This window comes from Xenopus laevis, chromosome 2S (genome assembly GCF_017654675.1).
Source record: "Xenopus laevis strain J_2021 chromosome 2S, Xenopus_laevis_v10.1, whole genome shotgun sequence".
NCBI classification, from domain to species: domain Eukaryota; kingdom Metazoa; phylum Chordata; class Amphibia; order Anura; family Pipidae; genus Xenopus; species Xenopus laevis.
Window position 1 is genome coordinate 32,963,994 of NC_054374.1, and position 69,789 is coordinate 33,033,782.

General features: G+C 39.4%; 2 protein-coding genes, 2 long non-coding RNA genes and 1 pseudogene across 4 annotated transcripts in view; 4 read left to right on the plus strand and 1 right to left on the minus strand.

Annotated features, from left to right (window-relative positions):
• The window catches only part of LOC121393055 (pyruvate dehydrogenase E1 component subunit alpha, mitochondrial-like), a 23,925-nt gene extending 12,629 nt beyond the window's left edge, over positions 1-11,296 (minus strand). The window contains exons 1-2 of the mRNA XM_041583586.1: positions 11,270-11,296; positions 1,185-1,253 (exon numbers count right to left, since the gene is read on the minus strand). Coding sequence (XP_041439520.1) covers positions 1,185-1,253; positions 11,270-11,281 — 81 coding nt within the window. The 5' untranslated portion in view covers positions 11,282-11,296. The remainder of the gene's footprint in view (positions 1-1,184; positions 1,254-11,269) is intronic.
• Positions 11,297-27,708: 16,412 nt separating this feature from the next.
• LOC121400743 lies at positions 27,709-34,553 on the plus strand (annotated as a pseudogene).
• Positions 34,554-39,862: 5,309 nt separating this feature from the next.
• On the plus strand, positions 39,863-43,921 carry LOC121400335. Its single transcript, XR_005965678.1, has 3 exons — positions 39,863-40,037; positions 42,984-43,131; positions 43,792-43,921. It is a non-coding gene; the product is annotated as an uncharacterized LOC121400335 (long non-coding RNA).
• Positions 43,922-48,112: 4,191 nt separating this feature from the next.
• Positions 48,113-50,269, plus strand: LOC121400457. Its single transcript, XR_005965752.1, has 3 exons — positions 48,113-48,318; positions 48,669-48,781; positions 49,830-50,269. It is a non-coding gene; the product is annotated as an uncharacterized LOC121400457 (long non-coding RNA).
• A 6,165-nt stretch (positions 50,270-56,434) lies between these two features.
• On the plus strand, positions 56,435-60,392 carry LOC121400454. Its single transcript, XM_041583589.1, has 4 exons — positions 56,435-56,995; positions 58,196-58,302; positions 59,465-59,774; positions 60,057-60,392. The coding sequence occupies exons 1-4, from the start codon at positions 56,699-56,701 to the stop codon at positions 60,066-60,068; spliced, it is 726 nt and encodes a 241-aa protein (XP_041439523.1). The 5' UTR covers positions 56,435-56,698; the 3' UTR covers positions 60,069-60,392.
• The last annotated feature ends 9,397 nt before the right edge of the window (positions 60,393-69,789 follow it).

The following is a 69,789-nucleotide window of genomic DNA, read 5'->3' on the forward strand; positions in this document are numbered from 1 at the left end:
GATGTTGCTCCCAGTGGCCTCAAAGCAGGTGCTTATTTTTAAATTCCAGCATAAAAACCAAGTGTACTGTTAAACAGAATCTCCTGCAGGCTGTTAGTACACATAGGGGCTAGCAATAGTCAATCACAGCTCAAAATCGGCACCCCTGGGAACTTTTTACATGCTTATTGCATTTTTTACATTTGAATGTGGCAAAAGGTTGGGGATCCCTGGTTTATATAAACAAGCTGCTGTTTAGCCATGGAAGCTGGAAAAAGTCACAGGATACCCAGCAGATTACAGATAAAGCTCTGTAGTATACAATGGAATTCTTCAGATCTCATCTGTTATCTACTGTGTATCCTGTGCTTGAATGGCTGCCCCCATGGTTACTGAGCAGCTGTTATATAAACTACAGTTGTGTTTCTGAAGCAATCACACCAGTTTACCAGGGCAGGGCAACGAAACCTCATAATATCATTCATTTAAAATACTTAAATGACATAAATTTTGGTGTTAAAGGACAAAGCAAGTCTTGGTTTGACGATTTACCCATGTGGTGCCTTTTGATGAAGTGAGTCACTAATTTCTTTGGTCTAAATTGTGCTCCCGTCACTTGATTTTCACTTTATAAAGTTGTTTGTTGCAGTAGTGATTGCAGCGGCCATGTTTCTTTCTCATTCTCTATACTTCCTTATTAAGGCAGTTCGCATTGCAGCACCCGACACTATATGCGATTTGAATTACTCTTGAAGGCGGGCATTCGGGGGTTTGACGCGTACATTTGAAAGCTGAGTTCTGCGCATGCTCCAGATCCGCTGCGAACGTTGTATACACGGAATCGCGGTCTTGCTACAGAGCACTGCTTTATGGGAAATTGCACTTCAACTAGTCCGCTCTAATTTTGGAAACAAGCTTCTGCAACATGAAAACGGATGCAATCTTAGGCAATTCAGCAGTGCTGCATAACTTATTTTATTAAGGCTTTTCCTATGAGACAACATGTTTGTTGGGCTTTCCTTGTCCTTTAAGTTCAGTAATACCACAGTTGCACTAGGCACTTAGTACTGCAGTTCTAGGGATCACAAGTGACCTTCTGTTACTCAATTGTTTCCCTAAAGACCATTATCTGCTACGAGAAAAACGTCCATGATTTTTTCTGTAAACGATATGCAAAAAAAGCAAATCAACAGTTCAGTTCCTACCTTAATGTCAAACGTAGCTTCTGATGCAAAATCTGCATAGTTACGGGACGCCACCATTACACGAACAGCCTTCAAAGAAAGAGACAATGATTATTTTCTGTACCTGCAACTGTGTGCGGGAAAGTGAGCTCTTCATATTTGCACGAGATTGCGGTGGCCCTTTAACAGAGTACTTCTTTTGTTCAGGTTACATCTTACAATCAGCCAGGGATACCAATGCATTCCCTCTTTCTATAATAAGGGCCCATAACAGGCAATTTAACCATTTTTTCCAATTTACGACGCACAAAAAACTAAATAAAGACAGTTTTTGCCAGCTCTGTGCTCTATATAAGTTTTGTTGAGGACAGGCAAATACATAACTACATAATACTGTAGGAGGCTGTCATAAAATATTCCCTTTAACCTAGTGCTCTATAACTTTAAGGGGCCTATTTATTATGCTGTGTAAACGGAATTCAATGAAAAAACAGTGTTATAAGCTATGTAACAAAAACAGTGAATTTAACAAGATGTGTTTTATTTATGCCATGCGAACACCAGATTTGCCACTGTTATTCAGACCTCTGTAAGCAAGTTCCAGCGGAAGTTGATCTGAGAAAAAGCACGTAAAAAATACACCATTTTTATACCGTTTGTGAAATGTGAAGTGAATTATTCGGCCATTTTTCAACAACACAAAATAAATCTGCCCTTTAGTCTAATCCACTGGATGATTATTTACAGCACAACAAAAGTCTGGTATTTAGATTCTTTAAAATCATCTGGGTCAGTGGATTCATTTCAGAGTCATTTATGGTTCTCCGAAGAAAATAGGTACCCAATAAAATGTATAGTTTATTAGTTTATTAATTATTTGTCGTCTTCTTCTGAATCTTTCCAGCTTTCAAATGTGGGTCACTGACCCCATTTAAAAACAAATGCTCTGTATGTGCAATTTTAAATATCCATTATTAAAGTGGTAATATTTCTCGGATCGAGTGGTTTTTTTTTTGTTTTACAATTTATAGATCAATTGCTCCCACAAATTTGGAAAAATAGCAGCACCTTTCCTGAACAAAGAAGAATTAATGCTTCTGCGTGATACACGGACATTTTTAACTTCTCAATGTGCACAAATTATAGTTATGCTTTTATACATATCAAACATATATACACATCAAGTTCAAAACCATGAACATTTTATCTATAACAAGACCAAAGTAAACATTTCTATAACTGCCAATAACAGCCTTCAAGCGGTTGTGCATGTCCCTTTGTGACATAACATGATGACATCACAATAACTGTAATGTGTATGAAACCTGTTGCAGCCAACTGCTCTTCATTCTTAGACCGACTGAAGGTGAGTACAGACATGCTTCACATTTATGCATTTAAATGTGTTATAAAATGGCATTTTTTTCTGTAAACTGTTAGAAGTAGCGCAATCTCTTCAGACCAGTTATCTTGTTATGTGTTCAATTGGTTTAATTCTCTCCGACGTACTTTTACAATTATTTTTACAACAGAAATAATGTAGTATTTTAACTTATGGTTTATAGTTTTCACTTTTTATATTTTTAACTTACAAATTATATTTTTCACTTCTTTCCTTCTAGTCCTGCGAGATTCAGAGTCTAAAGAATTTTTTGATCTATTGAGTATTTTGAAGTTTTATATCAATCTATAGAAGAATTACATGAACTTTATCACTGTTAATAATATTGTTAAATTGTCCAACAACCAACAATCCCCCAAGAGGAAGAGGAAAATCTCATTTGAAAGTGAAATTGCTAACAAAACCCGAAAACTTGTCCATGATGAAGTGAAGCAAAATACAGAAAGCAGTCGACAAGAAAATAACCCAGGTGCTCCTTTGAAGTCCCATGCAGAGGACAAAAACAAGGTGCATGAAGAGTTTTGGATCCCTGAATTGGGTCTTTCATTAAGGCAGAGAGAAAGGTTGCTAACCGGAAGAGGGATGTCCAGAGTATTTGTTGATGCTGTACAAACACTTCTAAAGAAGCAGTTTCATGCTGAAGGCTTGCAGTCCGTAGTGAAGGATCGTTTCATTCCTGTGTCTGGACCATCAGTACAATTTCATGTGGATCTAAAGCACGCTCACTGCTTTATATCCTGTTACAGAAAGGGTCGTGTAGAGATTGTAGACAGCTCTCTGGGGATCCCTTCAGAACAAACCCGGAATGAGATAAAGAAACTCTACAGAAAAGTGGTTTCTGACCCTTTTAAAACAATCAAATTTGCTCATGCCGATAGACAAGATGCCGCTTCTAAGAACTGTGTGATATATTCAAGCTGCAAATGCTTATGAGATACTGAGCAATGGCAATGTCTGCTGTAAATATGATGAAGGAAAAATGAGGGAACATCTCTTCAAGTGTTTAGAAAAAGGAAAAATTACAGAGTTCCCCAAAATACTAAAAAAAAAGTAAGATAACAGCGGAAGAATGGTACGGCATCCACACATGTACAAGCTCTGCATGTTGTGTCAGATTAAAGCACTTAAGGAGAAAATCACTGACAAGCTTTGGAAATCACTGTCCAAATCACTGGACATCACTTTTGGAAATCGCTGTGCAAAGCTTGTGATTGAAATACTGGGAACACAATAAAAAAACCCAGAAAAGACTAGAAAGGAGAAACTTTCCCTTTAACCAGTCTGGCAGCAGCGAGTGAGTTGACAATTCTGTCAATATGACACTTATGAACTGAACTTATGAACTGTGCTGTTGCTTTTTGCTCCTTGCCTGCCTCCGTACCCATCTACAGGAGAAAATCACCGACAAGCTTTGGAAATCACTGTCCAAATCACTGGACATCACTTTTGGAAATCACTGTGCAAAGCTTGTGATGGAAATACTGGGAACACAAAAACCCCAGAAAAGACAAGAAACATTTTCTCAATATGACACTTATGAACTGAACTTATGAACTATGCTGTAGCTTTTTGCTCATTGACTGCCTCTGTAGCCATCGACATCGAAGAAATGGCGTGACTATTTTCTTTCAAGATTTACTCCTTATTTACTGTTTTTTGTAAACCATTTATCTAAATAAACAATGAATGCTAATAAAAAGCAGGGTTTCTTGTCATTATTCACCTGTAGTCTTACAAACTTCGCAATCTTAGGGGCAGATTTTTCAAGAGTCAAATTGAGAATTCGATATTCAAATTTTCAAGTTTTTTTATGGTCAAAACTGTCAAGTTCGACTAGGGAGTTATTCAAATTTGATTCGAGTTTTTTAAAAAAAATTCAAATTAAATTTTCAAAATTTATCATACTCTGGCCCTTTGCAAACTCAAGTTTGATTATTCGGCACCTAAAACCCGCCAATGTTCTGTTTAGATCAACGGGAGCCGTCCAGGGATCCATTTGGAGTGGTTTGCAGCCTTCCTGACATTCACGTTTATTTCAGAGAAAAAAAACCCTCACATCACAAGTTTTCGGGTCGATTCAATTCATCAGAGTTGTAAAAATTAGATTTTTTAAATTTCGATGTTCTGTGAATTGTGCAAAATGCAGAACATAGGGGGTTATTTATTAAAGTCTGATTTTGTCTGTTTCAATAAATTTTTTCAGGGTTTACAATATTCATTCCAACAATGATTTCCATATATCTGTAGAAAAACATGAACATGGTACATATAACTTCCAGTTAACAGTCCTGTATTATTAGTGTGTCTTAGTGTTTTATTCCTTGTTTTAGACTATAGTTAAAGGGTTGGTTCACCGTTGTTTTAACTTTAAAGGGATACTGTCGTGGAAATTTTTTTTTTTTTTACAAAATGTATCAGTTAATAGTGCTACTACAGCAGAATCCTGCATTGAAATCCGTTTTTCAAAACAAGAAATGGATTTTTTTATATCTAATTTTAAAATTTGCTATGGGGCTAGACATTTTGACATTTCCCAGCTGCCCTCAGGTCATGTGACTTGTGCTCTGATAAACTTCAGTCACACTTTACTGCTGCACTGCAAGTTGGAGTGATGTCATTACCCCTCCCTCCTACAAGCTGCTGTAATGTAAATAGAGCCTTGTCTGCTGAGCCTGTCAATTGAACAATAGGCAGGAATCAAGATAAACTCCCACTGACACCACTTCAGAAGGACTGAAATAAGATAGTCCTGTGATCACTGCCCCCACTTACATTTCAAAAAAAAAAATATATATATATATACACACAATTCATTTTGGGCACTGGAAAAAATATTTTATATAGATAGTTTATTATATTTGTTTACACAAAAATGAATGGCAGAAACACAGGAGTACACTGCCAGGACTGATGACAGGGAATAGAAAAAAGGATAAAATAAGGAGGACATACTTGAAAACTAGGGAAACTTAGGAGGAAGTCTAGGAAGGGTTAAAATAGCTCAGGAGAACGGAGGCAGTAAGTAGTTAATGAAAAAAGAAGTATTGCAGACAGGAAAGGAGCGCAGTGTGTGTGAGGTGGAATAGCAGAGGGAACTCACAGCTCCTTTACCTCATCTAGTAACCAGTAAAACTAACTAGGAAGGCAGCAAGGAGAGAAAGTTCCCCTCACCAAAGGAAAGCAGAGAACAAACTTACAGAACGGCAGGAGCTTTGATAGTGTCTGTGGGAGGAGGGGCTGCTAGTGCAGCTGTAGAGCAGAACGTAGGAAAGTGAAAGTAATTGGTTCCCTGCAACCATGTGACCTCTCTCCTCCAAACATCACAGGCATGGGCAGAGAGGGGAGGGGGAGTGTACAGCTAGATTCTCATTTCGTAGTGCGACTTGGCTTTTCATTACAGAGAAGCACACAGGTAATGCTGTGCCTGCTGTTAGAGCAGCACAGGATGAATGTGTAATGAGCAGAAATGGAAGCCCCCATGACAAAATACAAACTAAAATAACTTATGCATGCATTTGTGTATTAACATTTTATTTGCCAGACAGTGTTTATGGATGTGTTGTTTTTATAAAAATGCAAAAAAAAAAAAAAGTTTAAAATGGCCTTTATTGGTTTTTTTCTTATATATGTAGTTTTTTAATTATATTTGTTTTGACCCATTCCAGCTTTCAAAAGTGAGTCACTGACCCCATCTAAAAACAAATGCCCTGTAAGGCTACACATTTATTGTTACGGCTACTTTTTATTACTGATCTTTCTATTTAGGCTCTCGCCTATTTATTTTCCAGTCTCTTATTCAAATCAATGCATGGTTGCTAGGGTGATTTGGACCCTAGCAACTGGATTGCTGAAATTGTAAACCGGAGAGCTGCTGTATAAAAAGCTAAATAACTCAAAAACCACAAATAATAAAAAATGAAAACAAACTGCAAATTGTCTCAGAACATCACTCTCTACATCATACTAAATGTTAACTCAAAGGTGAACAACCCCTTTAAAGCACAGCCAGGGCAGCATGCTGATCAGATATCTAAATGCAGACCAGTTTCGTCCTTATTGGGGCTCATCAGTGCAATGCAGGGTTTTTCAAAATATCTAAAGTTAGAACCACTAAAAGAAAGGGGGCTGAGTTATGATTGTCAAACCAGCAATAAATTTGCTTTTGTATGATCAGATTTATTTTTGTTTTTCACCTTTTTATTCCTTAGTAATGCTCCTATATGAAATGTTCCTACTTTTTGTAATTTGAAGAAAGTTTGTAATTAAAATGTACTGTTGGAGATAAAAATGCTGGCTGAGGAGAGATGTCCTTCATTCATATGCCCATAAAACATTATAATTACCGTAGCTGCACATTATGCTTTTGGAGATATGGGTCCAATGGCAGAAGGGAAAAAGATTCAAAATACAAATCTGCTTCTGGCTGTTATAAACTTTGTGACTAACTACAATGTGATCTGATTGGCTACAATAGAACAAGACAAGACAAATTACAACAGACACCAGGGGTGTCCAACCTGCGGCCCGAGGGCCGCATGAGGCCCAGTATGGATATGAATGCAGCCCAGCATGAAATGGTCGGGTCATTTCGCAAAGGATATGGCCTCCCAGACCTAATAGACCTGCCTCCTGCCACTACTTGGTACCCGACATTGGCAATTCATCTTGTTCCTGTTGCACTCTGGTTGTGCACATGTCTGACTTGTGCTCTTAACACTCCTTTTTTATGCATTGCAAAAACATGCATTACATACATTTGTTTCACATTGTATGTAGAAGGAGAGAGAAAAGGAAGAGAAGGGGGAAAAAAAGAGAAAAAAATGAAGAAATAAATGTATGGAAATACTCAGAAAATGAGAGTGAAATAACACTTTGTGCTCTCTAAGTCCAGACACATTAACCACCTCAGTCTGTCGTCTTGTTAGGAACAGGCTTACTATGCCAGGTTGTAACAATGTGTTGACCTATGTAGTATGGAGGTGGGGGACTCTGCCCATTGCCCAGTTAGTAATAATAACATAATAATAAGTCTATTTAATATCCAGGTGTCCCATATTCCAGTGTATAGCTCCATCTGGTTATCCAACTGGTATTATAGTTCTTTTCTGTGCATTTTCTTTAATTTTACAAATCAAAAGTGTGTATTTTATGTGCGGCCCCAGACAATTTTTCTTTTTCCAATGTGGCCCAGGGAAGCCAAAAGGTTGGACACCCCTGATTTACACAGATTAAAAAACTGCAGATTCGCAAACCTCACAATCAGACCCACTTCCCTTTACCTGAAAAGCTCAAATATTTGGCTAAAGCCAGAGACAAAAAGACCAAACACGGGGTTCGCTCAAGATAAGGCAACATTACCAACAATTGTGGGCAGTTATATTGTACAAAACTATTACTTTGGTCTCCCTGTTAAGGAATGATGGCTCTGGACATGGCTCTGATATTCTTTGAAATCCCACACACAATAAGTGCGTCAGCAGATGGAATTAATTATCTGGACATCCAATCTATGATCTGATGATCTGACAGAATCCCTTGTGAGCATCTGTGAAAAGCAGATTCTGTTGCAAATTTCTAGGCATCAGTATAATGTCACAGAGGGTAAAAAAATCTGATAAAAACACTTAAAAGGGGAACAGACGCCCCAAAAAAATGATTCCAAATCGTATTATCATGTAAGTTAAGCAAAATTAACTTTAACTACACTGTATAAATTATTTGAATCTTGTTTCCTTTAATCTGGGAATTCATAATTATAACAAGCAGGCAGGAGCCATTTTGTGGACACTGTTATTAAGACAAGCCTTGCTTCATCTCAGAATCTTGTTTGTGCACCAGATGGGGGACCTGATGTCCAATGCACTGGCTACAAAATTAAACGGTGGTTATGAGAACTGGGGGAATGTGGGGAAAGCAGAGACATCTAGAAAGTGCTGAATGGAAAATGAAAGTAATTGTCTGCACGCCTCTCTATGCCTAAGGCATAGAGGAGGGGCAGGCAATATTTGATTTACAGCAGAGATTTTTAAATGAGTTTACAACAGCTATGAACACATTAATTAAAAAAAGAATTTGGATTTAATTTTGAAAATGACATTTATTATACAGCTTTTTATGGCTGGGTGACAGGTTCAAGTTAATCATAAGCTCAACTACAAGCCACCCCAACATAGGAGAATCCAACTATTTCTTGTTTGTTTCTGCTCCTGAGTTCTGCAGTCTAACCAGACACAGTTCTGTACAATCACCCACAGGTCTAATGGGCATGCTCCAAATGATGAGCCAAACACAGAACGGCCTTGTTAATTGCACAAGCCTGCAGCAATGGCTACATGATGCATAAGCAGACAAAATTGTCAAACCTGCCTGACCATAAACTGCTAGATATTTATAATATATAACTATTGGTCGGGATACCATACATACCAAAAATTGTATGATCAACTTAATTTGAAAGATGGCTACAATTGCCATCTCACACAAATTGGCTAATGATTTACACTTGGTGCAGTTTAGATCCGCCTGCAATAACCACTTCCAAATCTCTTGATTAAAACCAGGGTCTGTGTGTGTCAGTGCCAATTAGATTTATAAGTTATAGAGAGAAAGAACCCCTTATTAACAAATATATTAAATTAACATTCCCTAGTTAGGGTTAAATTTCAATTTCCTTGGTGATCCCCCAATGACCCAACAATAACTAAGAACATTAAAAATTAATTAACCATAAATTAGTGTGATAAATTAAACCTCCTTCAATAAATTCAGGTATTTAAGGTGCAAGTGCTCAAATAAATAAACAGTCCCTTAGACTTCAATACTTAATTGTAAAGTGGCTAGTGCTTATAATAATCATTGATCCACAATGAATTAGTACAATTAATTACGGTACCCTCCTTTATTAAATTGAGGTGTCTAAAGTGCCTATACTCCAATCAATTAATGCTGCATTGAAATCCAACATTTAATTCTAAAGTGACTTGTGTTAATAAAATTACAAGATAAGTTCACAACATAAATTATCAACAAGCTCATTTCATTTAAATGTTAGGAAAATGAAATATATAGATGGTGGAGTTGTCCTACAGAAACAATCTTGTCTTTTTGCTATCTATGGGACAGCACAAAGATGGAGATGTCAGCAATACCTGGGACTGTGGTCTTGTTTATTAATCTATTGGAGAGGACTAACTTGTCTAAAAACACAAATCTCAGGATGCTTAGAGAGAGATTGCTGAAAAGGAGAAATGAACGAGCATAAACTACAACCACCCAAATTCGCTTGAGTAGCATGAAATCCGGTGTTAAGAAAATGTTTTTTAAAAAATCCCAATAATCATCTAAAATACACATCATACTGCACAGAAACTTGTGTAGACTGCAGCATGTTTTAAATCACATGCACATTTGTCAAGCATTTAACATGTGTCAGGTTTCAGCATACTGAGGTGCCAACTATAAATACGGGCCTTGGACCAAAATGAAAAACAGTCAAACTTCAATTTTTACATTTTTTTGCGGTCCCATCTCTACACGATGCATAAAACACAAAATGTTCTTCTTTCTTGTTCAACATAGGTCTGCAACAAAAGAATAGTAAAACCATCTGACCAGTTTAGTCAGGTCCAAGCCCTTTCCTGTGTCGAGAATGTGAAGGAAGAGCACAGAAGTAGGAAGTAAAGAAAATCAGAGTACATCAAAAAAAAAAAATTGAGAGAGACCTACTGTTTAGTAAAGAAGTAGCCCAAGTAATATTTAAAATTAACAAAATCTTTATTAGGACATGCATTAGGCTAATCAATTTTAAATATTACTTGGGCCACTTCTTTACTAAACAGTAGGTCTCTCCTGATTTTTTAATTTACACTTCTAAACGATGAATAACCCTCAGACTGGGGGTTTTCTGGGATGTGACCACTGTATATACATTTTTTGACAAAAATTGGTTTCATAATTTTTTGCTCCAAAGGTAGAACTACACACCACAGAAAAATTGCAAAGAAAATCAGAGCCCTATTCTTGGGTAAGGCTAATGTCACAATTGGTGTTTTGGGAAATATCAAAACCAGACAAAGGTGCCTGCAATCTGTCTGCCACCTGAGAACTTTAAAGGGGAAGGAAACCTAGTCGGCGCAAACCCCCCACCCCCTCCCGTTTGTTGCCCACCCTCCCTCCTCCCCCTGGCCTACCCGTCCTGCTGGGCAAATGCCCCTAACTTGTTACTTACCCTTCTGCGCAGGTCCAGTCCAGGGAGTTCACCGACGACATCTTCTTCCACGCGATCTTCTTCCTGCTGTGAACGGCGCATGCGCAGTAGGATCATTTCGCCGGTACGATCTACTGCGCATGCGCGTGACTTTTGGCGCATGCGCAGTAGATCCGTACCCGCGAAATGATCCTACTGCGCATGCGCCAAAACGCCGTTCACAGCAGGAAGATGATCGCGTGGAAGAAGATGTCGTCGGTGAACTCCCTGGACTGGAACTGCGCAGAAGGGTAAGTAACAAGTTAGGGGGATTTGCCCAGCAGGACGGTAGGCCAGGGGGAGGAGGAGGGTGGGCAACAAACGGGAGGGGGGTGGGGGGTTTGTGCCGACTAGGTTTCCTTCCCTTTAATGTCTGTCATCTTCCACATGAGCACGGTGACTGCAGGAATGTGCAGAAGCAACCTGATTTGGCATTGTCTCTGCTTGCACAGGACATACCATGTTGGGCATTGGCCTAATTACTGAGGGCAGCTTGGATTTCCTGGAAACAGTGTGTAATAGATTTCATAACAACACAGGTCTTTCCTTACCTCATTAGCAGCCCCCTAAAGCCATCGCATAGCCAGGACAATAAAAACAGAAAGAGATCATAAGAAAAAAAAAATACAAAATGCACACAAAGTATACAATTCTATATTACAAGCACATATGTTCGGAAAATTCAGTAATTTGGGAAAGAAGAACCCAGAAGGCAAGCAAGGATACGGGGTGCCCCATGCAAACTCACATACAATTCCACCATTCTGGCTTTTAGATGTGGTTTTAGTTTTCCTTCATACACTGTGCAACTGAAAAATTAAGTTGCAATGAAGAGTGCAATGATATTCAGACAATCCCGAAAATTGCATTGTACACTGCTACATTGCTGCAACAATGATAGTGACCTGCTTAACTTTACAAATAGTCACAGATCACTTCCCGTTATAAAGTATGCACCCGGGTCTAACCGCAAGCCTTTTGCCATTCTGTGGGGCTGCACTGTGTAACCTCATTAAGCTTTTCTCTAATAAATAAGCACAAAGTAATGTCCTGTTCTTCATCTTGCTCACTGCCCTCAAGACAGTCTCTCTCGTCTCTCTCTGATGCTGCGTCTTCCTTGGAGTTTCATCAACATCATATCTTGCTGTCTCTCATCTCTACATTGCCCATTTTCTACAACCATCTTTTTTTTGGGCTAGGAAATACTTATTACTTTGACATACTGGCTAAAGCCCTGTTCAATAAGCACAAGACACCCAAGTTCCGAGGAGAAAAACAGAATTAACACCTTATGATTTCAAGTAAGTAAAAGCTACTGTTTTATTATTAGAGAGAAAAAGGATTTTTTTTTAAAAAATGTGGATTATTTAATTATAATGGAGTCTATGAGAGCCAACCTTTCCGTAATTCGGAGCTTTCTGGATAATGGGTTTCTGGATAATGGATCCAATACCTGTACTGTAGAAAATAAGATTATGGGCTAGTGCTGCTCTAAATATTCTGCTGGGCTCCCCCAGTGAAGAGGGCTCACAGCAGTAAATGCGATGGCCAGGTTAAAATGCAGTTTGCATGTGTTTGCTTTTGGTAAAATAGATTATTCCAAGTCCAGTTGGATTAGACGAGTTCAATACCTGTTTGCTGCCCAAGATTATGTCAAAACTAAAGAAGGATTTCCTGTTTGAGGATCTTGCTGTGGAAGGTTGATGTCTAAAAATGCAAAATCATGGCTCAGAGAAAACCAATATATACACTGTGTTTTTCTACTAATAGACTATATTAAAGGGACCGTTCACCTTCCAAACACTTTTTTACATTTTTTCAATTACTTTCCATTATTTATTATTTACTTTTTTTCCAAAATTAAGTTGTGAAGTTGAGTTGATCCATTTCTCAGCAGCATCTCCGGAGTATTAGCAACTATTGTATCAATTCTAACAGCTGCCTGTAATGAAATCCAGGGTTTCGGCTCAGCAGGGACAAAGATAAATGTATCAATTTAGAACAGTTTACAGAGTCAGCGACCCCCTCTAAGCAAACAAACAAATGTTGGTGCAAGGCACTCCGGTACACCACGAATAGATCAGACCGAAAGATAAATAAAAATTGAAACCTTTATTGTACAAACATCTCTTGCCTGACACATTTCATGTCACTGGACACTTGGTCATAGGCCATAGCTTTTAGCCTATAACTAAGTGTCCCAGTGACATGCAACGCGTCAGGCAAAAGCTATTTGTACAATAAAGGTTTCAACTTTTATTTATCTTTCGGTCTGATCTATTTGTGGTGTACTGGAGTGCCTTGCAGCAACCTTTGTTTGTTTGCTTATGGTTTATCCGCCCCCTTGAGCTGAGGGCCTGGGCAGGAGCAACTGGGCCACTGATCTATTTTGGTGAGTTACTCGAACAACTGCCTATGTTTTGAGCTTAACTGTACTTATTCCGGCGACCCCCCTTCCCAGAGCTGGTTAAGAAGGTGAAAAATGACACGTTTCACTTCAATAATAGAAAAACTGTGACACATAGGGGCAGATTTATCAAAAGTCGAAGTTCGAATGTTAAAAAAAACTTCGTCACTTCGTAGACAAGCGTGCAGCGGAGCAGTCTCAATGCGGGTAGGCGGAGTCTCTGGATGCGCCTCACTGGTTGCCTAGCGACCGAAACCGAGAGAAGCGGGCTCATGGGCGAGTCTACGTAAATAACCAAACGGTCCAAATCGGGCGCAAACTTCTGTGGTTCTGTAGCAGCTCCATTGGTACCGCCCCCAAGCAAATCGGTAAGGGAACAAATTGCATTTGGGTTGGCTAAATGAATTCACACACACACACACACTGATTTAATGCTAATTTCTAATGCTGAGAGAGTGAAAAAGTGATGGCACTTTGAAGCATGGAGTCCTAGGTAAATAGCCTAAATAAGTTTAGTTGTTTAATGGGGTTGTTCAACTTCACATTAACTTTTATTGTGATGTAGAGAGTGATATTCTGAGACAAGTTGCAATTGGTTTTCATGTTTTATTAGTTGTTGTTTCTGAGTTTTTTAGCTTTTTATTCGGCAGCTCTTCAGTTTACAATTTCAGCAGTCGGGTTGCTAGGTCCAAATTACCCCAGCAACCATGCACTGATTTGGATAACTGACTGGAATATGAATAGAGGAGGACCTGAATAGAAAGATGAGTAATAAAGAGCAGCAATTACAATAAGGGGCTGATTCACTAACTTCAAGTGAAGGATTCAACGTAAAAAAAACTTTGAATTTCGAAGTTTTTTTGGGCTACTTCGACCATCGAATGGGCTACTTTGACCTTCAACTACGACTTCGAATCGAAGGATTCGAAGTAAAAATCGTTCGACTATTCGACCATTCGATAGTCGAAGTACTGTCTCTTTAAAAAAAACTTCGACCCCTAGTTCGCCATCTAAAAGCTACCGAAGTCAATGTTAGCCTATGGGGAAGGTCTCCATAGGCTTGCCTAACTTTTTTTGATCGAAGGATGTTCCTTCGATCGTTGGATTTAAATCCTTCGAAACGTTCGATTCGAAGGATTTAATCGTTCGATCGAAGGAATAATCCTTCGATCGAACTATCTGCGCTAAATCCTTCGATATTCAGAAGTCGAAGGATTTCAATTCCCAGTCGGATATTCGACCCTTAGTGAATCAGCCCCTAAATGTGTAGCTTTACAGAGCATTGGTTTTTAGATGGGGTCAGTGACCCCAATTTGAAAGCTATGAAGAATCCTAAGAAAAAGGCTAATAACTAAAAAAACTATAAAAAATATAAATAATGCAGACTAATTGAAAAGTGGCTTAGTATTGGCCATTCTATAACATACTAAAAGTTAATTAAAGGTGAACCACCCCTTTAATTTTAGTGGTTTAGTGCCAATGTTATATCCAGCACAATATACATTAGAGAATGGATATGGCATCAGCATCATATTATGCATTGACGGTAATGGGTACTGCAAGCCTAGAATATTTATTGAGAATCAGTGGACACTGGAATTGTAAATGCTATATTTATATTATGAAAAAAGCAGTTTGCACTGGCGATATGTGATCTGAGATTTACAAAAGACCAATTTTCTCTGAGAACCAGGCAGTGCCCCAAAGCCCAAAATAAAATATGTGGTTTACAACAGCCCCTCTGTCACTTGTGGAATATCCAGATTGCTACTTCAGGCTTGGCAATGTTAATTGTGGAAACAGTTTATACTGACATCCCAAGCAGATTATATTGGAGAAGCAATGGATACTGGCACCATTACCATGTTATACGGAGAACGATAGTGGATACTGGCACCCAAACACATACAGCGATTGGCAGGAGGCACTGGTAGCCAAGCACACAATCACAGTGCAGTCCTGTCAATGAAGTAAAGGAGTAAATGAAGTTACAGTTTACACTGCTATGCAACAACATGGGCACTGCAAGGCATCAATCAACATGAATCACAGGCCCACAATCATATAATTTATAGATATACAAAGTATATGAGACACCCAACCGCAGTCTATTTTTCAGTACTTTCTGCTTTTCTGTTATTTTCATGTTTTCTCTGCTGCTTTCCTTTACTTTCCCTTCTGCTCTTACTTTTTCTTCACATCCAAGTAACTTTTTCAATATTTTTTTTTATTTTCCCACTCTTTTCACATTTGCTTGTCTATCAACCACCTTTCATCCAGCCACTTCCCTCAATTATACATTCTCAACATATACTTGCTACCCATTTTTGCCTTTCTGCATATTTTAATTTCTTTTCCCACTCTCTATAACTGTCATTGATCCAATTTTTCTTCCACTTGTGTTTAACTTTTTCTGCCAATTTTCATTGTTCTTCTCTACTCTGGTGTTACTTCTCCCAATTACTCTCTGTTCCCACAAAACAAAATTAACACTGCTCACTCACTGACCTGCTGCCGCAGTCATATGTGTAGGGACCATGTGGGGGCAGGACAGTACTGCTGTACTTCATCACTGATCCAAAGCCCCAATTAAGGAAACAAAAACTGGATTGGCTACAGGAGTGTCTCTATTCACCTCCAGCCAATCAATGCCCTGAACCTGTACCGGGACTTAATCTTTAAAGGTACCAGCACTTAAACTTTAGAAAATGTTTCACCTGTCGTCATAGAATAGGAGCCAGGCACTGATATAACAGTCCCAGTACGCATGTCTGAAACAACAGGCTGCATGTAGCATGCCCAGCTGGAATCTTTGCATCAGCAAAAGCAGTTTCCCTTCTTATTTTTGTCAGGCAGGTCTCCCCAAGCCTTATTGAAAATCCGCCTATGCATGGCATCTAGGACGTAGCAGTCTTGCTCCAGATAACGCCTATGGATCTACAACTTTTGGAACAGGCGACTGTCAGCTGATCTCTGTAGTATTGTGTTTGGGGGATCATTTAGGAGTGCACAGTGCAGGCTGTAGAGTTCTGCTGTTCTAACGTTTAGGAAAAAACTTTTTTTTGTTTTTAGTTGCCATGTTTCTGTGTTGTTGCCTTCATGTTGTTTTTACCATGTTTTACATACCTCCTAAAATTTGAATACAGTAGAACCCCCCCTATTTTACGTTTTTCAGGGGACCAGAAAAAAATGGTGTAAAATCCAGGAAAATGTAAAATCAGGGAAATGAATTATGCATAAATATAGTGGGACCAAAACAACAATGTAAAATGATGGGGAACTTAAATCAGGCTATGTAAAATGGGGGTTCTACTGTATTGTAAAGTGGGACAAAAACATCAGGCGCACTCAGCGTTTCAAAGTTTTTTAACCACGTCTGTTTTGTGGACACACCCTTATGTCCATGACCATCTTATTAGTTACTTATCTTAAATTGTTACCAGGCCTTTAAAGGCCACCAAGGGATTTTAGGGGCGGCATGTTACCCAACTATACCCACTTTGGTTTAGAAACACTTGGGCTGCGCAGGCGTTACGATAGTTTCCTGTGGGCCAATCTCAATTGCCCTTGTCCCAATGATGAAAATTTGCATGAATAAAGGGGGGGGACAGGGGCAATGAACGGATGGGTCTGGGGGAACCCACTATGTAAATCTGGCCCTGATTTTACAAATGTATTGAAGTGCAGCTGCTCTGTGTTCTGGGCTCTCTGCCAAAAGCCTCTTATTGTAATTATATTCAGAAACATTTGTATCTTTTTCCACAGGAGATCAAAGAGAAACTCTGGATATTTAATTAAGAAACCTGGACTGTTGGCTGAGCTGTCAGTCTTTCACAAAGGATCCTAAAATAGTGAATTCGGTGCATCACTACGTAAGGTCAGGATCTCCTGTGCGGCCCAGGTGCCTTAGTCCAACACTAAGCCTATAACGAGATTAACGAGTTAATCTTGCTGCTGTTGTAGGAAAATCAAAGCCACTTAAAAGGTACCCGGTGACAAAATATATCATCCCCAACCAAAGGTGCTCCCAGTTCTACCAGCCTCAACTGGATTGGTTGGGATACTATATTTAGCCAAACGTGCCCTTTAAGTCAGAATTTTAACCTGATTGCCTTTAGATTGGTTCCCTCATTATATGCTTTCGACCTCTGAATGGGGGTCCATAGTTTGGGAACCTATGTTCTAGTTCATATATCCTTTACGGCAATGCCACACCAGGAGATAAATTGCCAGCTATAAAACTGCTTCTGAGAGGGGAAAGAATCTCCTGTAAAATCTTTCCCACTGGGTAAAAGCCATGTGTCCAGTCTCCCAAAATCACTTGAAGTTGCCTCAAGAGGAAAAGCTTTAACAGGAGATAAGTCGCCCGCAGAACAGGAGATTTATCACTGGCGATTAATCTCCTTGTGGACCATTACCCTTAAGTGGCCATAGACGCACATATAATATTGTACGAAACTAATTTTCGTACAGAAGACATCAGCGATTGTTAGTGCTGAATCATTAGATACAGGTAGAATTCTGTTGTTTCTACCTGTATATCTGACGATTCAGCTCTACACATGTGTCTTGAAAAACAATCTTTCTTGGAAAGATCTTTTCAAGAAAGATCGTAATTGTTAGTCTATGGCCACCTTTGTCTGCCGTACAAACTGTATATGTCGTTGCTAACAACATACCAGCAGCAAACTGTGAAAGGTAGAGCAGAGCAGATATTGGTTTTCGAATTGTAACCATAGAGTTGACTTTAGCCACAGAAAAGAATTATAAATGTACAAGTTCTGAATTACAGAAAGGATATCTCCAATAGATACAATTGCATCCAATAATCCAAAATTTTCTTTGTATTAATAAAACAGTACATACCTTGTCTATGAACCAAACTAAGATTTATTAATCATTTTTGGAGGCAAAACTCTGGTTTCTTTCATGTTTACATGATTTTCTAATGGACTTAAATTATGAAGATTTACGTTAGAATTACAGAAAGATCCATTATCCAGAGAGCCACAGGTCCTCAGCATTCTGGTTAACAGTCCCATGCCAGATCTCTGTGTAGTATGGGCTTTGCCAATGTCACATACTGTTACCATCATGGTATCTCTACTTACCATTAAAGAAACTGTAACACTGACAAATTTTTTATTAGAAAATCCAATCTACCCACACTAATAATAGATCTACCCTGCATAACGTTTATTAATATCAATGCTTTATTAAAAAAATACAGTTAGAAAACACTGCTTCCTGTCTACTGGAAACGATGATAGGCGACTCACTCTGCAGCTCTGCATCTTCCCCCTAACCGACTTCTGCCAAAACTGGAAGTTAGAAACGATGCAGCTGTGGCATGCCGGTTTCCCAGTTCTAGAAGAATTGGTCTCTTTTAAAATTTGGTAATGTCCAGTTTCTTGTTGTGACAGCTTTGCTAATGTCTCTTTACATAACTGATATGCTCTTATTGTAATGATGCACAGTGGCGCAAGGTCCGGAGCAGATGACCTCCTTGTGAAGTTTGTGGCAGCCAGTGGGTCGCTGTAGTGCCGCACACAGCGAGTCGCATCGTAGCCCTCATTGTGCACAGATTTGAGTGCAATCTCCGTCCCGTTACGCAAGTTCCCTTTGGACAAATTTCGTGAATCTGGAGCCCACATACTGGAGGCCAGTTACATAGGTGAGATCCTTGCAGCCTAAAGCCCCTGTCCGACCCATTATATCCCTCGGCAGCAGCTCTCTGCCCTCCCTGGGGGATCCCATCATCCCCGACCCCCCCAGAAGAGAAGTGAGCAAGAGGAGCAGATCTCCGCGACTCTCCAGGATTTCCTGTGCAGCTCGGCCTCAAGCTATTTGTGCCTCCCATTGTGGGTCGAACTGTCAGAAACTGGAAGTTACCAGTTTTTAAAAGAGACCAATTCTTCTAGGAACCTGGGAAACCGGCATGCCACAGCTGCATTGCTTATAACTTGCGGTTTTGGCAGAAGTCGGGTTAGGCGAAGATGCAGAGCTGCAGAGTAAGTCACCGTTTTCCAGTTAGACTGGAGGCAGTGTTTCTAACAGTATTTTTTTAATAAAGCATTAAAAATTAATAAACTTTATTCAGGGTAGATATTATTATACTGTGGGTAGAATGGATTTTTTAATAAAAAATGTTTTAGTGTTTACTTTTCCTATAAGGTTATTGTACCTGTAAATACCTTAGATAATTTGGGAAATGCACACCACTGATTTGTAAAAAGGCAAGACGTAAGAGAATAAAGGTGTACTGTTTAAAGTAATGATTACCCTAATTTAAAGTAAGTGGCCATAATCATTGGCTGTATTATTTGGCTGTTGTTTTAAAAATGTCTTTTTTTTTTTTTTTTGTCCCACAAAATTCTTCCTCATCGATTGCTCTAGTTTGTATTTAAGCCTTGTAAAATACTATTACACTTGCACTGCATATAAAATGAATAAAAATATACATTTGCAAGTGTGAAAGATATTTATATACAATGCAGTATTGAAGAAACTACTGGGAGCTGTGTGATAAAGAAAGATTGAGTATTAATTGGGATTTGTATTTTGTAGGAAAGGGCACAGTAGCCACCCAAACAATGCACTTTCCCCAATCTCAGTTGCGCTTAGGAAACAGAAGGGTCCCATGAAATTTTGCACATTGCTTGTCTGCTACCATAAGTGATCTGTTGCTAACTATTGCTGCTAAACTGTATAAGCCTGCCTGGCTTTGTTTGGGCAGTTTCTCTGTTTTAACCACACTGCCAAGTCAAATAATTAAATAAAGGAAGGCCAACTAAAATACTGCAAAGGGAATCAGACATCAACTAAAGTAATTTAAAGGTGAACTACTACTTACATAAAGGTGAACTACTACTCACATAAAGGTGAACTACTCCTTACATAAAGGTGAACTACTCCTTACATATTTCTTCTTTATTTTGCAGGTTATGGCATTGCCTGAGATGTTGAAGCACTTCCATGTCTATCAGCCTCCCTACAACCATCTCTAGAGAATCAGTGACAGAAAAGGATTATCTTTTGCAGAATGCATCGCAAAATGTAGTTTTCATGTTCCATTTTTATTTGGGTAATCCTGTTTTCTTTAAAGGGGGTGGGTATCTTTATGCCCATTACTAAAGAAAAGGAAAATAAAATTACAGCAATAAATGTTTTGTCTGGTTGCATTCACTTAGTTAATCTTGAAGCTAAAATAAATGTTTTTTCAAGTGACTAGGAATTTTTATTAAAGGGAAGGCAAAAGAACATTAGCCAGTGCAATGTTTAAAAAATTTACTGCCAGTTTGAACTCTGTTCACCCACTTTCATACATACATCAATGTGATCCCTAGATTGTGGGATGGAGACTGTTTTACGTTTTATACATAAATTCTAGGCTTCCCATATATGTAAGACTGAGGTAATAATGTCACGAAAACCTTACTCTCTTGTACTGATATAAACGATTTACAAAAATGGTTTAGATTTTTTTTTACTGTCCCGTTATATAAAAGGTGGGCTTGCTGTTAATCATTTTAAATCAGTTTTACCTTATATAGAGGCACGGTGCCAATACATTGCTTCTCTGCTTTGTTTCTAGATTTTTGTAATTTCAGTTTAATAATGTACAGAAAATGAGAGATTTTTTTAAGCTTTTCAAAAATTCATTACATTTTCGTTATTTTGCATGATTTCTTTGCTCATCTCTGAAGACATCCCGACTTGCAAGCATTTCCACTTATTTTCCCCTGTTTAGCACAGTGGAACGCTTTTTCTATATCCCTTGTCTTGTGTTTGTTATTTTTGGGATCTCTGTAATTCCCTGTAATTCTGTTTTCTTTTAAACACTTAGGGGGTTATTTACTAAACTCAGAATGCAAAAATCCCTAAAAATTTTGTGATTTTTTTTTTTTTTATGAAATCAGACTTTTAAAAAATCACTAATTTTTCGGAATTTATTAAACCCAGAGGATGGAAAGTCTGAATCAGAAAGTCCAGCAAACTTAGACTTGTGGAGGTTGTACATAAGTCAATTGGAAAAGTCCCAAAGATTTTTGATGTGCGCTGGGGTTTCATGAATACCCCAAAGTTTGGGAGTTTTTCGGGGGAAAAAGGATAAGAAATCTGAGTTTTCGGTTGAAAAATCCGAAAGAATTGTGAAAATCTGTTTTTGTTTTTTTTTCCTGCAAAGCAAATTTTGGGAAAGTTTAATAATAAATAAGCGTAAAAAAACCCGAGCATTTGATTGATGTTTGTAGCAGAAAATGTTGAGATAAAATTGAACTTTGATAAATAACCCCCATAAACAAGTGTTCCTATATTTTGCCATTATCATACTTTACAGCTGACATGTCTCAGTATGCCAAACATGTTAGTGGGTTGCTATTGTTTATATGCATCAAGAAATAAGAGGGCGTTCAGAGGGGCAGAAACGACTTTACTGTAAAGCAAATGCAATGTTCTTTGGTTTTCTCTTTTGAACGTTAATTTGAACAACGTATTTAAAAAATAAATAGATTGCACGACACCCTACTTCATGCGTTAATTATAGCAAATAATACAGCAAACAAACACCAAAAAAAATTATACTATACATATATTTATATTATACATGCCACCCACTCACTCCATACATATTTCGACCATTGTATCTGTATTGGGTTACATCCCTATTATACCTGCATAGTTACATCAATCCATACTGCAGGTTCCTTCCTTAATTTTTTTTTAATTAACCATATCCCTGGGTTACTTGATCAAATAATTATTCTTTCACTCTATATAGGCAGGGCCAAAACATGCTAATGCATTAAAGCTGCTTATTATTAAATAAACTGAGATATTAAAGCTATATAAAACCTATATCCATTGTAAGTTTTTTCGTTTTTTTATTTGTTATATTTCTTTTTTTCATGCAACAGTATAAAAGGGATGTTCTGCAAAACAAACTGTTAGCTGGACAATTTTTATGCTATTTAATTCGTGCCATGAAGTTTACTTTTGGCATATCATAAATCAGACTTCCACTTGACAGAAAATATTTGGAGCACTTTAATTCAGTTTCTGATGGATCACATGTATTTTTGGGTACATTTTGAGTTATGAACCCACAATTATGGTAGGCGTAGAGCATTTGTGCTAAGGAACTGTTCCTGCCCACAATGGCCCTGGAAATCTGGCGATTGCATTCAGAATTGCACTTTGTTTCCTGAATTAGTAGTTGTAAATGAGCCCTTATATGTCACTAAAACAAATCTGTTGAATCTGATATAGCTTAAGAATTCTTATCAACACTTGGGGGCTATTTACTAAAATCTGAAAATTTCTCACTATTTTCTTAAAACAACTTTGACCAAAGACTTCCCACCCACATTTTTATCCTATTTATCAATACGTTAACTAAAAAATCTGGTGTATGCAAAGACTCAATAAAGTCGAGAAAAAAATCTCGATATAATTTTTCTTTTACATTTGACGCCTGTAAACGCCGCTCAAAAAACCACAAAATTATTCAGACTTTAGAACAAAACCCGCGCAGATCATGATATCTTCCAATTGTAAATGAGCCACTTGCCATTGAATTCTACATGACCTCGGCAGGTTTGAGATGGAGTACTTTTTTATTCTGACTTTAGCAGCATCTGGGTTTAATAAATCACCAAAAATTGAGTTTTTTTTCCCAAAAACTCCAACCAAAAAAAATCTGACTTTTAAAATTCTTTATAAATTCATAGAACAATAATATTGCTAACATGTAAACTAATGACAAGAAACTCTGGTTTTTATGGTATACATTGTTTATTTACATAAATGGTTTATAAAAAAAAAAACAGTAAACAATGAGTAAATCTTGTTAAGAAAATAGTCACGCCATTTCTTCATGTAGATGGTACGGAGGCAGGCAAGGAGCAAAAAGCAACAGCACAGTTCATAAGTTCAGTTCATAAGTGTCAATTGACAGAATTGTCAGCTCAACTCGCTGCTGCCAGACTGGTAAAGGGAAAGTTTCTCCTTTCTAGTCTTTTCTGGGTTTTTTATTGTGTTCCCAGTATTTCAATCACAAGCTTTGCACAGCGATTCCAAAAGTCTGATTTGCCAGTGATTTCCAAGCTTGTCAGTGATTTTCTCCTTAAGTGCTTTAATCTGACACAACATTGCAGGGCTTGTACATGTGTGTTTTCCGTACCATTCTTCCGCTGTTGTCTTACTTTCATTTTAGTATTTTGGGAATTCTTAATTTCTTCCTTTTTCTAAACACTTGAAGAGATGTTCCTCATTTTTCCATGATCATATTTACAGCAGACATTGCCATTGCCTTTAGTTTCTCATAAGCATTTGCAGTTGAATATATCACACAGCTCTTAGAACCGGCAACTTGTCTATCGGCATGAGGGAAATTTGATTGTTTTAAAAGGTCAGGAACCACTTTTCTGTAGAGTCTCCTTATCTCCTTCCGGGTTCGTTCTGAAGGGATCCCCGAACAGCTGTTTACAATCTCTACGTGATCTTTTCTGTAACAGGTTAGAAAGCAGTGACTTTTCTTTAATCCACATGAAATTGTTACTGATGGTCCAGACACAGGAATGAAAGGTTTCTTCAGTAGGGGCTGCAAGCCTTCAGCATTAAACTGCTTTTTTAGAAGTTTTTTACAGCATCAACAATACTCTGGCCATCCCTCTTCCGTTTAGCAACTTTTCTCTCTGCCTTAATGAAAGACCCATTTCAGGATCCAAAACTCTTTCTCCTTGTTTTTGTCCTCTGCATGGGACTTCAAAGGAGCACCTGGGTTATTTTCTTGTCGACTGCTTTCTGTATTTGCTTCACCTTCATCAGGACAAGTTTTCGGGTTTTGTTAGCAATTTCACTTTCAAATTAGGTTTTCCTCTTCCTCTTGGGGATTGTTGGTTGTTGGACAATTTAACAATATTATTAACAGTGATAAAGTCCATGTTTCTTCCCATATAGATTGATATAAAACTTCCAAAATAGTCAATAGATCAAAAAATTCTGTAGACTCTGAATCACTAGGACTAGATGGAAGAAGCGAAAAATATAATCCGTAAGTTAAATATCAAAAGTGAAAACTATAAACCATAAGTTAAAATACTACATTATTTCTGTTGTAAAAAGAATTGTAAAAAGTACGTCGGAGAGAATTAAACCAATTGAACACATAACAAGATAACTGGTCTGAAAGACTGCGCTACTTATAACAGTTTACAGAAAAAAAATGCCATTTTATAACGCATTTAAATGCATAAATGTGAAGCATGTCTGTACTCACCTTCAGTCGGTCTAAGATGAAGAGCAGTTGGCTGCAACAGGTTTCATACACAATATTTTCACTCATTGTGATGTCATCATGTTATGTCACAAAGGGACATGCATTAGCTGCTTGAAGGCTGTTATTGGCAGTTATAGAAATGTTTACTTTGGTTCTTGTTATAGATAAAATGTTCATGGTTTTGAACTTGATATGCATGAGTTTAATATGTATTAAAACATAATATAATTTGTGCTCAATGAGAAACGTCAAGTGTATCTCGCAGAAACATCAATTCTTCTTTGTGCAGGAAAAGGGCTAGGTGATATTCTTCCATATTTGGGGGAACAATTGATCTAATAGATTGTAAAACGCAAAAAAAGCACACTCTCCGAGAAATACAGTGAACCCTGATTTTTAAGTTTTCCCGCATTTTAAATTTTTATTTGTGATCACACCAATTTACAATGCATTTCAATGGCTGCATTTCCCTGATTTTAAGTAATGTTTTCCCGAATTTAACATACAATATTTGTCCCGATGTACCAAAAACTGCTTTTTTTACCTCTGTCAATGTTTTTATTTGTGGAAAAGAGGGTTTAAAATACTAAGCAGATGTATATTTTGCCATGGTTCTGCCTGGTAAATGGTCAATTCCAATGAGTCTGCCCTTATACAGTCCTGCACCAATCACTTATTGCTTTAGGTGTGTATGTGACTGACAGAGAGCCTTGCACATGCCCCCATAGTGTAACATTAATTCTGCAGTGTAAATATTGTATCTACAAAACAGACTCCTGTGCTTTTATCCTTTCAGTACTTGAAAGAAAAAGTTCCCACAGTCCCTTCCAGAGACTATTATCCCACTTTTACTATAGGCACCATCCTCCCCTACTATACATCTATCCTTCAAGGAAAATATTGAATCAATACAGCTCCAGACAGTAATTTTCAACTGCAATGTTTTTTATTCAGCAGTGTAGGCACACTACATGTTTTTTTCAGAGCCCTTTATCAAGTTAAACATATATAAGTATAAAGGGCTTGCCCGAAACATGTAGTTGCCTACACTGCTGAATAAAACACATTGCAGTTGAAAATTACTGTCTGGAGCTGTATTGATTCAATATTTTTCCTTGAATTATGCACATGGGTGTAACACAGACACCTATGAACTTACAGCAATAAAGCGAAGAAATTGGAGACTGAAATCATACCTACTCTATATAACCTGCTATCCCACAGCCTCAATCCCTTCCTAAGGAACTTATTAACCCCACTTGGCTTTACTATAGGCACATCTCTCCCTACTATACCTGCTATCCCACAGTCACACTCCCTTCCTAGAGACTATTACCCACTGTTTACTATAGGCACCCATTCTCTTCCCTTCTATACTTGCTACCTCAGTCCCTTCCTAGAGACTATTATCCATTGCTATATAGGCACCATCTCTCGCTACTATACCTGCTATCCCACAACCACAGTCCCTTCCCATAGACTATTATCCCACTTGTTACTATAGGCACCATCAGGTCCGGACTGAGAATTAAAAATAGCCTGGCATTTCATGTACATAGAGGCCCAATCAGCCACACCCGAGGCCAAACAGCTCCTACCAGCCCACTAAATATTATCTTTCTATGGCACCTTAAAGCAGCCCCTCTTGGCATTTTTTCCCGAACTCACAGATTGCCTGTCCGGCCTGGGCACCATTTCTCCCTACTATACCTGCTATCCCACAGCCACAATCCCTTCCCAGAGGACTATTATCCCCACTGTTACTATAGCACCATCTCTCCCTACTATACCTGCTGTCCAAGCCACACTCCCTTCCCAAGACTATTATCCCACTGTTACTATAGGCACCATCCTCCCTACTATACCTGCTATCCCACAGCTACAGTCCCTTCCCAGAGACTATTATCCCACTGTTACTATAGGCACCATCTCTCCCTACTATACCGCTTATCCCACAGCTACAGTCCTTCCAGAGACTATTATCCCACTGTTACTATAGGACACCATCTCTTCCTACTATACCCGCTATCCCACAGCTACAGTCCCTTCCCAGAGACATATCCATGTTACTAAGCCCATCTTCCCTACTATACGCCAAGTCACACTCTTCCAGAGACTATTATCACCTATAGCAATCTCCCTACTAACGCTATCACAGTACATCCCTTCCCAGAGACTATTATCCACTGTTATATAGCACCATCTTCCTACTATACTCTATCCCAATCCACAGCCCTCCCAGAGACTATTTCCACGTTATATAGAACCTCTTGTGTATCTAATTGTTAACAATATGTTTTGCTTCCTCTATATCTATGAGCAATTAATATGATAAAACTAGTTTATTTCTTCTGCTAAGGAAACAAGTTTGGCATCTTTACAGTATTTTGAAAATCCCCGTTATCCCTTAAAGCAAGCCTTGCTAAGAAGATCCTGCTTGCATGTTAAAGAATTTAGATCAGGTAATATTGAATAAAATCCCCCTTTTCTATTGACATCTCGCTACATTATTCAAAATTAGTTGACCCCATTTTTACAATTTTCTGAGGTGCCACAGAAAGAATTGAGGTAAAAACATATGGCAAAAAATGTAAAATCAAGAAACCCATTTATTTGGATTTTAATTGTAGCAACAAAAAAAATTGGTTTGGAGGAAAAGAACTTAATATCAGGTATATAAAAATTGTGGTTTCACAGTATAACATTAAGTGACGTGGATTTTTCCTTTGAATTTCCTAAGGCTTTCTACTTATACATAACTAACTTTTAAAGAAACTACTGGGACAGTTAATATTTTGCTTACTTTGTTTGAAAAAGTTTTCTTTAAAAAAAAATGCAAGATTTGTCTCCTACATAAATAGCTGAAAAGTGAAGTTCAGGACCAGCCCAGGAGAATATAATAGTGTTTATATAATGTAGCCATACAGATAGATGCTAAATAACCTTTTAGCTGATTTCAAATTCTCAGCAAAATACACTGGACTGGAGATTCTCTATTCCATTACAGTTGTTTATCAAATTAAACTTTTAACCCTCTCCCAGTGGCCTAACTCTAGAAGGGGGCATTAACCCATTTCTAAAAAAAACAAAAAAAACAAAAACTCATCTGAAAGCTGGCCTAAAACTAGCTTAGTTTTTGGGGTAGGTAGAAACTGAAGTTTTGCACCAGGCTCTCTAAACATATCTCCCATCTTTTAAACAAATGGTCTTATTTTCAATTGCAGATTTGCTGGGCAGGAGTTTCCACCTTTTATTGTCTTTAAGATCTTCCACCGCTCAGGTGCCTTTGGGAACCGATACATATGTGGCAAGCGAATTCTTCATCCATCCATGAGGTACATTATACTTTCTGTCATTTAAATTTGGTGCATTCTTTAATCTCATCAGTTTCAATAACTATACATAATGACACGCAAAAGCCATAGTCTAATGTTAAGTCTTCATAGTGTTACAGAGTAGCTGTAGGTTTTCATCAGGGGCTTTATGCTGCCAGTTACATTAGTCTCAGTGTAAAGAGGTAGTTTGCCTTAAAATTAACTTCTAGTATGTTGTAGGCAGTGGACTATATGCCTCTGGGTTTTTTGTTTTTTTTTTAATTATCTTATATTGCTGTATATGATCTATCAGACTTCTTGACGTAACTGCTATATGGTTGCCATGAATGCATTTCCCTAGAAACAGAATAGAAGATAAATGCTGGATAGCTTAATTAGAAAAAAAACCAACACAAATAAGTGATCATTAAATTAAAACCTCACGTCAACATTATTTTGGTTGCTGGGATCAGTACCCCTGAGAGGAAGAGGCATAATAGAAAGCAAATAATTAGCAATTACAAATGAGGACAAATTAAAGAGTTGTTTGGAATAGCCCTATATATGTATATGTGTGTCTATATATATATATAATATATTATAATTATATATATATATATATATATATATATATATTTATATATATATATATATTAGACATAGACAATACAAGAGTCCTCTGGACTCAAGCCATTATCAATATATTTAAGACAGAGACATTTTGTGCATACTGCTACTGAAAAATGCCTTACCCTTTAACCAAAACTGGGATTGTTTGTCCATATATTGCAATATATTTAAGCTGGCCAACTACGTCAAAGTCATCCCATATCTGGCCAGTCCTACGCTTAATTTTCATCTGATTCATTAAGAATTCTATTGCTTCATTATACATTTTAAAGTAAAACTCCAACTTGGCTGCCCTTTTTATAGACACCAGTGTAGCATACAAAATTTTTATCAAAGGCAAACTTACCCTATTAAGTTGTTAGCTTAAAATAATGTTATTGTTTTGGGAAAATGTCTGAAATGCAAGAATTTTCTTGGGTTTTCCTCTGATAATGTATTTATCTTTCTGTATCTGTCAGGCTGCAGCTGACGCCTGCAAGTTGATGGGCCCAGAGCATATTATGATCAAATGATTTACGATGAACTGGAGTACCAGAAACATAAAATCACAGATATGGTGGACGTGGCTACTGTTAAAGGACTATGTTAAAGTAAGGCATTTCTTGTAAAATGAAAAGGAATATTTGCTACTGGAAGGTGACCAGATAGGCTCATCATGGAATGATTGAACCACATGGTGGATAGCCACATTGAATTGATCCATTCTTTGATTGATGAACTGAAACATGTGTCACGCAAAATTTGTCGAAGATGTGGCCCAGTTGCAGAGAATGCCCCTACAACTCAAAACTCACACTGGCTCAATGGCTATTGGACCCTTTGTCAGAATGGCCTATATTCATAGCAATGGCTATACCTATTGCAGTTATTAGGTATTAAGGCCAAACATCTGACCATTTTCCTTTATGTAGGGCAGGAATCCCCAACTTTTTGAACCCTGTGAGCAACATTCAGAAGTAAAAGGAGTTGGGGAGCAACACTAACATGAAAAATGTTCTTGGGGTGCCAAATAAGTGCTGTGATTGGTCATTTAGTAGCCCTATGTGGATTGTAAACCTACATTGAGGCTCTGTTTGGCAGTGCACCAAGTTTTTATGAAACTAAAACTTGTCTCAAAGCCTGGAATTCAAAAATAAGCACCTGCTTTGAGGCCACTGGGGCAACATCCAAGGGGTTGGAGAGCAACATGTTACTGGTTAAGGATCACTGATGTAGGGCTATCTTTACTTTACATACATTTAATTTGGGTTTTAAGATACAGCTTTTCAATGGGTACAAAGGTTTAAATCTGTTTATTTCAACAATAATGATCTGCCAGATTTGAAATTAGTCTGCAGATTTTTACATCCTCACCATTTTTTCCTTTTAATGGGCCAATTATTCGACACTTAGCGGAGAAGGGTATGATCAGTTGGTAAACATGGGAATTTGCACAGGAGCTATGCACGCTCCATCCTCTCAAAACACAGTGTTGGGATATTTCTCTGTAAGGACTCTAATTAAAGGGTGCTTCTATCCAGTATACAAAATATGAAGCATGTCTGGCTGGGTATGAGGATGATGAGCAGAGCTATTGTATAATTCCAGGTGTAAAACATAATTACTATATGTCTTTAAACGGAAGAGAGAGTCATAGATGAGAATCATAGAAGTGCAGAAGGTGGGCATTGGGACTGAGGGTCATATCATTCAATGTATAAAGCTCTGCAATTTTACTGCATAGCCTACCACCAAATTGCAAGAATGGCTGCAAACAATGCACCAATACAGATGATATTTCTGGGGAGACAAATGGTCCCCATCCTTTTGTGCAGCACATTCCATTATTCAGCCCTCCAAACATGTCTGGTTCTGTGTATGGCACGGTGCTCCTTAAATGCAAACTGTACCCTATTTTTAATGCTGCTTAGTAGCATTTTATTGATTCATTTTTACAGCCACTTGAAAATAGATTATTCTGCAAAGTATATTCTTCAGGCTGCTATATCCCAGAAAATGTAGTGATCTGAAAAAACAATCATTTAGAAAATATGATTATTTGTGTCAGCATTTCTTTAAAATGAAATATTACAGAAAATGGGAATGTTAACCAATAAATATTGGAAATAAAAATATTTAAGGCGTACCCTGATTTCTATCATTAGAAACAAGAATTAGAGGACACAATTTGGAGTCTGTGCTACTTTACATGTCTTTGTCTTTCTGACACTTTAGTACAAAAGTCACCTTGACGAGACTCCAGCATATCTCGGAGGCCGTGATAACTGCTGGAGAAGACCGTCGCTGAAAAATATGCCCAGGACGACAATTATGTATGATATAGTGGAATACGCAAGTCTGGGGCCCTGTCAGAGAGACTGAAAGGAGAACTGAAATTACTTTTGCAGGTGCCTGGTACTGAAGATCTGCAAATGCGCAGCTTAGCGCTATCACACAGTCCAAGGTTATTGCGTTTTCTTTTCTTCGATTGTGAAAAATACTTTTTAAAGAGTGAACATCAAGCAAACATTAAAGGAGAAACAAAACCGTAACATAAAAAAACCCTACCCCCTTCCCTTTGTAGACCCCCCTCCCTCCTCCCCCAGCCTAGGTGGTACCCGAGGCAAATGCCCCTAACTTTTTATTTACTCCTCGGTGCAGATGCAGTTTACGGCAGCCGTCTTCTTTTCTCCGTTAAACTTGGGAAGTAGACCTTCGTTTTCGGCGCATGTGCAGTTGGAGTAATTTTCCGGTCCTGAACAACTGTGCATGCAGAAATTTTCGTGACTTTCGGCGCATTCGCAGTTGTTCTGGAACAGAACAACTGCACATGCGCCAAAAGCGAAGGTCTGCTTCCGAAGTTTAACGAAGAAAAGAAGATGGCTGCCGCGAACTGCGGGGGACAGAATCTGCACTGAGGGGTAGGTAAAAAGTTAGGGGCATTTGCCCCGGTTACCACCTAGGCTGGGGGGAGGAGGGAGGGGGGTCTACGAAGGGAAGGGGGTATGGTTTTTTTTAGGTTACCCGTTTGTTTTTCCTTCAAGTTGGGAACAATGAGCAGGTAATGACGGCCAATTGGAGCAATTTTTAATTAAAATGGTTGACATCTACCCATCTGTAAAGTTTTGAATAACCTGGGTCTGCTTAGAATTGTACAGATTGGACATATTGCTCAATACAATCCGTATATATATGTGAGTCTTGAAAGTGACTATGTTGTTGATACCAATTGCTGTGATGTAATCAATGCTTGGGTATCGGATGGCCATCAGTTGATATAACTGCTCAGTGTTTCCTCAACAATTTGCTAGTTTTAATCCCTGGTACTCTTTTGTTAACACCATAGCACTTGTCTCTTAAAGGGCAAATCAACCCCAAAATAAAATTTTGCCTAATAACATAAAAACATAAATCTTAGTAACTTTGCAATTTCCATTAATTACACATTGTCTATGGTTTTTTAATTTATTTGTATATATGTTGCTGTTGAAAGCAGTGTTTGTCCCTTTCTGTTCTCTGCCCTGCTGGCTCAGAATGTTGATACAATGTAAGACAAGGCAGCTGATTAACAGACCTGTCTTTGCTGGGGAACTAAGGGGCAAATGTACTTACCTGTGGAAATTCACCAGCGCTGGCTTTGCGCACATCGCAACACTAATTCACAAAGATCCGAAGTGGTGCCCAGGGTACCGAACGCTAGTGAAGTTGCGCTAGCGAAAATACGATAAGCAGTTCGAAGTTGCGCTACCATTGGCTAATTTGCATATGGCGTGCAGTTAAAGTACAATGGACTTATATGCTGCAGCAAATACATTACACTACACAAGGCCAGGGAACCATAATAAAATTATATAGGTTGTTATAATGCCTACACATGAGCCCACAGTATAGTTTGGGTGCCATATGTTATCAAATGTAGGGGGGGGAGGGTTTTTTTTTTTTTACAAACTCCTACCTACTCTATTGCACTTCACCTGGTCTGAGGTGGTGAAGGCAAGTCTGGCGCAAGAGGTAACGTTCAGGAACCGCATCTTAGTGAATGAGCGTAGTTACGTCCATTCGCCAGAGCGAAAAATTCACCTGAGTGCGAAGTTTATCTCCTTTGCTAGGGAATTTACGCCAACGCCTGTTAGTAAATTGGCGAAAGTGACAAAATGACGTAACGCTGACAAATTTTTAGTAAATTTACCCCTAAGAATTTTGCAACATTGTTTAAAAAGTAACAACTAAGAGTTAAGCAAGTGCTGCTTTCAATAACAAGTGTATTTACAAATAACTTTAAAACACTGAACATTTTTAATAAATGAATATTGTCACTTAAAATATCTAAAGTCCATTGAAATCCATTACAGTGTCCTAATGTAGTAAGTATGCTCTGTGGCACTTTGTTCCAAATCTCCTGTCCCACCACCATCACCAGTGTCTTCTTCCAACAAAACACCCCAGCGTCCATCATTTCTGTGGCACTCAGCACGACGTTCTCACAAGGCTCGGCTGAAGGCAGTAAAAATGAAGAGACTATACAGCATTAGAAATGAAACCAATGTAAGTATAAGCAAATACGTACACTTAAACAGAAGTGAGAGATTTGGCTAACTAAAGGAGCATCATGTACCAAAATACACCTTTGTTAAAAATGTGTTGAAAATGTATATGTATATATATATATATATATATATATATATATATATATATATATATATATATATATATACACTATAATATATAATATATATATATATATATATATATATATACACATATATAATGCTTGAACTATGCACCAATTATACTGAATAAATATTTAAAGAAAGAACCGGAGTGAACTTTGACACAGCACCCGGGAAGCGGAGACTAATTGCAGAGCATGTGCGGACGCCGATGGTATAATACATATATATGTAGAGAGAGAGAGAGAGAGAGACACATACATAAGGTGCACACCATAGAGTCATAGACAGTTGTTTCACCTGGGTGCCTGAGCTAAGAAATAACACAAGCAATGCAGAAGAACGGTGGGTTATGGCAAATGCCAGTGGGGCTGCTATAAGGTCCCATCGAAAGTCGCTATTTAGTGGGCCGGTGGGGTCTGTTTGGGCCTCTGTTTACCTGAAATGCCAGGGCCTATTTTAATTCTCAGTCCGGACCTGCTCACAGGACTTGCTGAATCAATCTTCCAAAGGTTTATTTTGCTCAACGTTTTGGTCCCCCGCAGTGATTTCGTCAGGAATCAAACAGTGCAACCGTTGAATTCAAGGTGCACACCGTTGAATAGGTTTTTGCCCGGGTGCCAACATGAAGCAGGATGCGGCACTCACAGGTACTTGTTGCAAAAACAAAAAATCTTTATTGGACTCAACGTTCTGATATCCCACAGGGATCTTCATCAGGAGAAAAACAGTCCATCAAATCCCTGTATATATACTGTATATATATATATATATATATATATATATATATATATATATATATATATAATATATTATATAATATTATTATAAATATTTTTTTTAAATCCATAAGCACATCAGTGTAAAAATAAAAACTGGGTAAATAGGCTGTGCAAAATAAAAAATGTTTCTAATATAGTTAGTTAGCAAAAAACTTAATGTATAAATAAAATCTTATTCATTTATAAACTAGAAAGCTACTGTATAACTTCTTCTTTATGGTGTAGTGTTTGTGAAACCAAACTAACTCTTCTGCCACTGTTGGTGCACAATATTTATATCATGAACGCTAATTGCAGTTCTTCCTTCATTATAGGAAACCATGGACGACACTACAGAAGAGAACAGGCACCAGTTCTCAGAAAGAGTTGATGCTGGGGATGAAGTGCATATTTCAGACGAAGACTGGGATGAAGAGGCAGAGAAACTTTATAGATGGAGCCAAGGACTGTCTCTGGACGAGAGTGTAATGCCATCACCTTTACTCCATTAACTTTATTTTAACTGCACAACAAGCTACTTAGTTTGATTTCCTGGAGAACAGATTGCTTCCCACTGGCAACAGTATGAGATGCAGAAATATTATTTGCCCGTTGACATCAATGGTTGTTTAGGGGTCAGAGTTGTTTAAAGCGATAGAAGAGTTGTTTAAAGATAGACTAGAAGAATAAATGCTGTATTTATACATGCATCAGTGCTGTCACTCATCTATAAATACTATCACGGGCACTATACCGCCTCCTGTTCTTACCTGTTTGCACTCCTTTAGGATGAGCCTTATTTATGCTTGTAGTTCTGCCATAATTGGAGGGTAGCTTTCTTGTCGTAGGTTATGCATAATTTTAGGGATAACTACACTTCTACATTGCTGTTCAATAAGAGGACATAAATCAGGAGTCTGTGTGGCCAATAGCAAATAAGTAGTTTGATACTGGCACATCCAGTGAAACTGCTGCCTAAAGGTGGTCATAGACGGAACAATTACAATCTTTCCTCCAACCATTGATCGCAGGAAAGATCGTTCATTGTTAGAGCTGAACCATCTGATATACAGGAAGAAACTATAGAATTCTACCTTTATCTGACGATACCCCAGTAACAGTGACCAATGTTTTTGTGCCTTTAAAGGAGAAGGAAAGTCATCAGGCACTTGGGGGTGCCAAATGTTAGGCACCACCAAGTGATTGTATTTCCTTACCTGAAACCCCAGGCCGGTGCTTCCTATCAGCAGAAAACTGCACCGACCCGGGTTATACCAGTGAGCACCACAGAGCGATCAGCTTATGGCTTCTTCTTTCTTCAAATTTCCCGGGCAAACTGATGCACAGTTGAACGAAATAGCCGACTTTTTAGTTAAAATTCGGCTTTTCGTTCTACTGCACATGCGCAGCCATGAGAAGAAGCCTGAAGAGGATCGCTCCATGGTGCTCACTAGTATAACCCTGGGCCAGTGCAGTTTTCTGCTGATTGGAGCACCGGCCTGGTGTTTCAGGTAAGTCAATACAATCACTTGTGGGTGCCTAACATTTGGCACCCCCAAGTGAAAGAAGACTTTCCTTCTCCTTTAAAGGCCCCATGTCTTCTGTCAATATTGGAAGGCTTGTCTCTCGCCACACTCACACTGAAGTTTCATATAATATTATTTTATAAACCCTATCCCCCTCTACTGCAACCAGAGTTGATCAGCAGAGATCAAAAATGCCATGCTCTGTTTATCTTCTGATCCTCCTGTCAGTTGCTGATAGCAGATCTTCCAGGAGCATGTGCAGAAGAAGCAAAGATCGGACATGAACAAACACAGTTGAATCTGAGATCCATGCCACCCGCTCTAACACAAAAGAGGATCAGAGACAGACAGAAGATGGCGCCTTTGAACTCTGCTGCGCAACTTCACAGATTTACAGCAAGTCAGAAGACAGGCAGACTTTTAAAAGGAATAGATGCTGTGGACAGGGAGCTTGAAATGGGGACAATGAGCAGGCAGTGGAGGGGGGGCTAGGCTTTAGTTATCCTTTAAAGAACAGTTCAGTGTAAAATAAAATTTTTTAGATAAATTATTTTGTTTGTCTCTGTAGTAATAAAACAGTACCTTGTTCTTGAGCCAAACTAAGATATTATTAAAATAATTAATCCTTTATTGGAAGCAAATCAAGCCTATTGGTTTATTTCGTGTTTACAGGGATTTTCTAGTAGGCTTAAGGTATGAAGATCCAAATTACAGAAAGGTCCGTTATCTGAAAAATGCCAGGTCCCGAGCATTCCTGGTTAATAGGTCTCATACCTGTAATATATAGGTATATTGTATAGTAATATATATATATTCTAGTATAAGACTAAGTAGAATAGTCTTTAGTATTAACAAAGTACAGATATGGGACCTATTATCCTACAATTCTTGGGTCGCTTGAGTTTTCTGGATAATTATTCCGGGGTTACCTCCGAAGATAAAGTAGCTTCACTTTTCCTGTTCAGCTCAACAAATACCCAAAAGATATAGATTTTCTTAATTAAACAATAGACAAAAAGTATGTTCATCACAAGCCCTCTTGTTATACAAGGGGTTATACTGCCCTTTTAATGTAATCTCACAGTCACAGCTTTTAGTAGCATAGGGGGTTTAGGTTCAAAGCACCATGGTATTACCCACTGATATAACACATTCAGAGAAAACAGAACGCGTCATTAAAGATTAAAAATATTTTATTTACAAATTGTCTTTATACACAAATGTACATGGTTTCATTAAAAACAGCAGTTAAATTTGTCTAAATATTCTGCATTCAGACATTGGACAACAAGACTGAGACCAGTGTAAAAAGTTTCCAATACTCATAAAAAGGCAACCTTTGATATTGTAAAGAGTGTTCAATAGCCCTGGGATTGAGGAGAAGATGGCTTGGCATAAGAAACAATAGCAAAATCTTAGATCAATAGTAGAAGTACTACACAGCAAACTGTATTCATGAGATCACTTTTATAGTGCATCTGTGCATTCAACAGTACAAAGTATATGAATTCTTGCAGCTCATCAGACGAGTACCTATTAAATACCCAGCACTCCTGAGAACCAATGAATGCAAAAGAAGCAGCGGTAAATATGGATCTGAAAAGGGGATAAGATGGTGTTTCCCTGAGATAAAAACTATTTAACATTACATAAAGTCAAAATTTAGGCAAATATCAGCCGTTTTTGCAGGATATGGATTGGGGAAGCCTTACTGAGTGCAAGCCTGTGTCCCAGACACACGTTGTTCAAAATGTATTGATTCTAGAGCCAACAAACATTATATAAGTCTATGGATGCTATTTCATTTGATTTTAGCACAACATGTTGCATGGTAACTCCCAAATCCCAATATACAGGAGTGTAACTATAGAGGAAGCGGGGGGGGGGGGCAGGAGGTATGGGGGCCCCATAAAGCCCTAAATAATGAGCAATTTCAAAATGTATTGGTAAAAAGGACAATCTCTGGATATTATAGGGGGCCCTAGAATTTATTTGCTGTGGGGCCCTGTAATAAATATATATATATGCATGTGATTCTACTGATTAAAAGGAAACCATTATAGTCTGCCTATGACTTGTGGGAACGATTTTCACACTCCTTTAAAGTCATTCAAACACAACCTAAGCTTGTTCCATTGGGGAGAGATGAATTCGGGGACTAGACATCCCTTTTGCTAAACGGTCCACAAGGTATTTTCCCAAAAGTCTTGGCAATCATTGAGTTGTTTTTTTAGCAAAATTGAGACGAGCCTTAATGTTCTTTTTGCTTAAAAGTGGTTTGCGCCTTGGAAATCTGCCATGCAGGCCGTTTTTGCCCAGTCTCTTTCATATGGTGGAGTGAACACTGACCTTAATTGAGGCAAGTGAGGCCTGCAGTTCTTTAGATGTTGTCCTGGGGTCTTTTGTGGCCTCTCGGATGAGTTGTCTCTGCGCTCTTGGGTAATTTTGGTCGGCCGGTCCACTCCTGGGAAGGTTCACCACTGTTCCAAGTTTTTGCCCATTTGTGGATAATGGCTCTCACTGTGGTTCGCTGGAGTCCCAAAGCTTTGGAAATGGCTTTATAACCTTTGAAATTGAACTCAGGTGTGATAAACCACAGTTAAGTTATTTTTTAACAAGGGGGCAATTACTTTTTCACACAGGCCCATGTAGATTTGGAGTTTTTTTTCTCCCTTAATAACGTAAACCTTCATTTAAAAACTGCATTTTGTGTTCAATTATGTTATCTTTGACTAATAGTTAACGGTTTTTGATGAGCAGAAACATTTAAGTGTGACAAACATGCAAAAGAATAAGAAATCAGGAAGGGGGCAAATAGTTTTTCACACCACTGGTAGATGAGCATCTTTTCATCAAATTGCCATGTCTTTCACTAGTGTAAGAATATGAAGAATGCAGTTCATGGTGCCAAACTCCTCTCAGTCAGTATTATTTGTTGTTGTAATATGTTTAAGGTGTGCGACTGAATAGCCTGCTGGGAAGGAAAGGAAGCTTGGAGAAAATGAACAATTACTGGGATGTTGGTCAGTTCTTCATAGTCAGCATGTTGGCTAGTGATATTGGGAAAGCAGTCCAAGCATCTGAGCGCCTCTTTAAACTCAAGCCTCCTGTTTGGTAAGTTGCCATTGTTTAGGAAATATACATCCTACTGTATAACTAATTCAGGAAGATCATGTAATAACGAACTGCATACAGATGTTATCCTAAGATACAATCTACTTCTAAAGAAATGCAAATCCATACATTTTCCCCAAACTAAATATATCATTTGTATTTGCTGAAGGTAAGTAGAAATACTGTTCTTAAATAAATGGACCCAGACTTGACTCGAACAATATGTTGATACAGGAAGAACCAAACTTTTGGTTTAACAGCCCCATATGTACATAAAGAGACAAATTCCTCGCAATACTGGAATGCTAGGTTGTTGCCACATAATAATTGTTAACAATGAAATAAAATATGTTTTTAATGCTAACACTAAAGACCACTAAAACTAAACCCTTACCCATAAAATACAGCAGCTAGTAAGCATACGAGGGTATATGCAGCATGTAGAATTCAGATGCACTGAATTAAAAACAACCACCTAAAACATGAGTCCAAAGTTATAATATGTCCTTTGATTAGAGATTGAAGTGCTCTTGGTTAGACGAGAACCCTGTCATGGATGTGAATTGTAATATTGTTATTTACATCCATTTGGGGATCTAACAGTGAGCACATTACGCTCAGGGACGGATTTACATAGCAGGGACCCTAGGCCCGCTGTCGTCCTAGGCATAGAGGAGGGGCAGACAATATTTGAATGACAGCTGAGATTTTTAAATGAGCTTATTACCAAAGCAATTGTCAGGGTGTGATGGAGGTGGTGTGGGCAGAAGGTGATCTGGACAGGAGGCATAGTCAGAAAGGATATAGTTTGGCCTGGCATATGAGTGATAAGGCCTGAATTAAGTCAAGATCCAGGTGCTGGGCCTGAAGAATGGTGGTGGCTCACAATGGAGATCAGGCTAAAAAAGCTAGTGGTGTGGCTATGCCAGGAATAAAAGTAATGAGAAGAAGTGTCGAAGAAGACCGGAAAGCCAATTGAGAACATAAGGCAGAGGTAACAAAAATACATATCTAAATGGAGAACGAGTCAGTAAAATGGAAGAGGTGGTCTACAGGCTCTAGACCAGATTTGCACTCACTGACCCTATTTGCTGCACTGAGAAGCTTAACAACAGAAGTGTGTAGTGATATGTAACTATGGCAATGACACAAACTTGGAAATTATCCCATGGGTGGCAAAGAGGTATGGTAACTTGCACACTCTTTCCACATATTAAATCACTCCCTAGATGTGTTATTGTAAGAAAAACGTACCATGCATTCTATATAATCATCAACTGTTGGATCACTCTGTGCACAAGAACCATTATCAGTCTTAAATCTCTCACACACCACCTGGCACCCACAAACCTCTTTTTATTATTGCAGGTATGTTTAAAATCCATCCTGAAATCCCCGAATCCCTATCAGCAGAAGCCAAAGCTTTCATCCTGCTCTGTTTTGAGCCTGATCCTGTGAAACGTGCTACAGTAACTGATCTGCTTACAGATTCTTTCCTAAAGCAGTCAAATAAGGGCAAGAAGAGTAAAATTGCTTTCAAACCTTCAGGTAAGAATCACCGTCCTGCCTGTCATTATAATTCTGCACCCCCTGCTGGTTACAAATAGAAAATGCACTGAACTTGTTAGACAAATGTTCCTACAATACCAAGATACCTGCAGTTCTATTGTGACTAAAGGCACTGGCCAGATCCACAGAGACATATCCATTGACTGCTTCATATTGTTATACAGGGAATCAATGTTACTACTTAAAGGGCATGTAAAGTCTAAAATAGAATAAGGCTAGAAATGCTGTATTTTGTATACTAAACATAAACATGAACTTACTGCATCACAAGCCTAATCAAACAAATGATTTATGCTTTCAAAGTTGGCAACAGGGGGGTCACCATCTTGTAACTTTGTTAAACATCTTTGCAAGACTAAGACTGTGCACATGCTCAGTGTGGTCTGGGCTGCTTAGGGATCGTCATAAACAAAGTTGCTTGAGTTCTGCATGGCTGGGAAGTAAGGCGGGGGCTTCCCCTGATGTTCATAGTATGATTTTTTTCCCTGCTCAGCAGTTAGGGACCATCTGACAATTCCTATCCACAGCAGTAAATGAAGGGAGAATTTCACTGCATACGGTCAGGTTTCTTATAAAAATGGTACACATTTTTAAATTAAAGTATATTAAAGTATACTGGAGATAGGTTTCTTTTTATTAAAGAAAATAAAAATGGGATTTTATTTTTTTTGCCTTTACATGCCCTTTAAGCTGAAATTGGGCAATATAGCAACCATAGATTTAAGAGGGGAAATATTTGAATTTGGCTGTACACTGATATGAGCTTTCTTACTAACTCAATCTGTTGGTGTAGAGGTGCAGATGGGTGTTTTGGGGACCTCCTGTAATGTACTGATATAGATTCTACTATGACAGCCAGATGGACTAAGTGTTTGCAACATGAAACGCGTAAGGCTTTATATTTGGACATAATAAACTTTTTCAACTTGCTCTTATTCGCCTGGTGGAAGAATGCCTGCTCTACAAATTTCCTAGCCAGATGAACTGATCATATAGCAGGGGAGGATGTTGCAGTGATAAAGAAAGATGTGATAGAATGGTATATGCTTGCACCATAAGTGAAATATGGGAGAAGTTTCAAGTTTTATTCGACGGAATCATTGTGCCTGGTGAACCAAATCCTAATTTGCATATGCAAATTATGGGAGGGAATGGAAATAATGGGTCCCAGGCAATTAACAACTTGGCACACTTTCACACTTTGCTCAGCAAAGTATAATCTTGTCTGATCTAAAGTTTAGTCCAACTAAGCCCAAAATAATGAAATAGCTTGTGTTAATAAACGGTAATGCAAACCAGTGTATTAAAGCCTGTCTCACATGGAAAGAGTTTTAAGCTGCACCTTATGCAATGGGTCATAGCCCAAATCTGATATAGAGCTAGTTATACAGGTATGGGATCCATTATCCGGAAACTCATTATTCAGAATGCTCCGAATTATGGAAATGCTGTCTTCCATAGACTCCATTTGATCCAAATAATCCAAATTTTATCTGTAATAATAAAACAATAGCTTGTAGATATAATTAATCCTTATTGGAAGCCAAACCAGACTATTGTGTTTATTTAATGCTTAAATGATTTTCTAGTAGAATTTAGGTATGAAGATCCAAATTACAGAAAGATTCCGTATCCGGAAAACCCCAGGTCCTATACCTGTATTAGAATTCATTTAATTTTGCTCTCAGGAAAATCTGAGATCATTGGCCTTTACGCACAAGAGAAACAGGGTTTTTTTGTCACTGTTTCCAGAGCCCCATCAGTTCAGTAAGGAAAACATTTCTATTGGTGTATGAAGACAAGTGAGCATGGGTTATCTCACTCTTATAATGAAACTATAGCTTTCTGTCATACTAAGTAGATGTTTTCTGCCATAACTCAGGATCTAATTTTCCAGGTCTAGGAAGTTCACCCGTTTATTATAAACAAAGGGAATGCTTTATTCCAGCCATTCTTTTGCTGTATTTATTGGCCTTACACTTAACATAGGTAAACATTGCAATGTTAAATAAATCTGCCAGAAATACCCTGATCTTTTAAATTACATTTTGCATGGATTATAATATACACTATTCATACTAATCCAGAACAAGACCAACAACCCACAGAGGTTTAAAGGAGAACTAAACATTAATATGATTAAAAAAGCTATATTGTATATACTGGACGTTTGGCACCAGCCTAAAGTTTCAGCTTGTCAATAGCAGCAATGATCCAGGACTTCAAACTTGTCACAGGGGGTCGCCATCTTGGAAAGTGTCTGGGACACTCACATGCTCAGTGGGTTCTGAGAAGCTGTTGAGAAGCTAATTTTAGGGGTCGTCACAAACTATCAAGCAGAAATGAAGTTGGTCTGTAATATAAACTTATGCTACAAGACTGATTATTAAATTCTCATGCTAGTTGCACTGGTTTCTGTGCTGCCATGTAGTAATTATCTGTATTAGTTACTAATCAGCCTTATATTGTGACATTTATATTCTATGTGTACTGTATATTGTGAGTGGGTCCCTAAGCTCAGTAAGTGACAGCAGCACAGAGCATGTGCAGTGAATCAGCAGAAAAGAAGATGGGGAGCTACTGGGGCATCTATGAAGACACAGATCTGCTAAAGGGCTGTGGTTGCCGTGGGCTGGTATAAAAGCTCAAAACATAATGTACAACATTTCTAGCTCCTTTTTTGGTTAAGCTTTAGTTCTCCTTTAATCAAATGGGGCCATAAGTGGAAGCATTTCTTCCTGATGCCACCATATTGTAGCATGTTTCAGGACCCTCTAAATTCCCTTAGGGACAGATTTATAGAAATGTGAGATTAGAGCTCAGCACAGAGAAAAATCACCCTATTTATTCCTATGGGATTTTTATTAAGCAATGGGTTTGTCGATATTTTAGATTATAACCGCAGCACTTTACTGCCTCTCCCAGTTCCAGGGGAGCTTGCTGGCAGCAGCAGTAGTGAGTATGGATCTGTGTCCCCTGACTCTGATGCAAAGCAAGAACTGTTTTTCGAAAAAACCAAGAGGTCAAATTCCGATTTACCCATCAGCAAAGGTTCAAGTTCTAACTTTTTAAGGTAAGCAACAGCATGTGACCCATATCAATGTATTTATGCCTCACAATGATGGAGGGCTTCCATATTGTTGGAGGGATGCACTGAATCCAGGATTTGTTTTAGGACTGGAATCAAATCCCAACCACTATTTGCGGGGCTTGAAAATATTTTTTTTTTATATATATATATTTTTTTAAATTTTCTCAAATTCATTCTCTTTTCATGCAGCAGTTGGGTGTCAGATATTTGACAGTTAGATCCAATTTATCTTATAGGGGAACTCTTCCTTTTCAAGCAGATGTATTACTGATTCCACTACAAACAAAATCTAACAATATAACTGCCTTTTGCACAAATTCTGCTTGTAGAGAGACATGATGTCTGGTGATCTTAATAGGGTGAGCTCTAATACATCTTCTAGGCAAAAGGAGCCCCTATAAGATATATTGGATCTAACTGTCAATGATTATCTGACACCCAACTCCTGAATGAAGACAGAATGAATAGAAATAGAATCTGAGAGACGGATAGTGAAGATAAACTTGATTATTTCAGAAACAGTACAGAATTTTTAATTGATTGTATTTAGAGCGTTTCTTATTTCAGTATGCTGAAGCTTATGTTCAATTTTCATTTTGGCAATAGTTCCCTTTTAATGATAAAGGCTTATCTTGCCAATAGTGTTCCAGATTACAGTTCTGTATCAGAGGATCGGAGTAATCCTCCTTCACCAGAGGAAAGAGACTCTGGCTTGTTCCTGCTGCGGAAAGACAGTGAACGACGTGCAATTCTCTACAAGATTCTAAATGAAGAAGAGAATAACGTCTCTTCATACCTTCAGGAATGTCTCATGCAGGTAAGAAACCAGCCATTTGATGAGTACAGTTGAAATCGGTAATCCTAATAGTTTGTCAGCAGGTGGCAATGGAATGATGTTTTCTGTAACTGTGCCTTGTTTTATAGAGTCATATAGTTACCAAGAGTGTTGAACCATGTGTAAAGTGCAGTGTAAATTTATAAAACAAAAGCAATATTTTTGGAGATTTACAAGAACATTTTTTTAAATGAAAAATAGGATTCAGAGAAACACTACATAAAAGATTTAACTGTGACCCCAAAGTAAATACGAACCCTATTTTGCATGTTTGTATTTGAGCATATTTAGTACAACAGATGCCCCTTTCAGTTGTTCAGTATGTAAAAGTCACATGCTTTCAAAGGTCTGAATTCAGTTTTGCTGATTTACTAGAAAACGAGAGCCAACCCAATGGCTAATGAGCTTTAAATTGAGTGATTTTTATATAGAGATGTTTATATGCCAGCCGCTAAACCGAATGATGGAAAATATTGCTTCTATTTGCAGAGTTCAGAAGACGTGCAGCTCTCAGTCACCCATATCAAGCAAATAATCAGCATCCTAAGAGAGTTTATCCGCTCTCCCGAGCACAGAGTCATGGCTTCTACCATTTCTAAACTCAAAGTGGATTTAGATTTTGATAGCACATCCATTAACCAGATTCAGCTTGTTCTGTTTGGGTTCCAAGATGCTGTAAGTCACCCAGAAAAGGGGAACTCCACACAAACATAACTTAAGCTTTTTGAAAAGTAAACATGATTTCAAGCAACTTTGCAATATACATCAGTTAAAAAATATGCAGATTTTTCATGATTTTTAATGGTTCCTGATAGTTCCCTAAGCCTAGCCCCCTGCTCTCCTGCTGATCTGTCTGACTACTTTGCTGAGCTGACTACTTTTACTTTGTATAAACAGCCATCTGTGCTTAGCCTGCAACCTCCAAACCCCACAATTCCCTGCACACGTGAACGCACTTTAAGACATCATAAGGAGAACACACGCTCCTGCATGAGCTCTCGTAGAGAAGAAGTATGCAAACTCGTCTCTTATTCTACTTACTTATCTGAAGAAACTGCACTCACACCTCCGTGCTGCCCACATTTGCTGTTGCAATCTCCTCCCTAGTCTCTCATTCCTCAGCCCTCCCTCCTAGGTCCTCAGACCTCCCTCCTCAGCCCTCATTACAAAAGCCCTCCCTCCTCAGCTCTTAGCCCTCCCTCCTCAGCTATCAGCCCTCACATTTGCTGTTGCAATCTCCTCCCTAGTCGCTCATTCCTCAGCCCTCGCTCCTAGGTCCTCAGACCTCCCTCCTCAGCCCTCATTACAAAAGCCCTCCCTCCTCAGCTCTCAGCCCTCCATCCTCAGCTATCAGCCTGGCTTACCAGCTGAGGTTTGAGCAGGAGGGTTGAGGACGGAGGGCTTTTGTAATGAGGGATGAGGAGGGAGGTCTGAGGACCGAGGAAGGAGGGCTGAGGAATGAGCCACAGGGGTGGAGTTTGCAACAGAAAATGTGGGCAGCACGGAGGTGTGGCTGCAGTTTTTTTCGGATAAGTGAGTTGAATAAGAGACGAGTCTGCCTTCTTCTTCTTTACGAGAGCGCATGCTGGAGCGTGTGTTCTCCTGATGATGTCCTAAAACGCGTTCCTTAGAAATGAACATCACAGTGCAATGCATTGTGGGTTATGTAAGCTGTGGAGAAGTTGTTACAACAAGTGTTAAATTGGGCATACACAGGCAGATTTAAATTGCCTATTCTGCCCCTTTAAGCTGGCCATAGACGCAAAGATACGATCGTACGAATTAACGTACGATCGGACTTTCCCATCTCCCGACCTGCCACTTACTATTCAGATCAGATTAAGTACAAAAGAACAGATCAGATGATTTTCTGCCCCTGACAGCAATCGTACGAAAGTTATGTCCGACCAAAGCTAGTGACAGTCTCCTACTGAAAATCATACGATCGGCAATACACGCAGAGATATTATCAGCAGCCGACAGAAATCTTCTAACCTGTCGGGACTCTCCACACACGGTCCGAAAATAGTACGAATCCTCGATTCGTACGATCAGATCTTTGCGTCTATGGCCAGCTTTAGTCTGAGTTGTCAGCTTATATGACAGGGTCAGACAGACATCAGTTGGCTAGGTTTAAAAATCATTCGAACATAAGTGGCCAAATCTGAGTTAAGATCCACTCGATTGGAGATCTTGTGAAAAGTGTGGAAATGCAATTTCTGGACTAACAGTCATTTTCACATTTACCATTTGATGTAACTATTTAACTGTACCACAACATTATTCCTGTAGATCAACAAGGTATTACGGAATCACTTAATTCGTCCACATTGGATGTTCGCTATGGACAATATCATACGCCGTGCAGTGCAGGCAGCGGTTACCATCCTTATCCCTGGTAAGTACTTTTCGGCCCACAGTGCACTCACGGGAATAATTGATTTTTAAGGCCACGGCGCAAAACGAAATAATTTTCAATCGTTAAGGGGAAGCTATAGCTGTGGTATTGTTTGATGGTATGTATGGTACTTTATTTTCTGAATATTTAGATTAGTCAAGGTTGAGGATTATTTAAAGGGGAACTATCCTGAAAATGAAAATTTAATCTTCGCTTCAGCATACTGAAATAGATAACTTTCTAAATACAATCAATTAAAAATTCTGTACTGTTTCTGAAATAATCAAGTTTATCTTCACTATTCCTCTTCTCAGCATCTGTTTCTCCTCATTCTGTCTTCATTCAGGAGTTGGGTGTCAGATGAATGACATCCTCTACAAGGTAACAAAATTAAAGTGAAACAGTATGCTACATGTAACAGTGATTTTGTTATTTATGGCCTGAAATGTCCATGTGGCAAGATGTATGTAGGCCAGACTTCCAGAAAAGTACGTGTAAGGTTCGGTGAACACAAAAGGTCTATAACTAATTATGATCCGAATGAATCTAAAACCCATACGCCAGTAGGTAAACACTTTTTTGACAATAAGCACAACAGTGCGAGCCTAAGGTGGCAAGTACTAGAAGAAATACCTGTTCCAACTAGGGGTGGGGATAGAAAGAAATTGTTACTTCAACGTGAGGCTAAATGGATAGATACATTGAACACACTTGAACCGTTGGGATTAAATGATGCACTAAGCTTTAAATGTTTTCTGTAAAAACTAATGTATACTTTTTGTCCTTTCAGCTTGTTAAAGATACAACATGGACTGTTTACTTGAAAGGTAGGCAACTACCTAAATGTATAATGATTACTGTAACATGTAATTGTACTTTAATCTGTGGTGCAGTATCGGAGTAGGCCTGAAGGGGGCAGTGCTCTGTAAGGAAAAATAATTGTGTTACAATGTACCTGAATGTGTCTAGCCAGTGTGGAATGGACCATCTTGTTTGTTTTGATGTGTTTTAAAAGGGTTTGGGTTACCCACAGCATTTGTATAAGCACCTGAGGAAGAGCCACTAGGCTCGAAACATGTCGTGCACATTTTTGAATAAATGAATCTATATCTTATAGGGGGGGTCCTTTTGCCTAGAAGACTTATTAGAGCTCACGCTATTAAAATCACCAGACATCATGTCTCTCTACATGCAGAATTTGTGCAAAAGGCAGTTATTTTGTTTGTACTGGAATCAGTTATTTGAGTGAGCTCTAATACATCTGCTAGGAAAGGGAGCCCCCCTATAAGATATATTAGATCATTTATCTGACACCCAACTGCTGCATGAAGACAAAATGTAGAGAAACAGATGCTGAGAGAGGAATAGTGAATATAAACGAGATTATTTCCTAAACCGTACAGAATATTTAATTGATTGTAATTAGAAAGTTTCTTACTTCAGTATGAGGAATCTTATATTAAATATTGATTTTCGAGATAGTTACCCCTTTAAGGAACAACACAAATCTATGTTAAATATGAGCAGGGTTTTCTGTAGCAAATGTCTCCCAGTTTCCCAGACAGGGTTTTTCATGATGATTTCAGACATCTAGATTCATGTGAATGTGTAGGGGGAGCAAGTGACACATTGCAAACTGGCCATGTGTTTGACATAAGGGGAGTCACAAAAGGGCTCATATCCCCATTAACAGATCTTTTGAGGTAATCCATTGACTTCTATTTCCAGAGCTTCAAGCTCATTTGGGACCTGCCTCCGAGAGTGAAGGAGTGGACAAAGAAGTGGAGGATGAAGATTACCAACCAGTGGTGCAAAATGGCACAGAGGAAGTGGTGATAACATCCGGCGTCAGCACCCTTAGCTCAGTAGTTTCCCATGAAATCCAGAGCCAACAAAACAACCTGCAGCTGGGCAAACTGCGGCAAGAAACTAACAGGTAAAATATCATCAAACAGAAATGTGTCTATGTATGGCACATGGACTAGGAACGTTATAGTCCCATCAGAAATGAAACAGAAGTTAAAATGTACATGTTCAGCAAAAGGGCCATTTAAACCTTTCCCAACCCAATTATGAAGAAGAAGTGAGTATGAGTATTATTACGGGCATTCTGTGACAGTGAGAAGCTCTGGACTAGCAATTGGCTCAGCAGGTGATACATCCCAGCACTAAGGTACTCAGAGGCATCCAGGGGCCTAGTACTTCACTCCTAGTTTAAGATGTCGAAAATTAAAAGGCCTCGCTTTAGTTTTGTTTACTTCCAATATCACTTTTTTTTATCTAAAGATTGCTGGAAGAGCTGGTGCAAAAGGAAAGGGAATACCAGCTGGTTTTAAAACAGTGTTTGGAACAGAGGAATCATGACTTACATCTTCTACACAGCAAATCAAGTCCAATTGGTAAGAATGCTTTCCTTTTATACAATTTAGAAGGGGCGGGTTATATATTGCTTTTACGTGATTTACTGCAAAATCCTGTGACTTTAAAGTAATTTATTAATAGCAGATTCTTGCAAACAGAATATTTACCCCGCAGGTGCACTATTTTAGCTCATCATAGAACTATTCTTCTTACCAGACCAGGAGGGGATGCGGAACATCATGTCACCTTATTTAATGTTATTCATTGCACTGAGGTGCAAACTGCCTCATCATAAGTTGCTCATCTGACACTTAAGGTGGCCATAGACGTAACAATTACGATCTTTCTTGGAAAATATCTTTCCAAGAAAGATCGTTCATTTCAATACACACGTGTAGAGCTGAATCGTCCGATATACAGGTAGAAACAATAAAATTTTACCTGTATCTGACAATTCAGCACTAACAATGGCTGATATTTGGCACCCGATCCAAATTTTCCGTCCAGCCCGATCGACGAGCCGACCGATATCCAAGTCTTCTGCTGATATCGGCTCTTTTCCCATCATACACACACCGAATAACGTACGATAATCCTTTTTGTACGATATTATCTGTGTGTCTATGGCCACCTTTACTCATGTGTGCTGACCCTCAATTCATTCACTGGCTAAAATAAACCTAAAAAAATTACCCATGTGATCCTAGACTTCAGGAATATTTATATGTTGGACTTACAACCTCTGCTTTCTATAAATGGTCAGTAAAACATCCTAATATTTGTTATACTTCCCATTATCAGCATATCCATGTTTATTGCCTAAAGGCAGCTGCCATATTATTTCTCATCAGAACAATCAAACCTCATCCATAGATTTTAGAAAAATAAATATAATATATTCTGCATGATTAGGTTTATTATACAGAACAACTCTCCGCTAAGAGAAAACTAAGGTTGTGCTCAGACTATGGATTCTGTGAATATCAAGCTTGTGTTGCTCTTAGACTTTATTGCAGGGGAAGATAATATCACTTTTAACTGTTCATGGATAAGTCTGGCCTAACGATTCTGCAATTCTTCCCTAAGATATTCCACAGACAACTGTACCTTATGCGTCACATGACCAAGCCACAGACCAAGAGCTTGTTAATTGGCTGAGGGAACTTGGAGCTGCTGACGATGTAGTAAACCAGGTAATAAATTCTGGATTTATTGCCAGTCAACTCTCATATTCCTGGTTACCGTGCATAATAAATGTAGTCAACTGGTTAAGGCTAGTCACATAGAAACATTACAATTTTCTTTTTTCTTTCATTGTACAAGACGGTTGTTGATTACTGTTTCTAACACAAACCAAAAGAAATAAGATGTGTGTTAAATGATATACTGTACATGCAAAATCTTCTCAATTGTATTATAATTGTTAATTGACATTTGCATTGATGTTTGTACGACACGTAAATAAAAATGTATTGAAATAGAAACATTACAAACGTGGTTTTTATATGGCTTTAAAGGGCATGTAAAGGCAAAAAAATAAAATCCCATTTTTACTTTCTTTAATGAAAAATTAATATACTTAAATTAAAAAATGTGTACCATTTTTATAAAAAACCTGACTGTATGCAGTGAAATTCTCCCTTCATTTACTGCTGTGGATAGGAATTCTCAGACGGTCCCTAACTGCTGAGCAGGGAAACAATCATACTTATGAACAGCAGGGGGAGCCCCGCCCTTACTTCCCAGCCATGCAGTATTTAAAAACTGTAGAAATGGAATGAACACAAAAGAAAAGCAAATTTCTCTAGAAAATTATTTACTGGTTTTTGTGCAGGTATAGGATCTGTTATCCGGGAACCAGTTATCCAGAAAGAGCCGACTTACGGAAAGGCTCCATTACAATCAAATAATCCACATTTTTAAAAATGATTTCCTGTTTCTCAGTAATAATAAAACAGTTGCTCCAAACTACAATATAATTAATTAATCCTTATTGGAAGCAAAACCAGCCTAATTGTGTTATTTAATGTTTAAATGATTTTCTAGTATGAAAATGAAGATACAAATTAAGGAAAGACCCTTTATCCGGAAAACCCCAGGTCCCAAGCATTCTGGATAACAGGTCCCATACATGTATTTTGTTTGGTAATTCTTAGATAAGTGGTTCACAAAGAGCGAGGCTGGCATGTCTATGAGAGCCCATACTGAAGGCCAGTTAAAATGAGATTTGGGGGTAATGCCTTTTTCTCTATTAAACATGAAAGTCCAGTTTGAAGTTTAGGGTGAGATCTGGGTTGACCACTAGCTGCCCTCGGTGCTGGCATTTAAAGGTTTGTAATCACCCATAAATGTGGATTTTTTTACAATGTCATATTATGGTCTGCCCTTGTCACCAAGAAACAGGACAACAATTCTTATTTATGCAAAACCTATTTGGAAAGAAACAGTTAGACCAGATACTGTATTTGATGGGCTGGCCAGCACAATCACCAGACCACAACACTATCAAGAGATAGGGGCAAATTCGCTAACCTCCGCTGGCTCACATCGCCAGGCGAAAATTCGCCAGCACAGCGCTAATTCATTAAAATGTGAAGTTGCTTCCATGGCGCCGAACGATGCCAAATTTTCACTAGCGTTAATTCGGGAAGCAAAGCGAAGGTGCATATCGTTGGCTAATTTGCATACGGCGGGAAGTTATATTTAAATATATGTTGCAGGAAATAAATTACACTACACAAACCCAGGGAACCTTAATGAAAGTTGTTATATTGCCCTACACATGAGCCCAGTGTATAGTTTATGTGCCATATGTTAGGAAATGTAGGGAGGAAGCTGGGTACCCTAAAAAAATTACGCTCTTTTGCAGCCTATCACCCTAAAAAACTGAAAGTCGCCAGTGTTTTTTGGGACTTAGAAACATTTTCAATTTTTTTTTTGAGGCAGTCCTATCTACTATTGCACTTTGCCTGGTCTGAGGTGGCGAAGGCAAGTCTGGCGCAATAAGTAACGTTCAGTAAAATCCGCATATTAGTGAATTTGCGTAGTTACATCCATTCGCCAGAGCAAAAATTCACTTGGCGTTAGAGTGCGAAGTAGTGTTAGAGTCTATCTCCTTCACTAGCGATTTTTCACCAGCTTAATCACTTTGCCCTTTAGTGAATTTGCCCCATAGTGTCCGACTAAAGTCAGAGAAAAAGGTCAGTTGCACATTTGGGAAGAGCTACAGAAGGTGTAGGATGAAATTTCCCCATATTAAATGCTATAGTTTGCAAAGCTGGAATTGCTGCGAATGGAGGATTATTTTATGAATGTAAAGTTTAATGAACAGAATGTTTTAATATTGTCAATGTATTGAATTCACCTTGGTGAATATTGCAAAAAATCCACACATGGACATTTCTGGATGAATCTGTACTTTTGAACATTAATGTCCTGACCAAATACTTTTTATACTTTAATAGTTATTATAAGTATAATTTCCATACCGGAAATATAGTAATGCTATAAAGCTATCTGAACCCTAGTCATCTTAGAATAAAGGGGAAAGTGGTATTTTGACTTTTAAGATGCCTTACCGACCCAGAAATTGTGCACATTTCTCAACAACAAGGTATGTAAAACCCACAACAAACAGTAATATTACACCTAACAATGGTGCTCTAAAACACAAGGTAGCACAGCTTTAGAGCTAGAAAATAATGTAACAAGAAATGATTTGTTGCTAGTCGGTTAACTCTAGCTAATAATTGTTAGATACGCACAGAACTAGCACTGACCTTTGCTTTCTACAGCAAGTGTGCTTTGTACTTTACCACTCACCTGCCATAAACAGTAAAACCACATATTTATAGTGGGGGATAATTAATTTACAATAGGAATGTATATTTCTTAGAAACAAGTTGTATTATTTTACTATTTACCCAGTGGTTGTGGTGGGGGGTGCTGGGACCCTAGGTACATACCTCTTCTACCTCTAACTCTGGCCCGGCCTCTTAACTCTGTTCGTTTAGCAACACAAAATAAAGGGCATATGGCACACTGGGAACCATATTACCAGGTCAGACCAAAAGTAATAAAATGGAAAATACTTTATTGGACAATCATCTGAAGCCTTGCGCGTTTCATGTTGTTCTGACACAATCATAGGAGGCCCTCTAATTCCATTGGTGGCGCAATGCATCATGTGCCAGCCGCTGTGTGAGTTGTACCACTGTCCCCACTAGCTCCAGGCCCACCCACCCGTTTGACAGCCCACCCACCCGTTTAACAGCCCGCACACCTGCCCTTCACTCTGCAACTCAGCCTGGCAAATGGCACCGGAGGTCCTGCAGTAGTGGAGGGGACCCGGTCACCTCATCGGAAATGACAGCTGGCTGGACAGATCTTGTTGCGTGTCATGCGTCAGCGTAACACGACTACATGTAACTGTCCCACTTCCTGGCGTGATGCAATCTCATCCGTGCGCATGTGCCGGCAGCATTAAGTAGCGCACGTCTGAACTAAAGGAATGTGGTGAGGGCTGTCGTGTGTTGGGCGGCTGATAGCAACAGGGTCGGACTGAGCCGGCGGGGCCCACAAGAGGAGGGGGGGCAATATCCAATCCCTGCAGAATCAACCAGTTGGATCGCCATGCCGCGACCTCCCTTTATTGGGCAGGTCGTGGCAAATACAACGTGTGCGCATGTGTAGGGGCCCTGCTCGACAGGGGAAACGGAGGTGGGGACGGCTCGGCATGGGACCTGGAGGGGGGGCCCCTGCTACAGCAGCCCGGTGTGCCCCAGTCCGACCCTGTACTGATCAGCTCTGCTCCTTTTCCTTTTCAGCAGGGCCTCAATCAGCTCTCTCTCTGTATCCAGCCTCTAGCCTAACAATAGCCTGCTACGGCTCATCTAAACAACTGCTTTTCAGTAAATAAAAACAGTGAAATAAACGTCATTTTTATCACAGATGTGTATTATATGAAATGTAATCCCAATGCTAAGCATAAGGTTAAAGACGTGCAGATTTTAGTCTTGTATCTGATGAAGGATCGATTGTCGCACTCTTCCGACCTACACTAACCATTCAGATTCAATAAAATAATAAAAGTACAAATCAGACAATATACTGGCCGTGACGGCAATCAGACGAAAGTTATGATGACAAATAGCAGAGACAGTCGCCCACTGTCGCAATACATTTTATCGTTAGCTGACAGAAAGCTTCTAACCTGACTGATTGACTAAACGACCAATCTCCACAGTATGAAAAAATCTCGGGACGATCCACACACGGTCCGGAATTCAGAAGAACTTTTGTTTTGTACGACTTCATCTTTGTGGCCAGCTTAATTTATATGGGCATTCCTGGCCTAAATAAAAGTACTTGCCTTTAAGCCTCCTGCTTTATATGGTCATAGAAGCTCTCATAACCCCTATTCTCATTATACAATGTGGTATTTTCCTGTAGAGGATACAAGGAATACAGTAACTGGCCCAGTGTGTTAAAAAAACAACGTTCCCTTTATTCTATCATTATAAGAACGGTAACTTCCAGATTCCTTTCTGATCAAGACACAACTCTTTAAAGTATATATTATATAATGTAATGGATATGTCATTTTGTACCTTGCCCCCCCTCTCTCTCATCTTTATTCTTTACTATACCTTTACTTCTCTTCTAATTGTATTAAGTTTAAAATTTAAATAAAAAACTTTTAAAAAAAAAGTATATATTATATGAAATAATGGAATCCCAATGCAAAGGATATTAAGTAATTGGAAGTTCCTTGCTTAAATAAAAATACTTGGCTTGTACCTGCTTTATATGGTCATGGAAACCCTTGTAACTCCTATTCTCCTTATACAATGAGGCATTTTCCCCTAGGGGATACAGGGAATAAAGTAACAGTACAGTGCAGTATATTTATGGAGAACTGAAAGTCTGAAAGGACCTGTAATTAATTACAAGGGTCTGAACTATATGGGAGCAAAGAGCATGAGAATGAATATATACAGGGCAGCCATCAGGGGGAGAGTTGTAGGGGGCCCCGGCCACGCCAGACTTACTTGATTAGCCGTGCCCCCCATCTTTCTGAGAGCTGCTGACTTCGGGAAGGCATGGACGTTTAAGGGGCCCTGGCCACCAATTTTCTTATAATGTGTGGAGGGGGGGCCCTGGCCAGGGCCAGACAGGAACTAAATAGCAGCCCCAGCAAAAATATTGACGCAGCCCACACATATATGCGTGCTCTTGTTTTAATTATACACACGCATCTTTTATATATGTATATATAGATATCCTTATCATTTACAGTAGGGGGTACATTGTCTCATAATACATGAGTGATACTCAGAGTTCCCTGTATAACTCAGCCTGCAGCCTTGTGCCTTTATATGGTCACAGAAATCCTCAGTGACTTCTAATATCCTTATCATTTACAGTAGGGGTACATTATCCCTTATAATACACAGGGGATACTCAGAGTTCCCTGTATAACTCAGCCTGCAGCCTTGTGCCTTTATATGGTCACAGAACAACCCCTCAGTGACTTCTAATATCCTTATCATTTACAGTAGGGGGTACATTATCCCTTATAATACATGAGTGATACTCAGAGTTCCCTGTATAACTCAGCCTCAGCCTTGTGCCTTTATATGGTCACAGAACTCCTCAGTGACTTCTAATATGCTTATTTACAGTAGGGGGTACTTTTTACTGTGTACTATGTAAAAGCTCTTAAAGTTACCAGGAGCTGCATCTTTGCTGCCCCTGGTAACTAGTGGGGTGCTGCCGCCTGAGGGGCGTTTCTCAACTCCAGCCTCATTGGTGCAGCACCCCTGTCTTCACCCACCAGTGCCTTAATACAGCACTGGGTATAAAAGGCTGATAAAGGCACTAAATCTCTATAGTGTATTTATCAGTGTGTATGTATATATATATATATATATATATATATATATATATATATATATATATATATATATATATATATATAAAGCAGTCTGGAAGCCGGCACAACTCGTATAGCAGTCAAAAAATGCCTGGGTGCAATAAGCCAAATTTTCGGTATAGCAGGAAGAAAGCTCGCACTCTCAGGTCTTTGATAAAGGCTTCAGTGTTTGCCGAAACGTTAGTCGATTTTTGTTTTCTAAATAAACACTTTTTTTTCTGCTAAGACCTGAGAGTGCAAGCTTTCTTCCTGCTATATATATATATATATTTATATATATATAATTCTCCAATAAGTATTCGCACTCCAAGGCAATATAGAATAGGAAGGGGTGCATGGTAATTTTTGCATACACCAATAGTTTCCAAACCAGCACTCCCTATAGTGAAAAAATTTAATTTTTATTATTACATAGTATCTATTTTTTAATGGGGGGGCCTGGCCACAAATGTTTTTTATGGGGGGCCCTGACCACCAATATCTTTTTATTTTTTATTAACATGTGGGAACCCTAGCCACCAATATGTTTTTTTGTTTTTTTTACTGTGTGGTGGGGAGGGCGGACCTGTAGGTGGGGCTTGCGGTGGGCGCAGCCCAGGGGGCCCAGGAATTTTTGTCGTATGGGGCCCTGCGATTTCTGATGGCGGTCCTGCTGAGTAGTAAGACCATGTTGTACTTACCCTTAACTCAGGAGCTCTAATGAGAAAGCAGGGAACTTTTAAGCCCCAGCCAATTAATATATGTTTTAAAGGCTGAATGGCAGCTAAAGGCAATATTTAACTACAATCTGTACACGAAACACAGAAAGAAATCGCCATTAATAATTTTATTTCTTGTTGATGCTGATGATTTATATCAGACTTGCCCTGATACACGGCTGCACATGTGACCGTATAGTTGTTACAGTTGGTCACAGCTCAGTCTTGTACAGTTAGTGACAGTTGGTCTCAGTACATGGTTTGACTCAGACCAGCGTGCATCTTGCGTTTTTTTTTCCTTGTGGAAAGTGAATTCCCCAATTATGGGAGATAAATTGCCTCCAGCGATGGAGAAGAGTACTCCTCCAATAAGGAGTGAGGAAAATCATCAACTTTTTGCTGCTACTAAGGCAGAGATGGAAAAGGAGAAGGGGGATACCATCACGGTGAAGAGAAAGATGGACATCAGCGCTGAAAAGGAAAGTGGGAGAAAAAGGAAGAAAAAGGTGAAACATCAGTGCAGTGACGAGATCAAGGAGGAGGATAATATGAAAAAGAAAAGAAGAAAGAAAAGAAGGGAAGAAAAAGACCCCGAAAAGATGAGGAACCCAAAACAGAGGGTAATTAAAAACAAGTCATTTTAAATGAAGCTGGGATGCTGCTATTATGTATTTATGGGTAAACAGCACAGTTTGTAATATGGATTTTAATGAAAGCCTGGGGGGGGCTAAACCTATTTAAAGAAAATGTATAGATCGGCCTAAATTGTCTGTCTGTCTATCAATCTAACTAGATGTCTTTCAATCTTTGGTCCTACAAGTTTCTCTGGTCAATATGTATGTCAGTTTGTATCTATAGCTGCCTGTCTGCAGTGTTTCCAACTGACTTCTGTGTGTATTAAAACTTACTTACAGGGATACTGAACCATCTCAACACATTGCTTTGGTTGCTGTGTGGCTTTTTTCTAGTCAAAAGACTTCAAACCATAAAATAATATATTGAACATTTTCCATTTCTAATTACAGAAAGATCCATTATCTGGAAAACCCCAGGTCCTGAGCGTTCTGTATAACAGGTCCCATATCTGTAGTCATATAGTTTCACTGCCCTCCCTTTCACTGCTCTTTCTTACCAAAAAAGGGAAAGTTGTGCTCACCACTAATTTTTAATCCATTAAGCAGGGGTGCAATGAGGCTGTGACCACAAAATACATATAGACAAATACAAGAGGTCCTCTGGACTCAAGCCATTATCAATATATTTCTATAAGTCTATAAGGGATAGCTTTCCCATAATTTAGAGCTTTCTGGATAATGGGTTTCTAAATAATGGATTCCATGCCTGTATTATGTACCCTGTACAGGTATGGGACCTGTTATCCAGAATGGGACCTGAGGGGTTCCAGATAAATCTTTTCTTCTGAATTGGATAATGGGTTTCCGGATAACGGATTACATACCTGTACTAACATTTTTAAAGATATTAGAAGTGACTTTGGAGTTAGTGGAGTTTAGCACTTGGCCTGCAGCTCCATTCTTTTATCTATTTATTATAGATAAATATCTATTATCTATTTTATATAGATTTATATACACGTACACACTTATATTTATATGCTTACTGATAAATGATATACTTCTATCAAATTATCTCTCATAAGCTAACCAGTATAGATTTTGTAATATGTACTTATGTGGAAAGCTAAGTACAATCTCATATTAAATAAATGCCAATATGCACAAAGGAAACATTTTCCCCGTGTTTTCTGTGTTTTCTAATAACTACTTTAATTCTTTTTATATGTCTGCCTTTTTCTCTAGAAGCAGGAAGTGAGCAGAAGAGGCCCCACCAAGAAGAAGTTCCTCTCCATGTTGCAGTCTGCACGTGTCAGATCCCTGCATTGCTTGGGATTGGTTCATTTGGCAAAGTAAGTGATGAACATCTGGGAACTGTTTGTCAGAATCAGTTAGGGCCAATTGTCCCTAACAAGCCTGGAATTATAGGAAAGCCCCAGAAATGTTGGGAGGCAGCAGGTGGCAGAGATAAGCCTGTAATTCGGCCATTACCCTCCCAACTCTGGTTTATTCACTGGGGCACTCAAAAGCATCCTCTCAATGACAATCACCGCTAGCATTCTCAAAATTCTCTTAGGTTTCAAGTAACTTCTTATCTAGAGGCTCAAATGTCCTTCTAGTATCTCCCAGCTTTAATAGAGAAAAAAAATTCCAGAAACACCAAACATTTCAATTACGGAATAATACAATTCCACAAGGAGGTGCACCTTTAACTAAAACTAGTAAATGGGTAAAAATATCTTCTTTCCATACTATAGATCTGTACAAGCAGATAATATGGACAGGGCTAGGCTAGGCTAGAATTGACCCTTTGAAAAACTCAGTTATCCTGCTCCAATAATAAGAAATGCAGTATTTATTGATTTTATTGATTGAGACATTTAAAGGACAAGGAAATTCTAAAATAGAAGGCTAGAAATGCTGTATTTTGTATACTAAACATAAACATGAACTTACTGCACCACAAAGCCTAATCAAACAAATGATTTATGCTTTTAAAGTCGGCTACAGGGGGCTGTCATCTTGTAACTTTGTCTAACCCTGACCCTGCACATGCTCAGTATGGTCTGGGCTGCTTAGGGATCGTCATAAACAAAGCTGCTTGAATTCTGCATGGCTGAGAAGTAAGGCGGGGGCTCCAACTGCTGTTCACAAGTATGATTGTTTCCATGCTCAGCAGTTGGGGACTGTCTGACAATTCCTATCCACAGCAGTAAATGAAGGGAGAATTTCACTGCATACAGTCAGGTTTCTTATAAAAACTGTACATATTTTTTAATTAAAGTATATTGGAGATAGGTTTCTTTTTCATTAAAGAAAGTAAAAATGGGATTTTATTTTTTTGCCTTTCCTTGTCCTTTAATATTTTGTATTAGAGTAATTACTAGTGGTGTCCAGTTTACGTTACATTTGTTACTGTAATATTAATTTCACTGCAACGTCAGCAGATGTTCAGTATTATGAAGTTATTTTATTGTGACTGAAAAATAAGCTAAATATTTTGCTTTACTGCAGGTGCCATCGGTGGATTTCGACAAAACAATTGAAGAGCCGCTGTCATTCTTGGAGTCTTCAGAATGCCTCACGCCGTCATCCGAGTTGGAGCACCCAAGCCATTGTTGGACATCCAGTAATCTCTGCCATTCTCAGGCCCAACCAATGGCCATCAACTCTCCATACCATCCGTCTCCATTTGGTCCTTTTGGCTTCTCCATCCAGCCTTACACTGCATATTGGCCTCATGTCGGCTTCTACCAACAGCCTTTTCCATCAGTTCCTTATAATCTCCATCCTTTCCTTGGTCCTGTTATTAGACCTCCGCCAGTTCCAGTCATAGTCCCAATTTCTCATAACCTGCCTCTTGATGTTGTCAACACCCCTTGGCCTTTTCCATCACACCTGCAGTAACCATCGTCCTTTGGATCTATAATTGGCCCTTAACATATTGGCCTCATGTCGGCTTCTACCAACGGCTTTTCCATCAGTTCCTTATAATCTCCATCCTTTTCTTGGTCCTGTTATTAGACCTCCGCCAGTTCCAGTCATAGTCCCAATTTCTCATAACCTCCTCTTGATGTCATCAACACCCCTTGGCCCCCTCCGCCAGTTTCAGTCTTAGTCCCAGTTTATCATAACCTGCCTCTTGATGTCGTCAACACCCCTTGGCCTTTTCCATCACACCTGCAGTAACCATCGTCCTTTGGCTCTATCAGTGGCCTTTAACATCTTCAGTCTCTGGCCTTTGTCACTTTTCCCTAACGCTTATTTTTGACTCTTCGTTGTTACTAACACTTGTTCTTTCAATCTGCCTCTAGCCTTTTCCAATGGCTACTGTCTCTGGCCCATTACATCGGCCTTTTCCATCACTTGCCTTTACTTCTAGCCCATAACATCGGCTACTGTCTCTAGCCCACTCCAACGGCCCAAACACTAGCCCATTCCATCGGCCTTTACCTCTAGCCCTTAACATCGGCTGCTGTCTCTGGCCCTCACCACCAGCCCCAACACTGGCCCATTCCATCGGCCCTTATTTCTAGCCCTTAACATCAGCTACTGTCTCTAGCCCACTCCAACGGCCCAAACACTGGCCCATTCCATCGGCCTTTATCTCTAGCCCATAACATCGGCTACTGTCTCTAGCCCACTCCAACGGCCCAAACACTGGCCCATTCCATCGGCCTTCACCTCTAGCCCTTAACATCGGCTGCTGTCTCTGGCCCTCACCACCGGCCCCAACACTGGCCATTCCATCGGCCTTAATCTCTAGCCCATAACATCGGCTACTGTCTCTAGCCCACTCCACCGGCCCCAACACTTGCCCATTCCATCGGTCTTTACTTCTAGCCCATAACATCGGCTACTGTCTCTAGCCCACTCCACCGGCCCAAGCACTGGCCCATTCCATCGGCCTTCACCTCTAGCCCTTAACATCGGCTGCTGTCTCTGGCCCTCACCACCGGCCCCAACACTAGCCCATTCCATCGGCCTTTACTTCTAGCCCATAACACCGGCTACTGTCTCTAGCCCACTCCACTGGCCCCAACACTGGCCCATTCCATCGGCCTTCACCCTAGCCCTTAACATCGGCTATTGTCTCTAGCCCACTCCAACGGCCCAAACACTGGCCCATTCCATCGGCCTTTATCTCTAGCCCATAACATCGGCTACTGTCCCTAGCCCACTCCAACGGCCCAAACACTTGCCCATTCCATCAGCCTTCACCTCTAGCCCTTAACATCGGCTGCTGTCTCTGGCCCTCACCACCGGCCCCAACACTGGCCATTCCATCGGCCTTAATCTCTAGCCCATAACATCGGCTACTGTCTCTAGCCCACTCCACCGGCCCCAACACTTGCCCATTCCATCGGCCTTTACTTCTAGCCCATAACATCGGCTACTGTCTCTAGCCCACTCCACCGGCCCAAACACTGGCCCATTCCATCGGCCTTCACCTCTAGCCCTTAACATCGGCTGCTGTCTCTGGCCCTCACCACCGGCCCCAACACTAGCCCATTCCATCGGCCTTTACTTCTAGCCCATAACACCGGCTACTGTCTCTAGCCCACTCCACTGGCCCCAACACTGGCCCATTCCATCGGCCTTCACCCTAGCCCTTAACATCGGCTATTGTCTCTAGCCCACTCCACCGGCCCAAACACTGGCCACTCTATTGGCCTTTTACTCTAGCCCTTAACATCGGCTGCTGTCTCTGGCCCTCACCACCGGCCCCAACACTAGCCCATTCCATTGGCCTTTACCTCTAGCCCTTAACATCGGCTGCTATCTCTGGCCCTCACCACCGGCACCAACACTAGCCCATTCCATCGGCCTTTACCTCTAGCCCTTAACATTGGCTGCTATCTCTGGCCCTCACCACCGGCCTCAACACTGGCCCACATTATCAGCCTTTACCTCTAGCCCATGCCATTGGCTCTTAACATCAGGCATTGTCTGTGGCCCTAACCACTGTCCCTTCTATTGACCTTTACTTTAACAATAGCCCACTCTATCGGCCTCTGACTGCAGCCTTAACATTGGCAGCGCTCTCTGGCCTTCACCACTGGTCCATTTAATGGACCTTTACATATAGCCCTTTCCACCAGCCCCAAAATGTATCCCTTACACTACAATCTATAACACACCAAACTTAAATTCTCTTTACTGCAGCATTTTCAATAGTATCCAGCTAAGCCCTAAGCATTAGAATATAGGCACCATTACATTAGTGATCCAGGGACTAGTCCGACTGCCTATTGGAGTCAGGAAGGAATTTTTTCCCCTTTTGAGGCACAATGGACACGGCCTCAGAGGGTTTTTTCGCCTTCCTCTGGATAAGCTTTATAATAAATAGGAATTATGTGAACTAAAAATACAATTTCAAATTCCCTAAACTACCAGAATGATCTTTTTTTTTTCATGAATTGGTTTTCATTAAATTCTTTATTTATAATAAATAATAAAGACTATATAAAATCTATAAGTGTTTGTATATTGGACTCATTTGGACTAATTTGTATGGCAAAAAAGTGTGAAACAAAATATTTATGAGGTGCATCAGGTAAATGACGGGAGAGAGAGATCCCTATGTGCATACATTTATATATAAAAGTTCTGTTGTGTCTATACCACAGTTAAGGCACAATTATTGCCGTTATACACTGCAATGAGGTATGTAGAAGTCAGTGGTAAGGAACGTCCATGTTTAGAAACTGACATAGTTTTCTACAAACAGTCTGGATAATAATAATAAATAACAATTGCTGCTATGCATAAGGGGTGATAAATGCTCCAACTGGAACTTATCAGATTTACAAACAAGCCTGACAAATAAAGCAGGCCTTCCAGTTTAAGAGGTATGACTGGTGACAGGTGGGTTCCACTTGGGGCACTCCCTTTGTCTGTAAAGCAACACCTCTGTCCCTTCCTCACTTGAAAGTGGGGGGTAGAAGGGGGAGACGGCATACTATTTGATTTTTTTTTAAAGTTTTTTACAAATAGCATCCTGGCAGGAAGTAAAGTACACCTGAGAGTACCAGAGCTTTAATGGTTGGATTCTAGCGCTTTTCAAAACATTGCAGAAAAGTTTTGTAAGGATTTACCTTGTTCAGCACAGCATCATGGGGTCAAGAAAATGCATGACTTGGTTTGCTGCAAGAATCATGGTTAACCTGCAGGATAGGGGTGAAATCCGGCCCAGATTTGTTTCAAGGCCACAAATGCCCGGACCAAGGTGGCCAAATATTAGGGGCGGCATGCCACCCAGCTGCTTTCTGGGGAACACTGGGGACACAGAGTTCCCCAGTACTCTGGTGTGTGCACAAGGGGAGGAGGGAAGGGCAGGCGGGCACTAGGCCTAGGGGCGCTCACCCAGGAAATCCGGGCCTGGCTGGAATATATTTAGGATAATTATGGACTCCATACAAAAACTGTTTTTGCATAGTAAAGAAAAATATCATTCTAAGCAATATACATTCATTTTAAATGTTCAATGTTTTTTAAAGTTAATTGTAAAGGTTTTACCAACAGTATCTGCCTTGCTGTTTACAATTTCTGCACTGCTGGTTCGGACTCCTTAAGCAATGTTGCAAGGTCTGAGTTTCCAGGTCTGATTCCAGTTGTTTTAAGAGTCCGTAGTAGCGAACAGGACAGCTGAACACAATTACATTTACAAGAACACCAATAGAAAAGGTGCAATGAATGTATATTGGAAAGTTCTTATATTACATTTTCTTTCATCATGTAAAAATCAGTATTTGGGTGGAGGATCTCTTGTAAAATTTTGCTAAGCTGTTACATTACTACAAAATAGGCTCACTCGCATGCAGCATGTTTCAGATTATTCCAATCTATATGATTCCAAAAAATGTTGACGAGAGTACTGGTGCCGTTTGCAACAAAAAGATAATTCACCAGAAAATATAAAACCCAGTCGTGCATTTATTCTCTTGGAAAAAGAAGCCATGTATTAGGGCAGGACTACACGGGCGATTTCGCAGTGATCCGACGCGCTGCGTAAAAGCGCAGGCATCACGTCAGATGCGACAGAAATAAGGTAAGTAATTCAATTGTCGCATCGTGTCACATTGTTGATGCCGATGCGACACGACTGTCGGATGCAGACGCTGCATCTGCATCCGACAGTCGTGTCGCGTCGCATCAACAATGCGACATGATCCGACACTGCCATTACTTACCTTGATTCCATCACATCCGACGTGACGCCTGCGATTTTGCACCCCCGTGTACGCACCTTATACTTCACTTTTGCCTTGATCCACCAAGTTATTTCCCTGTGTTCCGCTGGAACAGTCCAACCCTGGGCACAGAGATCAACACTGAATGCAATAGAAACAGAAACAACAATTTTTTATTATGTTTAGCTTTGGACTGTTCTGTAAACCTAAGAGCAGGAAACCCATGCGTGCAGCTCACAGGATTGCATAGAACTGCACTGCACAGCGACTATTTCTAAAAACCTTCCCAGGGGTCACTGTAGGCATGTTCCTTTGGGGAGTATTTGTTTCAGTTTTTAACAGTCTGTCCAACCCTAACAAGGTTCAGCCAACGTTTCTCCTTTACGTGCTTCAGTCTCCTAATAAACAACCAGCCTGTTACACCATCTAATGTGTATTGTAGAAAGTGATTTAAAGGACACCTATCATCAAAAAATCATTTCCATCCACCAGAGGTATGGGCTAAAAGAGCCTGCACCTGGTTTGGGGGAAACAATAGTTTGCATATGCAAATTAGGATTCGAATTTGGTTCGGTATTTGGCCGAATCTTTTGCGAAGTAATCGGGTTCCCGCGAATCCAAAATAGTGGATTCAGTGCATCCCTAATGTGAAACCTTTTAAGTAGTGTCAGAGCGAAAAGCCTCTTATTAAAATACGTATCTTTGTATCTTTTTCTGGCTGTTCAGTGCAGGAGATCAAAGAGAAAGTCCGGGACATTTTGGTAACAATTCAGGACTGGGGGTTGAGCTGTCAAAATCAGGACTGTCCTGCAAAAAAACGGGACAGTTGGGAGGTATGGAATGTTTCTGGCCTGTGGGGGAGGGAATGGCGAATATATAACAGGGGCACATAGTCAGGGTTGCCACCAGGCCTGTATTCACCTAACTAGCCAGCAAATCACCAGCTAGGGCTGGTGCCAGTAAATATGTAAGGTTCTTTACCCATAAAACCCTCCCTTCACTGCCCCTCTCGATTGCAGAACACTGGACAGGGTTGGGAATAGAATCTATATGTGGTGGCAAGGGGGATGATGGGCTTAGTCATAGGCAGCAAAACAGTTTGTGAAGGGGAGAACGGGTGGATAATTGCAAACTTACCAACCGGTGGCAAATATGGCACCTTTTGTTACAAAACTCCAAATGGCAACATTCAAATGAAATAGATGTGAACTGCACATTTAGTGGGAGGGTCTAGATGGAAGCAGAGCACCACTTACATGTTTAATTACCAATCCCCCAACACACAACAGTACCAGTATATTATGCCTTGTTCTATCGAAACTGCAGTATCGAAACTGCAGAGAATATATTCTCTGTTTAAAGGCTTTGGTGGCCAGGTCCTGGAAGCTGGAGTATTCTGGAAAGAACAGGCAAGCCAGGTACTCCAATCCAGTAGTCCAGCTCATGGATTGGCGCTCACCTTCCACAGAAAGGCTGTCCTATGGAAAGGTATTTAGTTCTAGTGAGGCTGTTAGAAATCTCTCTCAGAAAAGGGCACGGAGTAGGAAGGATATCTGCCTATGTGAGGAACTCTGAGAGGGGCTGGGGGTGCCACTTGTCATTGTGAGGTGCAGAAAGAGAGACAAGACCAAGTAACAGAGAGTTGGTCTGAGTAAGACATTGGAGAAAAGCCAGAAGGCTGAGCAATCCCCCAGGACATTTGTGAGTACAGGGGTGACCCCTACTTATGTGTTTGCTTACTGGTAGTCCACAAGGGGCCCAGTTTAGTAAGGGCACTCTTCATGTGTGAAGGTAGAGCTCAGTAGGCAATGGAAATGGTCACCCCGGGTGTGAATAAACTGCCTTAAAAAAAGGAAAGTGTCTGTTGTGGACCGTGCAGCTTACAGTATTATATGTAAACCATATTGTCTAGATCTCCTTGTCTGGTATGCATTGTTCAGGAATCTAGATTCGTAGGAGTACTCATCAGGGTTGCCTGTTATCTCTGTTATTATTTGCGTTAGTGATCGAGCCATTGGCTCATTTCTTACGGAACTCTCTGGGCGTATCTGGGTATAAAAAAAGACACCCAAGAAAATAAGATCACATTGTATGCAGACAATCTTTGCCTTACAATTACAAAACCCGAGGAACCTCCCCAATTTATTTCAGATATTGGATAGATTCCATAAAATCTCAGGTTTGAATGTAAATTCAAGTAAAACAAAGGCACTTCCTATAAATTTACCTGAACCACAAGTGAAGCTACTAGAAGTCAATTTTCCCTTTCACTGGAGGAAAGAGACAGTTGGTTACTTGGGACTTAAACTTACTAAACCATACGCAACGCTATATAAGAATAAGTATAAACCGATATTTCAACAATTGTCCCACATCCTAGTTGACTGGGATAAACTCACACTATCCTGGATCGGCCATATAGCAGCTGTGAGTATGATAGTTCTCCCTAAATTACTATATTTATTTTGCACCTTACCTATAATGGTAGAAAGACGAAATATTGACATTTTGCAGCAGAAAGTCCTCAACTTTAACTGGCAGAATAAGCTACACAGAGTTAGTAAGGATATTATATATAGCACACAATATTAAGGAGGCCTAAAAGTTCAGCAATTATATCGTTATTACAGAGCAGTCAGCCTTGCCAAAATGATACAGTGGCACTTACCACTCGGTGTGACTCAGTGGGTTGATTTTGAAAATGCCTCCATTAATCCTCTAAGAACATCTGCTTTAAAGGAGAACAAAAACCCCCAGCAATGTAAAGTCCCCACTGGCCCTCCTTTGTTGGCCTCCCCCCTGCACACCAGAGTTCTGTCCCCTCTTGAAATAGTGACCACACATGCAGATTGAGCACATCGGAGCTCACGGCCGCCATCTTCTTCTCTTTGGGAATCTTAGTGTCTTCTTCCTCCCCTTCGTCAATTTCCGTCTCTTTCGGCGCATACGCAGTTGTCGCGAACCGGAAGTTCCAACTGCGCATGCGCCATTACGGCACTCACTTCACAAAGATTACTGAAGAGAAGAAGATGGCACCCGTGAGCTCCTCTGCGCTCACTTTGCATGTGCGGTCACTATTTGGACTATGCAAGGATATCAGATATTACATAACTTGGGGCCTTAAGTCACTTCAAATTTTGAAGGATGAGGCTCAGATAAAAAAACAAATATATTCGATATAATCAAATTTAAATTTTTTTTTCATGTGCCCCACATTTTACCACTCTAGAGTGCTCACTGATTGAGCAAGCTTGCCATCACCCATTAACTGTAACAAACTATATCTCATCGATCGATAACCTAATTATAGAGCAATAGCCCATTTATCAAAGTCTGAATTTAACTCAATATTTTTTTAAAAGAACTCTGATCAAATTCGCACTGATTTTTTCTCCTTATTTAATTAATACACTTTTCTGAAAATTTTGTAAGCATGAAAAAAACGGGATAAATACGAATCGTACAAATTTTTGTATTTTCCACCCGAAAATGTTTTCTTTTTCTGATTTATGCTTGAAAACCAGGAAATCTTCAGATTATTGCAGAAACCAAGCACAGATCAAAAAATCTTTGGGACTTCTCCCATTGACTTATATGCAACCTCGGCAGGTCTGAGATACCAGATTTTCAGATTCAGACTGAAAAATTTGTGGGGTTTTTTTTTCATAGAAAATTGTATTTTATATTAAAAAAACTACAAATCTTTTGGGTTTTTGCAATTCGGAGTTTAGTAAATAACCTCATATGTGTTCATATATGACCCAATGGATATCTGACTTACAATTACATGATTCCCAAGAGTTATGGCTTAAAATATGGAAATATATACATTTAGGAGGTTATTTATCAGAATCCAAATTTATCTCATTATTTTCTGAAATATACTCCGACCAAATCCGCATGGGTTATTTACCCTTATTTATCAATACATTTTCCTGAAAAATTCCAGTGTGGGAAAAAACTCGAAACATTGTGAAACTCGAAAACATTATGAAATTCGAATCATTACAAATTTTTCAGATTTTCTGCCCAAAATCCACCGCAGATCAGGATGTCTTTGGGACGTCTCCCATTGACTTATATGCAACCTTGACAGATCTGAGATGCTGGTTTTCCAATTATGACTTTCATCCTCGAGGTATAATAAATCATAAAAAATTTCCACTAAAAATTCGGATTTGAAAACCTTAAATTTTTCGAGTTTTTGGCATTCGGACTTTAATAAATAACCCACATAGTGTCTCCTCCTTATTGGTCACTGAGTTTAAGTCCCGGTTGAGCTGCTCAGGGATTGGATAGCTGAGGTTTGAACTTCTTCTCCAGATCATCCAATCACCATGCAGCTTTACCAGGACTTTAAATTCTGTGACCAATAAGGGAAGAAAATGTTGTCACTGGAAGAAGATCCAGCCACCTGTGCTCCCCTCCTCCCTTCTGTAGTTGGCAGCTCATTGAACAGCAGGTGGGCCACACTAATGAAGTAAGTGTAACATGGCAGGTCCCCCCTAAAGGTAACCCTTTGTGGTCCCTGTTGTGTGGTGGGGCCCTGGGCACCAATTTTTTTTAAACTTCTGGGGGTGCAAGTTTTTTTACATGGACGTTTAAGGGGGGCCCTGGCCACCAATTTTCTTATAATGTGTGTGGGGGGGGGCCTGGCCACCAATTTTTTTCCCCATGTGGGTCCTAGCCACCAATATTTTTTAATGGGGGGCCCTGACCACAAATGTTTTTTTCAATGGGGGCCCTGACCACCAATATTTTCTAATGAACATGTGGGAACCATAGCCACCAATGGTTTTTTTTTTTTAGCATGTGGTGGACCTGTGGGGTGGGGAGGGCGGACCTGCAGGTGGGGCTTGTGGTGGGCGCAAGGCCAGGAAATTTTTTCGTATGGGGCCCTGCAATTTCTGATGGCGGCCCTGCATATATACACACAAACCAGAGTCCCAACACTGTACAGCAGTTTTACTGTACAGTTCATAAAGGTTAGTGATGAGAGTCCAAATACAGGGCTAGGGAGGACATGGTTTTCCAAAAACAAGCACGTTCTAAAGCCAGACCCATGTGGCCAAAGTGTGAAAGAACCCAAGAACATTCTATTCATAAGACTAAGTACTAAGAAGCACCTAATATTGTAAATACAGTAAATTTCCAGCTGAAAAAACCCCCCCAGATATTACACTTGTCCTGATTTGATGTGTGGTATTGTACTGCCCTCTGGCAACATATTTAGGCAGTAAAGTGAAACTGTATTATGGACAGTGGCACAATATAGATGATTAAAGGCAAGTTACTAAAAACTAAAAGTTTTCAATGTGAGTGATTTCAGGGAATAGTCCCTGTTTTTTTTACTTTTAGGGGGGCTCTGGCCAACCATATTTTTTTTAACTTTGGGGGGGGGGAACCTGGACACCAAAGTTTTTTTTCACTTGGTAACGGGTCTCTGCCGACCATGTTTTTTTTTTACTTTTAGGGGGCTCTGGCCACACAATGTTTTTTTTAACTTTTAGTGGTCTCTGGCCACCCAATGTTTTTTAAACTTTTACAGGTCTCTGGCCCAGCCAATGTTTTTTTTACTTTTACGGGTGCTCTGGCACCAAATGTTTTTTTTTTAATTGTATAAGGGTGCGCAGAAAATGTGTTGAT

Excerpts from the sequence above, each read along its gene's own strand:
- LOC121400454 (XM_041583589.1), top strand. The coding sequence starts at position 56,699 with ATGGGAGATAAATTGCCTCCAGCGATGGAGAAGAGTACTCCTCCAATA. Across the intron at positions 56,996-58,195 it reads TGAGGAACCCAAAACAGAGG|AAGCAGGAAGTGAGCAGAAG; the intron begins GTAATTAAAAAC and ends CTTTTTCTCTAG. Across the intron at positions 58,303-59,464 it reads GGATTGGTTCATTTGGCAAA|GTGCCATCGGTGGATTTCGA; the intron begins GTAAGTGATGAA and ends GCTTTACTGCAG.